At 45.5% G+C, this 72,089-nt stretch overlaps 2 non-coding genes across 2 annotated transcripts; both read right to left on the bottom strand.

Annotated features, from left to right (window-relative positions):
- Nucleotides 1–22,529: 22,529 nt before the first annotated feature.
- Nucleotides 22,530–22,603, bottom strand: trnan-guu (transfer RNA asparagine (anticodon GUU)). Its single transcript has one exon. It is a non-coding gene; the product is annotated as a tRNA-Asn (tRNA).
- Nucleotides 22,604–31,642: 9,039 nt separating this feature from the next.
- On the bottom strand, nt 31,643–31,715 carry trnav-uac (transfer RNA valine (anticodon UAC)). The gene has a single exon. It is a non-coding gene; the product is annotated as a tRNA-Val (tRNA).
- Nucleotides 31,716–72,089: the final 40,374 nt, after the last annotated feature.

Here is a 72,089-nt window from a genome sequence, read left to right as displayed (position 1 = left end):
TCGAACAGGCAGGTCGTGGCGTGGCCGTTGACTTTGATGTCCATCATTGAGCTGGCCAGGTGGTGCGGGCGGGCTTGATCCAGAGTCACGGAAGCTAGGGTGTAGATGAGCGCGTCGTTGTCATGACAAGATGGCGGCGAAGATGGCGGCCCCCGTAGTTCACATGAGGCTCTGTTTAAATCGTTTGCCCCGCACAAAGATGGCCGCCCCTCCTGCTGTTCCCATGAGGCTCTGCAGGCTTCGGCTGCCCCGCACAAAGATGGCCGCCCCTGGTTTTCCCATGAGGCTCTGCAGGCTTCGGCTGCCCCGCACAAAGATGGCCGCCCCTGGTTTTCCCATGAGGCTCTGCAGGCTTCGGCTGCCCCGCACAAAGATGGCCGCCCCCAGGGTTCGCATGAGGCACTGCTGGCTTCTGAGGATTTGCTTCTGCAGGCCTTGGAGAAGTGGCCTTTCTTGAGGCAGGTTTTGCAGGTCGAGTTTTTGGCTGGGCAGCGCGACCTCGGATGCTTCTCCTGGCCGCAAAAGAAGCAGCCAGCGGCCCGATCGGGGTTGCCTGATGTCGGGGCCGGTACCGGGGCTAGCGGGCCCGGTCGGATCCGTGATGCAGACGCTGAGGTAGGTCCCGGGGGCAGCGCTGTGAAGGGTGGTGGGGTGGGGGTCGGGCCCGAGTCCCAGGGTCGCGAATAGTACCTGGCAAACGCTTCCTGGTCTTGCTGGGTGGCCTCTAGGGTGAGGGCGAGGGCTTCGGCCTTGTCCAGGTCTATGTCCTTAGCTTCAAGCAGTCTTGGCCGTGTGTAGTCGGAACGTAGGCCTCTCACCAAGGCGTCGCGGACATTGTCTTCCATGTTCGCAGTAGCCGTCACCGCTTTAAAGTCACAGTTCCTGCCGAGTTGTCTCAGCGCTCGTGAAAATTCAGCTATCGATTCTCCTGGCTGTTGCTGGCGAGATCTTAAGAGATGCCTAGTGTACATGTAGTTTACCGGGCTCCGGTACTGCTGTTTCAGTAGGTTGATGGCGTCGTCGTACGTAGTCATGTCCTGGATGAGTGTATATACTCTCGGGCTCGCTTGGGCTTTCAGGACTCTTAGTTTGGATCTCTGAGGGACGACGGCTTCCTCCAGGTACGATTCGAAGCAGTCCAGCCAGTGTTTGAAGTCGTTGGCTGAGTTTGGTGCCTGTGGGTTTAGATCCAGGTATGGTGGTTTCAAGGCTTGCAGCCAAGCCGGCTGGTGTGGCCCGTTGTCTGGAGGCTGCTGTTGCTGTGCTGCTGGGTGAGCTCCTTGCTGTTGCTGTTCATTATCAGACATCTTTAAAATTTAGTCAATAAAATTGATATGCCTATCAATTAGTCCAATAAAAGGCGACGAGTTAAGAACGTAACTGAAGGTTTTTATTGGCTAAATAACAGAGCCCACCCTCGTGGGTGATCCGATCCAACAGGGAGGAATACTAACCAGTCAGCTACCTTTATACCTGGGCAGGTAATGGGCGGAGTCGGAGGTGGTCAGCCCAGGTATAACAGTGCGACAAGAGGCGACCTCGTGTAGTGATGTGACAGTGAGAACAGTGAGAACAATATACAGTGATAACTATAACAGTGGTTTACCACAAATACCTCCACAGAACAGGGAAAGACGTAAGAAAACTACTGGGCACTTGGTCTAAGCATTAAACAAAGCTTTAATCAAATGTTTTACAAGATGGAGGTCCAGTTGTGTCCTTCATTAGTTCCTGTTAAGTATGTCCTGCGCAAGTTGGGCCCGTGCCCGAGTTTTCATACTCTCCCTGGACAGCACCAACCGCAGGCCGCTCAGTTGATTCATGTCAACAATATCTATGATACCCCCACATGCGGCCACTAAGCATGTATGACAATATCCTGCAATGTACCCACAGTAGAAAAACATGTGGAAACAGAAAACGTAATATAGAAGTGAGGACAGATTTCAAAAGGGAAGGTCATGCATGACCAACCTTATTCAATTCTGTGAAGTAGTAACAAAGAGAAGACAAGGATAATACAGTAGATGTAATAGATTAGGATTTTCCAAAGGCCTTCGATAAGGTACCGCATCGTAGACTCATGACTATGGTCAGAGCATGTGGAGTCAGGGGACCAGTAGCAGAATGGATAGCAAGCTGGATGCAGAATGGAAAACAGAGAGTCAGGGTTAAGGGGAGCTACCCTGACTGGAAAATGTTGGGAAGTGGTGTTCCACAAGGATCGGTGCTGGGAGCACTGTTCACAATTTACACAAACGGTTTGGACTTGAGAATCGGAAATACAATTTCAAAATTTGCAGATGACACCAAATTGGTGGAGTACAGTTAATACTGGGAAAGACTGTGACAAAATACAAGAGAACATTAATAAACTTGCAGAATGGGCGTGTAATTGGCAAATGAATTTCTACAGAGATGAGAGATTTTACATTTTCATAGGAAGAATAAGGAGGCCACAGACTGCTTGGAAATTAATAGTCCAACTGGGGCAGATGATCAAAGTGATCTGGGGGACAGATACTCAAATCACTAAAAGTAGCGACCCAGGTTAATAAGGCCAAAAAAAGCAAACCAACCCCTTGAGTTTGTTTCGAAAGGGATCGAATTGAAAAGCAGACAAGGTTTGTTAAACTTGTATTGAACCTTGGTTAGACCACATTTAACTTTAATTTCACAGTTCTGGTCTCCATATTATAAAAAGGATGGAGAGACACTGAAGAAGATGCAAAAAAGATTTACAAGGTTGATACCAAAACTAAGAGGTTATAATTTTCAGGAAAGGTAGAACAGGCCTGTAGAAAAGAGAGGGCTGAGGGGTGAGCTCAGAGTTCTATAAGATTATGAAAGGGTTTGATAGGGTAGACGTGGAGAGATTCTTCCACTTGTGGGGGGAGACCAGAACTAGGCTCCGTAAATACAAGCCGGCCATTAATAAATCCCACCGGGAATTCAGGAGAAACTTCTTTGCCCAGAGAGTGGTTAGAATGTGGAACTCGCTCCCACAAGGAGTAGTTGAGGCGAACAGCACAGGTCCATTTGAGGGGCAGCTTGATCAGCAGCTGAGGGTGAAAGGAATAGAAGGAGATGCTGAAAGGTGAGGTGAAGAGGGCTGGGAGGAGGCTTGTGTCAATCACAAACACTGCGATACACCAGTTGGGCCCAATGGCCTGTTTCTGTGCTGCAAATTCAATGTAATTCAGGGCAAAAGTGCGATAGGAATATATGACACTAGCTATAATAACAAAGAAAGTACTTTTGAAGTGGAGTTGCTGTTGTAATGTGGGAAACGCAGCCGCCAATTAGTGCACAGCAAGCTCCCACAAACAGCAATGTGATAATGACGAGATAATCTGTTTCTGTTATGTTGGTTGAGGGATAAATATTGGCCAGGACCGCTGGTCATCCTCGAAACAGTGCCATGGGATCATTTACATCCACCTGAGAGAGTAGACGGTATCTCGGTTTAACGTCTCATCTGAAAGACTGCACCCCCGACAGTGCAGAACTCCCTCAGCACTGCACTGGAGTGTCAGCATAGCTTTATGTGCTCAAGTCTTTGGAATGGGACTTGAACTCACAACCTTCTGAGAGAGACTGTGAGAGAGAGTGAGTCTGAGAGAGACAGTGTGTGAGAGAGTGAGTCTAAAAGAGACAGTGTGTGAGAGAGTGACTCTGAGAGACGGTGTGTGAGAGAGTGAGTCTGAGAGACGGTGTGTGAGAGAGTGAGTCTGAGAGACGGTGTGTGAGAGAGTGAGACTCAGAGGCAGTGATGAAGTCCAACTCCACCTTCAGTTTGCCGGTGCAGTTTTCGGTCGCCTGAGGAAGAGCATGTTTGAAGACCAGGGCGTCGAACCCGGCACCAAGCTCATGGTCTACAGAGCAGTCGTGATTCCCGCCCTCCTGTATGCTTCAGAGATATGGACCATGTCCAACAGGCAACTCAAAGCCCTGGAGAGGTACCTCCAACGCTGCCTCCGCAAGATCCTGCAAATCCATTGGCAGGATAGGCGCATGAATGTATGTGCTCTCGCTCAGGCAACATCCCCAGTATTGAAGCTTTGACCACGCTCGATCAGCTCCGATGGATGGGCCACATCGTCCGCATGCTCGATACGAGACTCCCAAAACAAGCGCTCTACTCGGAGCTCCGACACGGCATGAGAGCCCCAGGTGGGCAGAGGAAACGCTTCAAGGGCACCCTAAAAACCTCCTTGAAAAAGTGCAACATCCCCACCAACACCTGGGAATCCCTGGCCCAAAACCACACAAAGTGGAGGAGAAGCATCCGGGAAGGCGCCGAACACCTCGAGTCTCTTCGACGGGAGAAAGCGGAAGCCAAGAGCAAACAGTGGAAGGAGCGCACGTCAACCCAGGCACCACACCCACCCACCCCTTCAAGCACTGTCTGCCCCACCTGTGACAGAGACTGTAGGTCCTGCATTGGACTCATCAGTCACTTGAGAACTAATTATCAGTAATGAAGCCAGTCATCCTCTGTTCCAAGGGACTGCCTAAGAAGAAGTGAGAGTCTGACAGAGACCGTGTGTGAGAGAGAGACCCAGAGGCTGTGTGTGAGGGAGTAAGTCTGACAGAGACAGTGCATGAGAGAGTCTGAGAGAGACTGTGTGTGAGGGAGTAAGTCTGACAGAGACAGTGTGTGAGAGAGAGAGTCTGAGAGAGACAGTGTGAGAGAGAGAGTCTGAGAGAGACAGTGTGAGAGAGAGAGTCTGAGAGAGACTGTGTGTGAGAGAGAGAGTCTGAGAGAGACAGTGTGTGAGAGAGAGAGTCTGAGAGAGACAGTGTGTGAGAGAGTGAGTCTGAGAGAGACATTGTGTGTGAGATTGAGTCTCAGAGAGACAGTGTGTGAGATTGAGTCTGAGAGAGACAGTGTGTGTGTGTGAGTCTGAGAGAGACAGTGTGTGTGAGAGTGAGTCTGAGAGAGAGTCTGAGAGAGACAGTGTGTGTGAGAGTGAGTCTGAGAGAGAGTCTGAGAGACAGTGTGTGTGAGAGTGAGTCTGAGAGAGAGTCTGAGAGAGACAGTGTGTGTGAGAGTGAGTCTGAGAGAGAGTCTGAGAGACAGTGTGTGAGAGAGAGAGTCTGAGAGAGACAGTGTGTTTGAGATTGAGTCTGAGAGAGACAGTGTGTGAGATTGAGTCTGAGAGAGACAGTGTGTGTGTGTGAGTCTGAGAGAGACAGTGTGTGTGAGAGTGAGTCTGAGAGAGAGTCTGAGAGAGACAGTGTGTGTGAGAGTGAGTCTGAGAGAGACAGTGTGTGTGAGATTGAGTCTGAGAGAGACAGTGTGTGAGAGTGTGAGTCTGAGAGAGACAGTGTGCAAGAGAGAGTCTGAGAGAGACAGTGTGTGAGAGTGTGAGTCTGAGAGAGACAGTGTGTGTGAGATTGAGTCTGAGAGAGACAGTGTGTGAGAGTGTGAGTCTGAGAGAGACAGTGTGCAAGAGAGAGTCTGAGAGACAGTGTGTGAGAGAGTGAGTCTGAGGGAGACAGTGTGTGAGAGAGAGAGTCGGAGAGAGACAGTGTGTGAGAGAGTGAGTCTGAGAGAGACAGTGTGTGAGAGAGTGAGTCGGAGAGAGACAGTGTGTGAGAGAGTGAGTCTGAGAGAGACAGTGTGCAAGAGAGAGTCTGAGAGACAGTGTGTGAGAGAGTGAGTCTGAGGGAGACAGTGTGTGAGAGAGAGAGTCGGAGAGAGACAGTGTGTGAGAGAGTGAGTCTGAGAGAGACAGTGTGCGAGAGAGTGAGTCTGAGAGAGACAGTGTGTGAGTGAGAGTCTGAGAGACACAGTGTGTGAGAGAGTGAGTCTGAGAGAGACAGTGTGTGAGAGAGTGAGTCTGAGAGACAGTGTGTGAGAGAGTGAGTCTGAGAGACAGTGTGTGAGAGAGTGAGTCTGAGAGAGACAGTGTGTGTGAGAGTGAGTCTGAGAGAGAGTCTGAGAGAGACAGTGTGTGTGAGAGTGAGTCTGAGAGAGAGTCTGAGAGACAGTGTGTGAGAGAGAGAGTCTGAGAGAGACAGTGTGTGTGAGATTGAGTCTGAGAGAGACAGTGTGTGAGAGTGTGAGTCTGAGAGAGACAGTGTGCAAGAGAGAGTCTGAGAGACAGTGTGTGAGAGAGTGAGTCTGAGGGAGACAGTGTGTGAGAGAGAGAGTCTGAGAGAGACAGTGTGTGAGAGAGTGAGTCTGAGAGAGACAGTGTGTGAGAGAGTGAGTCTGAGAGAGACAGTGTGTGAGAGAGTGAGTCGGAGAGAGACAGTGTGTGAGAGAGTGAGTCTGAGAGACAGTGTGCGAGAGAGTGAGTCTGAGAGAGACAGTGTGTGAGTGAGAGTCTGAGAGACACAGTGTGTGAGAGAGTGAGTCTGAGAGAGACAGTGTGTGAGAGAGTGAGTCTGAGAGACAGTGTGTGAGAGAGTGAGTCTGAGAGACAGTGTGTGAGAGAGTGAGTCTGAGAGAGACAGAGTGAGAGAGAGTGAGTCTGAGAGCGGCATTGTATGAGAGAGTGAGTCTGAGAGACAGTGTGTGAGAGAGTGAGTCTGAGAGAGACAGTGTGTGAGAGAGTGAGTCTGAGAGATACAGTGTGTGAGAGAGTGAGTCTGAGAGAGACCGTGTGTGAGAGAGTGAGTTCAAACCAGTGGCAGTGAGTCAGGAGCAGCCCGACTGGAGCGGGCCTGTGTGGGAACACAGCATCGGCGGCAGTTCAAACCGGTGGCAGTGAGTCAGGAGCAGCCCGACTAGAGCGGGCCTGTGTGGGAACGCAGCATCAGCGGCAGTTCAAACCGGTGGCAGTGAGTCAGGAGCAGGGGAGAGAGGTAAAAAGTAATCAAAGTGTGACGTCACCAGGAAGCAGGTAAGTGATTGGTTGGTGAGTATTTGGTTGGTGAGTGTATCTCTTTTTTTTTTAAAGTTTAACTCTGGTTTATAGTTTCTAAGGTCTCTCTGGTGTAGTAGCGACTGTTGGTAAAATAGATAAGGGAGAACCAGTGGATGTGCTGTATTTGGACTTTCAGAAGGCTTTCGATAAGGTCACACACAAGAGATTAGCGTGCAAATTTAAGGCACATGGGATTGGGGGCAAGGTATTGACTTGGATAGAGAACTGGTTGGCGGACAGAAAGCAAAGAGTTGGAATAAACGGGTCGTTTTCCGAGTGGCAGGCAGTGACTAGTGGGGTACCGCAAGGATCGGTCCTAGGACCCCAGTTGTTCACAATATATATTAATGATCTGGACAAGGGAATTGGATGTAATATCTCCAAATTTGCAGACGACACAAAGCTGGGCGGGAGGGTAAGCTGCGAGGAGGATGTCGGGAAACTCCAGTACGATTTGGACAGGTTGGGTGATTGGGCAGAAACATGGCAAATGCACTATAATGTGGATAAATGTGAGGTTATCCACTTTGGTGGCAAAAACAGGAAGGCAGATTATTATTTGAATGGCAATAGATTGGGAGAAGGGGAAGTGCAAAGAGACCTGGGGGTCCTTGTGCACCAGTCACTGAAGGTAAGCATGCAGGTGCAGCAGGCGGTTAAGAAGGCAAATGGTATGTTGGCCTTCGTAGCAAGAGGGTTCGAGTACAGGAACAAGGATGTCTTGCTACAGTTGTACAGGGCCTTGGTGAGACCGCACCTTGAGTATTGTGTGCAGTTTTGGTCACCTTACCTGAGGAAGGACGTTCTTGCCATGGAGGGAGTGCAGCGAAGATTCACCAGGCTGATACCTGGGATGGCAGGAATGACGTATGAGGAGAGATTGTGTCGACTGGGCTTATACTCACTGGAGTTTAGAAGATTGAGAGGGGATCTCATCGAAACCTATAAAATTCTGTCAGGTCTGGACAGACTAGATGCAGGAAGGATGTTTCTGATGGCCGGGGAGTCCAGAACCAGGGGTCATAGTCTAAGGATAAGGGGTAAGCCATTTAGGACTGAAATGAGGAGGAATTTCTTCACCCAGAGAGTGGTGAACCTGTGGAATTCTCTGCCACACAGGGCGGTGGAGGCCAGTTCATTAAATATATTCAAGAAAGAGTTGGATATATTTCTTGAGGCTAAAGGGATCAAGGGATATGGGGAAAAGGCAGGGACAGGGTACTGAATTGGATGATCAGCCATGATCACATTGAATGGCGGAGCAGGCTCGAAGGGCCGAATGGCCTACTCCTGCTCCTATCTTCTATGTTTCTATGTAAACCAGTTAACTGTAGTGTAATTAGTGGGATTGATTGATTTAATTTAAATTCAATTAATTAAAGGGTAAGTCATGGCAGGACAGCCGGGCCCCGTGATCTGCTCCTCCTGCGATATGTGGGAACTCAGGGACACTTCCTGTGTCCCTGACAACTACATGTGCAGGAAGTGCATCCAGCTGCAGCTACTGACAGACCGCATTGCGGCGCTGGAGCTGCGATTGGACACATACTGGAGCGTTCACGATGCTCAGGACAATGTGAATAGCACATTTACGGAGTTGGACACACCGCTGGTAGAGGTTGGACAGGAAGAAAGGGAACGGGTGACCAACAGGCAGAGTACTAGGCGCAGGCAGGTAGTGCAGGGGTCCCCTGTGGCTATCCCCCTCTCCAACAGATACACCACTTTGAGTACTGTTGCGGGGGGGGGATGGCTTATCAGAGGAAGGCAGCAGCAGCCAACTTCCTGGCACCAGGGGTGGCTCTGCTGCACAGAATGGGAGGAAAAAGAGGGGTAGAGCTATAGTAATAGGGGATTCTATTGTAAGGGGAATAGATAGGCATTTCTGCAGCCGCAAACGAGACTCCAGGATGGTGTGTTGCCTCCCTGGTGCAAGGGTCAAGGAGGTCTCCGAGCGACTCCAGAACATCTTGGAAGGGGAGGGTGAACAGCCAGTTGTCGTGGTGCATATAGGCACCAACGATATAGGTAAAAAGCAGGATGAGGTCCTAAAAGCGGAGTATAGGGAGTTAGGAGATAAATTAAAAAACAGGACCTCAAAGGTAGTAATCTCAGGATTGCTACCAGTGCCACATGCTAGTCAGAGTAGAAATAGAAGGATACTTCAGATGAATACGTGGCTGGAGGAATGGTGCCAGGGGGAGGGATTCAAGTTCCTGGGACATTGGAACCGGTTCTGGGGGAGGTGGGACCAGTTCAAACCAGACGGTTTGCACCTGGGCAGGGCTGGAACCGACGTCCTAGGGGGAGTGTTTGCTAGTGCTGTGGGGGAGGGTTTAAACTAAAATGGCAGGGGGTTGGGAACCTGAGCAGGGAGACAGAGGAAAGGGAAACAAGGATAAAAGCAAAAGATAGGAAGGAGAAAAACAAAAGTGGCAGTCAGAGAAATCAATGTTTAAATCAAACATGGCCACAGTACATAATAATTCTAATAGGTCTAAGAGCGTTAAAAAAACAAGCCTGAAGGCTTTGTGTCTTAATGCGAGGAGCATTTGTAATAAGGTGGATGAATTGGCTGCGCAAATAGAAGTAAACAAATACGATTTGGTTGGAATTACGGAAACGTGGCTCAAGGAAGGCGGTATAAGAGGAGGGGGTGTCGCAATATTAATTAAGGAGTCAATTACTGCAGTAAGGAGGGATGATATATTAGCAGGGTCCTCTAATGAGGCCATATGGGTGGAGCTTAAAAACAAAAAGGGGGCAAGCACTTTGCTGGGAGTGTACTATAGGCCTCCAAACAGTCAGGGGGAGATAGAGGAACAGATATGTAGGCAAATCTCAGAGAAATGTGCAAATAATAGGGTAATAATAATGGGGGATTTCAACTTCCCCAATATTAACTGGGATAGTCAGAGTGTGAAAGGCTCAGAGGGTGTAGAATTCTTAAAGTGCATCCAGGAGAGCTTTTTGAGCCAGCATGTAGAAAGTCCTACAAGAGAGGGGGCGGTACTGGACCTAATTCTAGGGAATGTGGCCGGCCAAGTGGAAAAAGTGCTAGTAGGTGAGCACTTTGGTGATAGTGACCATAATATGGTAAGATTTAAGGTGGCCATGGAAAAGGACAGGGATGGGCCGGAAATAAAGGTTCTAAATTGGGGGAAGGCCGATTTTAATAGGATAAGGCAGGATCTGGCCAAAATGGACTGGGATCAGCTACTTGTAGGAAAATCCGCATCGGAGCAATGGGAGGCTTTCAGAAGGGAGATTGAGATCATACAATGGCAACATGTTCCCGTAAAGGTCAAGGGTGGTTCCAAAAACCACAGGGAACCTTGGATGACAGGGGATATACGAGAATGGATTAGGAAAAAAAGGAGGGCTTTTGGTAGATACAAAAGGCTAAAGACGGAGGAAGCCCTAGAGGAGTACAAAAAGTGCAGGGGGATACTTAAAGAAATTAGGAGATCAAGGAGGGGCCATGAAATAACACTGGCAAGCAAAATAAAGGAAAATCAGAAGATGTTTTATAAGTATATTAAGGGTAAGAGGATAACTAGGGAAAAAATAGGGCCCATTAGGGACAAAAGTGGCAATCTGTGTGTGGAGCCGGAAGATGTAGGAGGGGTTCTAAATGAATTTTTTGCATCTGTTTTCACTATGGAGATGGACGATGTAGACATAGAAATAGGGCGGGGGGACTGTGATATGCTCGAACATATTAACATCGAGCGGGAGGAGGTATTGGCGGTTTTAGCTGGCCTAAAAATGGATAAATCCCCAGGCCCGGATGAAATGTATCCCAGGCTGCTGTGTGAGGCAAAGGAGGAGATTGCGGGGGCTCTAACACATATATTCAGGACCTCTCTGGCCACAGGGGATGTGCCAGAGGACTGGAGAACCGCTAATGTAGTACCATTATTCAAGAAGGGTAGTAGGGAAAAACCGGGGAACTACAGGCCAGTGAGCCTAACATCAGTGGTAGGAAAATTATTGGAAAAAATCCTGAGGGACAAAATTTGTCTCCACTTGGAGAGGCAAGGATTAATCAGGGATAGTCAACATGGCTTTGTCAAGGGAAGATCATGTCTGACTAATTTGATTGAATTTTTTGAGGGGGTGACTAGGTGTGTGGATGAGGGTAACGCAGTGGATGTGGTATACATGGATTTCAGTAAGGCCTTCGATAAAGTCCCGCACAGGAGACTGGTCAAGAAGGTAAGAGCCCATGGAATCCAGGGTGCCTTGGCACATTGGATACAAAACTGGCTTAGTGGCAGAAGGCAGAGGGTGATGGTCGAAGGTTGTTTTTGTGACTGGAAGCCTGTGGCCAGTGGGGTACCACAGGGATCGGTGCTGGGTCCCTTGCTGTTTGTGGTCTACATTAATGACTTGGATATGAATGTAAAGGGTATGATCAGTAAGTTCGCGGATGATACAAAATTTGGTAGGGTGGTAAATAGCGAGGAGGGTAGCCTCAGTCTGCAGGACGATATAGATGGGTCGGTCAGATGGGCGGAACAGTGGCAAATGGAATTTAACCCGGAAAAGTGCGAGGTGATGCACTTTGGGGGGACTAACAAGGCAAAGGAATACACAATGAATGGAAAGACCCTAGGCAAGACGGAGGGTCAGAGGGATCTGGGTGTGCAAGTACACAGATCCCTGAAGGCGGCGGAACAGGTGGATAAGGTGGTAAAAAAGGCATATGGGATACTTGCCTTCATTAGCCGAGGCATTGAATATAAGAGCAAGGAGGTTATGATGGAGCTGTATAAAACACTGGTTAGGCCACAGCTGGAATATTGTGTGCAGTTCTGGTCGCCACACTACAGGAAGGATGTGATCGCGTTAGAGAGGGTGCAGAGGAGGTTCACCAGGATGTTACCAGGGCTGGAGCGCTTCAGCTATGAAGAGAGACTGGGCAGGTTGGGTTTGTTTTCCTTGGAGCTGAGGAGGCTGAGGGGGGACATGATTGAGGTGTACAAAATTATGAGGGGCATAGATAGGATGGATGCTGAGGAGCTTTTTCCCTTAGTAGAGGGGTCAATAACTAGGGGGCATAGATTCAAGGTAAAGGGCGGGAGGTTTAGAGGGGATTTGAGAAAGAACTTTTTCACCCAGAGGGTGGTTGGAGTCTGGAACTCACTGCCTGAAAGGGTTGTGGAGGCAGAAACCCTCACAACATTTAAGAAGCATTTGGATGTGCACTTGAAATGCCATAGCATACAAGGCTACGGGCCAAATGCTGGAATATGGGATTAGATTAGACAGGGCTTGATGGCCGGCGCGGACACGATGGGCCGAAGGGCCTCTATCCGTGCTGTATTACTCTATGACTCTATGACTCTATGACTGGGAACTCAACATCCAGGGGTATTCGATATTCAGGAAAGATAGGCAAAAAGGAAAGGGAGGTGGGGTAGCATTACTGGTTAAAGAAGGGATTAACACAATTTTAATGAAGGATATTAGCTCTGAAGAGGTGGAATCTGTATGGGTAGAATTGAGATATACTAAGGGGAAAAAAACGTTAGTGGGAGTGGTTTATAGACCTCCAAATAGTAAGACGGAGGTTGGGGATGGCATTAAAAGAGAAATTAAAGAAGCGTGCAATAAGGGAACAGCAGTCATCATGGGTGACTTTAATCTACATATAGATTGGGCCAACCAAATGAGTAACAATACTGTGGAGGAGGAATTCCTGGAGTGTTTACGGGATGGTTTCCTGGACCAATATGTCGAGGAACCAACCAGAGATCAGGCCATCTTAGACTGGGTATTATGTAACGAGAAAGGATTAATTAGCAATCTTGTTGTAAGAGGCCCCTTGGGTCGGAGCGATTATAATATGATCGAATTCTTCATTAAGATGGAGAATGAAGTAGTTGACTCGGAGACTAGGGTCCTCAATTTAAATAAAGGAAACTATGATGGTCTGAGGAGCGAGTTGGGTAGGATTGATTGGGGAATGGCACTCAAAGGGTTGACGGTGGATAGGCAATGGCAAACATTCAAAGACCGAATGGATGAACTACAGAATTTGTTCATCCCACTTTGGCATAAAAATAAAATAAAAAAGGTGACCCAACCGTGGCTAACAAGGGAAATTAGGGATAACATAAGGTCCAAGGAGAGGGCATATAAATTGGCCATAAAAAGCAATAATCCTGAGGATTGGGAGCAGTTTAGGATTCAACAAAGGAGGACAAAGGGATTAATTAAGAAAGGGAAAATAGAATATGAGAGTAAGCTTGCTGAGAACATAAAAACTGACTGTAAAACCTTTTATAGATATGTGAAGAGAAAAAGATTGGTGAAGTCAAGCATAGGTCCCTTGCAGTCAGAATCGGGGGAATTTATAATGGGGAACAAAGAAATGGCAGACCAACTAAATACATATTTTGGTTCTGTCTTCACAAAGGAGGACACAAATAACCTCCCAGAGATGCCGGGGAACATAGGGTCTGATGAAAGGGTGGAACTGAAAGAAATCAGTATTTGTAGGGAAATGGTGTTAGGAAAATTGATGGGACTGAAGGCCGATAAATCCCCAGGGCCTGATAATCTACATCCCAGGGTACTTAAGGAAGTGGCCCTAGAAATAGTAGATGCATTCCTGGTCATCTTCCAAAACTCGATAGACTCTGGAACGGTACCCATCGATTGGCGGGTAGCTAATGTTACCCCACTATTCAAAAAAGGTGGTAGAGAAAAGGCGGGGAATTATAGACTGGTAAGCTTGACATCGGTAGTGGGGAAAATGCTAGAGTCCATTATAAAAGATGTAATAGCAGAGCACTTGGAAAGCAGTGACTGGATCGGACAAAGTCAACATGGATTTACAAAAGGTAAATCATGCTTGACTAATTTACTGGAATTTTTTGAGGATGTTACTGGCAAAATAGATAAGGGGGAACCAGTGGATGTGGTGTATTTGGACTTTCAGAAGGCTTTTGATAAGGTCCCGCATAAGAGATTAGCGTGCAAAATAAAGGCAAATGGGATTGGGGGCAAGGTATTGACTTGGATAGAGAACTGGTTGGCGGACAGAAAGCAAAGAGTTGGAATAAACGGGTTGTTTTCCGAGTGGCAGGCAGTGACTAGTGGGGTACCGCAAGGATCGGTCCTAGGACCCCAGTTGTTCACAATATATATTAATGATCTGGACAAGGGAATTGGATGTAATATCTCCAAATTTGCAGACGACACAAAGCTGGGCGGGAGGGTAAGCTGCGAGGAGGATGTCGTGAAACTCCAGCACGATTTGGACAGGTTGGGTGATTGGGCAAAAACATGGCAAATGCACTATAATGTGGATAAATGTGATGTTATCCACTTTGGTGGCAAAAACAGGAAGGCAGATTATTATTTGAATGGTAATAGATTGGGAGAAGGGGAATGCAGAGTGACCTGGGTGTTCCTGTGTACCAGTCGCTGAAGGTAAGCATGCAGGTGCAGCAGGCGGTAAAGAAGGCAAATGGTATGTTGGCCTTCGTAGCAAGAGGGTTCGAGTACAAGAACAAGGATGTCTTGCTGCAGTTGTACAGGGCCTTGGTGAGACCACACCTTGAGTATTGTGTGCAGTTTTGGTCGCCTTACCTGAGGAAGGATGTTCTTGCCATGGAAGGAGTGCAGCGAAGATTCACCAGGCTGATACCTGGGATGGCAGGAATGACGTATGAGGAGAGATTGTGTTGACTGGGCTTATACTCACTGGAGTTTAGAAGATTGAGAGGGGATCTCATCGAAACCTATAAAATTCTGTCAGGCCTGGACAGACTAGATGCAGGAAGGATGTTTCTGATGGCCGGGGAGTCCAGAACCAGGGGTCATAGTCTAAGGATAAGGGGTAAGCCATTTAGGACTGAAATGAGGAGGAATTTCTTCACCCAGAGAGTGGTGAACCTGTGGAATTCTCTGCCACAGAGGGCGGTGGAGGCCAGTTCATTAAGTATATTCAAGAAAGAGTTGGATATATTTCTTAAGGCTAAAGGGATCAAGGGATATGGGGAGAAGGCAGGGACCGGGTGCTGAATTTGGATGATCAGCCATGATCTCATTGAATGGCAGAGCAGGCTCGAAGGGCCGAATGGCCTACTCCTGCTCCTATCTTCTATGTAACTATGTATCTATGAGTCTGAGTGAGACAGTGTGTGAGAGAGTGTGAGAGACTGAGTCTGAGAGAGACCGTGTGTGAGAGATTGTGTCTGAGAGAGTCGGAGAGAGTCTGAGAGTGTGAGTCTGAGAGAGAGTGTGTGTGAGAGTGAGTCAGAGAGAGTGTGTGAGAGAGAGTCAGACAGACAATGTGTGAGAGTGAGTCTGAGAGAGGCAGTGTGTGACAGAGTGAGTCTGAGAGACAGTGTGTGAGAGAGTGAGAGTCTGAGAGAGACAGTGTGTGAGAGAGTGAATCTGAGAGACAGTGTGTGAGAGAGTGAGTCTGAGAGAGACAGTGTGTGAGAGAGTGAGTCTGAGAGAGACAGTGTGTGAGAGAGTGAGTCTGAGAGAGACAGTGTGTGAGAGTGAGTCTGAGAGAGATAGTGTGTGAGAGAGTCTGAGTGAGACAGTGTGTGAGAGTAAGCGTCTGAATGAGGGAGGATCGGAAAGGGAGGGAGTGCGAGAGATGGTGTGGATACAAGAATCGATTGACACCTGCAGAATGTTGGAAAACTGTACCTTTTTGCTATGTAAGCTTTGGCAATATGGTTCTCTGTAAACTTTCATGCCAATAAAGCATTTGAACTGAACTGAACTGAAAGGAAAAGTATGAGAGAGACAGTGTGTGAGAGAACGAGTCTGAGAGAAACCGTGTGTGAGAGAGTGTGTCTGAGAGAGTCTGAGAGATTGAGTCGGAGAGAGAGAGTCTGAGCATGAGTCTGAGAGAATGTGTGTGAGAGAGTGAGTCTGAGAGAGACAGTGTGTGAGAGAGAGTCTGAGAGACAGTGTGTGAGAGAGTGAGTCTGAGAGAGACAGTGTGTGTGAGAGTGAGTCTGAGAGAGACAGTGTGTGAGAGAGTGAGTCTGAGAGAGACAGTGTGTGAGAGAGTGAGTCTGAGAGAGACAGTGTGTGAGAGAGTGAGTCTGAGAGAGACAGTGTGTGAGAGAGTGAGTCTGAGAGAGACAGTGTGTGTGAGAGTGAGTCTGAGAGAGAGTGTGTGAGAGAGTGAGTCTGAGAGAGAGTCTGAGAGAGTGTGTGAGAGAGTGAGTCTGAGAGTGACATTGTATGAGAGAATGAGTTGGCGAGAGACAGTGTTTCAGAGTGAGTCTGAGAGAGACAGTGTGTGAGAGGGTGAGTCTGAGAGAGGCAATGTGTGAGAGAGAGTCTGAGCGATAGTTTGTGAGAGAGTGAGTCTGAGAGACAGTGTGTGAGAGTGAGTCTGAGAGAGAGAGTCTGAGAGAGAGTCTGAGACAGACCGTGTGTGAGAGAGTGAGTGTGAGTGAGATAGTGAGTGAGAGTGAGTCTGAGAGAGACAGTGTGTGAGAGTGAGTCTGAGAGAGATAGTGTGTGAGAGAGTCTGAGTGAGACAGTGTGTGAGAGTGAGTCTGACAGAGATAGTGTGTGAGAGAGTCTGAGTGAGACAGTGTGTGAGAGTAAGCGTCTGAATGAGGGAGGATCGGAAAGGGAGGGAGTGCGAGAGATGGTGTGGATACAAGAGTGAGAAGGAGCGAGACTCGGGGCGACAAAGGGGAGAAACAGTTTTAATTGAGAAGGACAGAGAAAAGGGGAAATGTGTCTGTTTGTGTCCGAGAACTAAGTGATAAAGAACGTGAGAGGTTGGATAGGAGGGAGAGAGAGACAGAATGGGTAAATAACAAAAAACTGAGTTGTGGTTAACAGCTGTTTTTTGCACTGGAAGGATTTAAACAGTGGTGATCCCCAGGGGTCAGTGTGGGCACCATTGCTTTTCTCAATATATATGGATAAGATTGACCTGAATTTGGGTGTTTGGAGCACAATATCAAACATTGCAGCTTCCACAAAGATAAGGAGTGAGGTTAACCATGAAGAGGACTGTGGACAACTTCAGGAGGAGAAAGACATGTGAGCAGATTGGACAGGTCGATGTCAGATGGAAATTAATGCAGAGATGTGAGGTGAGAAGAATGAGAGGAAATAGACACTATACGGTAAAACTGTAAAAGGAGTGGAGGAGCAGAGAGATTCAGGGATTCAGATACACAAATCTTTAAAAGTGGGAGGCAAGTTGATAAAGCTGTTTTACAAAATTCCACACGGTATCCGAGGATTTATAAATAAGGTCACAGAGTATAAATGGAGAGTTAATGCTACACCTGGACACATCATGGGTTGGTCCACAGTCAGAATATTGTCCCCTGATTTTGGTGCATTACTTTAGTAAGAATGTCGGGGCCATGGAGAGGTGCAGAAGAGATTCACTGAGATGATCCCAAGGACGGGAGACTTCACAGAACTTTTCTTATGAGAAGAGAAGTTGAAAAAGGGGTCAGATAAAAGGGTTCAAAATTTTGAGGGGTGTTTTGATCAAGTAACTGATAGAAAATTGTCACCGCTGGTTAATGAGTCGGTAACCAGAGGATATCAATTTAAGACCAAAATAATTAAGTGCCAGGTTGATTTTTCCTTTTCTACACAATGTCTTCCTGAACACATTTACAGTCTCATTACTGTTTGTCAAACCTCCTACTTTTGTTCAATCAGCAAATGTTGAGATTGTGAAAATCCGAACAGTCTCTGTATAGGGAGAAGAAAAGTGGGCCCAGCACTGAGCCCTGGGGTAACCACTTCCAACCCTTCACCAATCTGAGCAACTCCCATTAACACTGAGCCTGTGTTTCCGATCCTCAGCCAACTGTTTCACTTCCTTTTAAACTGCCCACCTGAACAGAGTGGCCATTACCCCGGGGATCCCCAGTTACCTGAACAGAGTGGCCATTACCCCGGGGATCCCCAGTTACCTGAACAGAGTGGCCATTACCCCGGGGATCCCAGTTACCTGAACACCATTGTTCGCCATGTGCCTGATTTCACTTTACGTCCTTCACAGTCTCATCAAATTGTCTCGGTGCCTCCTGGCCATGTGATCATCCAAAGCAGTTTCCAGTTGGAATGAAGTATTTTCCAGAACATTTATTCAACACCGGTGAAAATTCCTTCTCAAAATTCCTGGAAGTTTCAGCACGACTTCTCCTGTGGAAAAAAAGAGACATTGGGTTAGGGGACGGAACAATTAAGGACCGTTCTGAAGTACTCGGTGTCGGCGTTGGCTCATTGGTAACACTCTCTCGCTTCTAGAATCATAAAGGTTGTGTGTTCAAGCCCCCCTCCAGAGAGTTAAGCACAAAATCCAGGCTGACACTGCAGTGCAGTGCTGAGGGAGTGTCGCACTGTCGCAGTTGCCATCTTTTGGATGGGACATGAACCCGAGGCCCTGTCTGCCCTCTCGGGTGGATGTAAAAAATCTCACGACAGCATATCGAAGAAGAGTGGCCGAGTCCTCCCGGGGTCTGGGGCAAATATTTCTCCCTTGATCAACATCACTAAAGTGGATTATTTGGCCATTGGCAACAGTGCTGTGTGTGGGATCTTGCTGTGCCCACAGTGCTGTGTGTGGGATCTTGCTGTGCCCACAGTGCAGTGTATGGGATCCTGCTGTGCTCACAGTGCTGTGTGTGGGATCTTGCTGTGCCTGCCGCTTTTCCTGGAGTGAGCTCCCTTCACAAGCCAAGCCCCCCATTGTGTGTGAGGCTCTGGGCCGGGCTGAGGCTGTGAAAGGCGATGGTGAAATGCAAGTTACCCCTGGCTTCCACTAATCTCAGCGCCCGCCCGCTCTCTGGCCGGACACAAGAACCGCCCCCTCACCCCTGACCCTCGGCCCCGGAGCAAACCGCCAATCAGCGGCCTTCTGACGTCTGCCAGCATTGTGGCGTCACTCGCCGCCCGGTCGCCATCTTGCTGTGACCCAGCTCACTGCGCATGCGCGCTGTTTACGGCCGTAAAACCGCGCGATTAAAAGGGAAAGTGTCGTCAGTTTCCAGCAAAATCACCGCTCACTGTTAAGGGAGAGACTGAAAGTTTGTCCCGCGCCGCAGAGAGAAAGCGGCGGCTCATCGGGTGCCTCAGGTGCGCATGTGCGAGCTCTGCCCCCAGAGTGCAGTGCGGCCTGTGTCACAGAGATAGGGACCTTTCCCTGTCGCTCGGCATTGTGGGAGCTGCAGTCCGCCATTGCGGCCCGGCTACAATTCATTTCGAAAGCGTCAGAATGAAGATCTAAAGGTCCCTGGTTGAATCCAGGGTCTCGCCAATTTTGTTTAATTTGTTTCTCCTTCACCATAAGGGGAGAGGATCAGGAGAGATTTTCCGATCTTGAACTCGCGCCTCCCAGATCAATAGGATGAGGGGACCAAATGTTGTATACAAAGCTGGATGGGAATACTAAGTTGTATGTAAGCTGATGATACAAAGTTGTTAGGAGGATGCAAGTAGGCTTCAGGGGGATATAAACAGGCTACGTGAGTGGGCAAGAACATGGCAAATGAATATAATCTGGAGAAATGTGAAGTTATCCACTTTGGTAGGAAAAACAGAAAAGCAGAGTATTTTTGAAATGGTGAGAGATTGGGAAATGTTGTTGTTCAGAGGGACCTGGGTGTCCTTGTAAACGAATCATGGAAAGTTAAGCAAGCAATTAGGAAAGCAAATGGTATGTTGGCCTTTATTCCAAGAGGATTTGAGTATAGCAGTAAAGACTTCTTACTGCAATTATATAGGACCCTGGTGAGACCATTCCTGAAGTATTGTGTACAGTTTTGATCTCCTTACCTCAAGAAGGATATACTTACCATAGAGGGAGTGCAACGAAGGTTCACAACACTGGTTCCTGGGCTGGGTTGATTGTCCTATGAGGAGAGATTGAGTAGACTAGGCCTATATGCTGTAGAATTTATAAGAATGAGAGGTGACCTCATTGAAACATACACAATTCTTACAGGGCTTGACTGGTTGGATGCAGGGAGGGTGTTTCCCCTGGCTGGGGGAGTCTAGATCCAGGGGTAACAGTCTCAGAGTAAGGTGTTGGCCATTTAGGGCTGAGATGAGGAGACATTTCTTCACTCAGAGGGTGGTGCATCTTTGGAATTCTCTACCCCAGGGGGCTATGGAAGCTCAGTCATTGACTATATTCAAGACAGAGATCGATAGATTTTTGAATATTAAAGGAATCAATTATGTTCTTATGATATGGGGATAGTGCAGGAAAGTGGAGATGAGATAGACGATCAGCCATGATCTTATTGAATGGTGGAACAGGTTTGATGGGCCAAATGGATTATTCCTGCTCCTATTTCTTATGTTCTTATATGTAAACCACATCTGACCCTCTGGATCCGGCTCCAGACGCCCGCTGCGTGTTCGAGTCCGGTTGTGGTGACAGCGGCTCAGGGTCGCTCCGGCTGGTTTTATATCAGGGCAGTGTTTGAGGGAGGGGCTGTTCAGCGGTGGTGTGATAATAACTTTCAGAATTAAATTTAATAGATTAAAGAGCTCTTTTTCTGTTACTTTCGATTTACACTCTGCCCAGTTTTATATACGAACAGTTAACAATGTTTAAGCGATGTGGTGTGTTGATTGTTTGTGCAGTAACTCTGTCACCCAGTGTGAGCCTGAAATATAACCACCCAGCCTGGGCTCGAACCTATCCAAGGGGTACTTTGTTGCCGGTTACCTCAATTGCTGAGAGTGATGGTGCTAATAACGCCAAGGTCACGCGATCAATCCCCGTCCGGGTCATCAGAATATTTTCAGCAATTTACGGTTTTTCATGAAATTTAAAATACAAACTTTATAAGGAAACAAATCCACACCGAATCTCAATGGGGAATTATTTGGATGAACATCCATTGCACCTTCGACCCCGGGGCGTAGAGACTCATAGACCATGGAATTATAGATTGATACGACACAGAAGGAGGTCATTCGGCCAATCAAGTCAGCGCTGGCACATTGAAAGAGCTCTCCAATCAGTCCCGCTCCCCTGCTCTTTCCCCACAGCCCTGGAAATTTCTCCTTTTCAATAGTAAACCAATTCTCTTTTGAAAGTTACTATTGAATCTGCTTCCACTGCCCTTTCAGGCAGCACATTCCCGATCACAATAACTTGCAGCATAAAAAAATTCTCCTCATCTCCCCTCTGGTTCTTTTTCCGGTTATCTTCAATTAGTTTCCTCTGGTTACCGACCCTCCTGCCACTGGATTCTCCTTATTTTGAAAACCTCAATTAAATTTCCTCTTAACCTTCTGAGGAAAAGAATCCCAGCTTCTCCAGTCTCTGCATATACCTGAAGTCCCTCATCCCTGGGCCCACTCTGTGAGACGCCAAACTGAGGATCTCGCTCTGCGTGGCCGTCTCTCTCTCTCTTTGTCTCTGTCTCTCTCTTTGTCTCCTTCTCTCTCTATGTCCGTCTCTTCTGTCTCCTTCTAACTCTGTTCACAGCTCGACTGTTGCTCTGACAGATTTTGTATTTGTATTTGTTAGTTCTCCTTAGTAGAGTTGTGAGTATCTTTGCCTGTCACGAGAGAGACCGGGCTTCATATTCCCCGATGGAAAGGATGCATTTTAACATCCACAATTTTAAACCTTTGGGATGTTCCTTGGAATAGTTAACAGAGAAAATGAATAGGGGACACAGATTTAAGATTTTTGGCAAGAGATATAGGGGGGATGTGAGGGAAAACTTTTTTACGCAGCGAGTGGTGAGGACCTGGAATTCACTGCCGACGGAAGTAGTGGAAGCGGAGACACTCAGTTTTCAAGGGAAGGCTGGATAGGCACTTGAGGGAAATAAACTTGCAGGGATACTGGGATAGAGCGGGGGAATGGGGCTGATTGGATTGCTCTACAGAGAGCCAGCACAGACTCGATGGGCCGAATGCCCTCATTCTGTGCCGTGTGACTCTGTGACACTATGATTCTATTACCTGCATTTGTAGACTGCGGTTCTCTTCTGTGATGTTCTAACGACAGCTCACGGAGCAGAGTTTCCGCAGTGTAGTGGTTATCACATTCACCTAACACACGAAAGGTCCCATTAGAGACCGGGCGGAAACATTTTGTAAAATATTCCCCATTAAAATTGAATCAATATGAAAAAGTTGAAATAATTTTGTGATTAAATATTAATAAAATAAAATATCTCATAAAACACGTGTATTTTCTCTGTACAATTCTGGGCCATGAGCAGCAGTAGAATTGTATTCAATCACAATCTGTAGCCTCCTAGCCCGGCAGATCCCTCACTCTACCATTACCGTCAAACCAGGGGACCAAACCTGGTTCAGTGAGATGTGTGGAAGAGCAGGCCAGGAGCGGCACCAGGCGCACCTAAAAATGAGACCATTCCAAACTGGTGAAGCTGGATATGGAACCAAGGCGGGCCAATGCAGCTGAGATACAGATTATCCAGGATCTAATTGAATGAAGGAACAGGGCTGAGGGGCTGAAGGGCCTCCTCATGTTGCTATTCGTCTGTCACCATTAAGAAAATGTTACGAAACGGTTTTTTCGGATCCCAGTGGATGATCTCATACTCACCGACATTGCAGCCAGTGCTACAGTTTATCCCATGATCTTGCAGCCAAAATGCACATTTTGAAAACCTGGAAAAGTTAAAACACCGTCCTTGGGTGGGCTCGAACCACCAGCCTTTCGGTTAACAACCGAACGCGCTAACCGATTGCGCCACAGAGACCGGTTCCAAAATTATTTACAACATATACTAAAGCCGGAGATTACCGAGATAAAACCTCAGGTCACGGAGAGCAAGATAGTAACTGTCCAAACTGTGGTTCACTGTCCAAACTCTGTTTACTTGTGCAAATTAAAGAAATGTAACATTTATTGTCGGAACATGGAAATAGTCGCTGAAAGAAAATCCGTTAAACAAACTGATGTGAAAACCCGCTTTGAGCCATTAGATCGGTTCATCGACCAATGGTGACGATGAGATATTAACATGGTGTCTGGGTTTCTCACAACTGTTGGAATCTTCCCACGAGTTCTTTTGCTGTTGTATTTGTTCATCAATGTGCAGATCAGATATACACGTGGTCGCTTCACTGTGAGCCCTGGGAACCAGATACACCAGAGCACAGGCCAATGATGGGACTCTGCCCTGTCTGCTCTATATGGGGGTCAGTAGAAACTGAATGAGAACAACGAACCTACCACAGCCCGTAAAGCCGAAACAGCTTAGTTGGGCAAGCGTTAGATTGATCATCCCAGGTTTCGGCAAGTTTTAGTTACTTTTTGTCTCCTTCACTATAAGGGGAGCGAATCAGGAGAGATTTTTCGTACCCGAACCCGCGTTTCACTAAAGGAATGAGCGTGAAACCACGTCTGAGCCGGGGATTCGGCTCCAGCCGCCGGCTGGGGGTTGGAATCCAGTCGGGGTCCCACCGGCTGTTTTTATACCGGGACTGAGGGAGGGGCTGTTCAGCGGTGGTGCAATAATAATTTTTAGAATGAGGTTTGTTAAACTAAAGAGCTCTTTCTCTGTTACTTTTGATTTACACTCTGCCCAGTTGTATATACGAACAGTTAACAATGTTTAAGCGATGTGGTCTGTTCAATGTTTGTGCAGTAACTCGGTCACCCAGTGTGAGCCTGAACGATAATTCCCCAGCCTGGGTTCAAGCCTGGTCAATAAGAGCTTTGTGGCCGGTTAGCTCAGTTGGTGTGAAAGCGTGGTGCTAATAACGCCAAACTCGCGGGTTCGATCCCCGTATAAACCATCAGAATGTTTTCATTATATTACGCAATTTCTAAATATTTTAAATACAAACTTTATAAGTAAACCAATCCACACAGAATCTCACGGGGGCTTTATTTGGATTAACATCCATTGCACCTTTACCACCGGGGCTGAGAGACACATCTTTCTGTTTATTTGTGTTTCTGGGTTTGCTGATGAACGTTGAACAGTCGGCCTGTTCCCGATAATGGTCACAGGCAGGTAAGAGACAGACAGAGCGGCTCTGACCCCGCGAGATAGGCAACAGGCTTCAGTTCAGGACAAATGCCTCAATGAAATGTTCGCCGGCACCGAGAGAGACAACATCCAGAGAAAAACACAGAAGGAAATCGATCAATCTAAAACGTTATAAATATTTCCCGTGCTTGATGTCTCTCTATTCAATCGCCAAACTTTCAGTGCCGGAGAAATAATTCCAGTTTAAATCGTTCAGTTCGAGAATGGCAGCGGAAAGAAACTCAAATGAACTGAAAACTGCCGAATCCCGGGATTGAATCCGGGACCATTATTAAACCTGTGGAGAGAAAAACAGAGTTAACGTTTCAGGTCGATGACCGTTCGTCTGACGTTAACTCTGTTTCTCTCTCTGCAGATGCTGCCTGTCCTGCTGAGTATTTCCAGCAGTTTCTGTTTTTATTTCAAATTTCCAGCATCCGCAGTATTTTGCTTTTGTACTTTTATAAATCTTCAAGTCGCTCCTCCCCACTGAGCTATTGCGGCTACGGAGCAACCTACCGTGCGTCATCCTCTCGGAGGGAAAGGGAAGGGTTTGTGTCATGAACCCGCTGCGTTTACATCAAGCATCTAATTCACCTGCAGGCTGGAGGAGCAGAGGAAGCTGGAGGGAAAGAAGTGATAGGAGCAGAAGGAGAAGACATTGGAAACTGGCAGAATCTTGTGTCTGTCTGTTGTTTCAAATGATGCAGGACAGCCCTGCCTGGATTTGAAGTTTTCCCAGGAGCTGCATTGTTCGGTGCGTGCATTTTAGTCATGGCAACATGTCCATCAGGAGCTTGAGGTAATATTTCACCTCACTGTACATTTCAAGTGGATGCCTACCCACACTTGGTGCTGTGGTTGCGCGAACATGTCTTTTGTTATTGTTAGTGCACAAGTGCAGTACAACGAAATGTATGCTTGCGGCTCGAGAGTGTATGTCTTAATCTAAATGTACACTCTCGGGAGCCGCAAGCCTACATTTCGTTGTACTGCACTTGTGCACTTACAATGACAATAAAAGTTGATTTGATTTGATTTTTGATTTTGATTTGTGTTTTCACCTAAAATGTAATTTTGTACAAACAGTTTGCCTGGCGCGAAAGAGTTAAAAAGGGGACTTAGACTGAAATGGACGGGGTTGCTGCGGTATGTGAAATATGGTGACGATCTATGGTTATTATCCGAGGCGATACTGCAGGATCCTTTAAAGATCACCCGCGGATCCACTGAAACTAGCCGAATGTGCAGCTTTGAGAGGGGCTTTCGGCACCGTCAGGGCAGGAAGCGGGAGTGAGGGAGGGACACTGTCACCTGTGCTGTGTTTGAGTCTGTGCAGAAATATACAGAGAAAATATACGGGTTCGTTGAGATTTTTACTTGTATTGATAATTAACCACAAAATCAGTTCTTCCATATTTTTATATTAATTCAATTTTAATGGGGAAGGTATTCATAATGTTTCCGCCCGGTATCGAACCGGGGACTATTTCGTGCGCGAGGGGAATATGACAGTCACTACACTGCAGAAACTCTACCGCCGTTGATTATAGCAAGAGCATCACAGAAGTGAAATGTGGTTTACAAATGCAGGTCCGCGATTAACTTTTGTTTTCATACACTTTATTATCTGAATTTCATTAAACTCTGTAAAAAGATGAACAATTGTTCTAATTGATGAATCGGCTTTCTGTTTCAAACTGAAGGAAATCCTAACATGGTCACCGAGTGACAGGCAAAACTTTTTTAAGTGTTTTGTCTTTTGCTTGTGATGAATTGTCATCAGTTCTCATTTTACAGACGATATTTGAGGAGTTGGTTAAAAATGTTCAGTGTTTATCACACCGGGAATCTGGTGCAGCCGTTGTTCAGTTTAACAGGGACCGACAATTGTCGCCGCTTTTACACAGGGGAGGAAACTCGCCCCTGGAGGTTCACCGGGAGCAAGTTCCAAAATAATTCATCCCGCCCTGGAGCGGAACCGGGGGCATTTCGCGTGTAAGGCGAGCGTGATAATTGCTGCAGCCCCGAAACCTCTGCTCAGTTTGTCAGCCGCGAGTCAGAAGGATGTGGTAAGGGAGAAGGTGACCCGCTGACTCACCTCTCTCTCTGCACTGATTGAGATTGTGTCGCTTCTCCGTCAAACAACATCACTTCTGTCCCACACTGAAGGCTCTCAATCCTTCTCCTCCGCTCGCTTTCTATTCAAGTAATTGGACAATGAATCAGTAATAAGTTTCCCTCGGGATTTTGCTGGTGGATTTACTGATAAACCGGGGAATTGAGAGGAAACTGGAGCACAGGCAGGGTCCTTGCGACAGACCAGTCCGGCTAGCCCAGTCGGTGGAGTGTCGGATACTTCATCCCCACGGCGGGGAGTTTGCGTTTTAAATTTTGGGCTGATTTTAAAGCCGATTCCCAGCTCGGTCAATGAGTGTTTCATATAAATGTTGTTCAACAAATTAAGAAAATCTCTCCTTGATTCCGGAATCTTGTCTCTCTCCAGCCGCTCGCTGCTAAAGATTGAACAGACTTTAATTTCACCTTGGCTCGGGGTCAGTGCGGCTCAGTGGGACTTCGGCCCGTCTCTCCCTTCACAACCCATCAGGGCCGAGAAAACAACGGGGAATTTTACACACGTGTTGTGTTCTGTAACTTTTTATAAACACTTCAGTGTATTTCACTCTGTGTCCAAGACTGTGAGGTCTTCCCTGGTGTGTCAGCTTCCGGTGTTTATAAACACTTCAGATTTCCTGATAATGTTGTTGAATTGCATTTTTTGAAAGAGTCATTGACCGAGAGGTGCCGGGGGATTTAGAGCTGGGGATCGGCTGTGAAACCAGACCAATAATTTGAAACACAAACCGCCCCTGAGATTAAGAGTCTCAGGCTCTACCGACTGAGCTAGCCGGGCCGGTCTGACCCCACGCACTGCTTGTGTTACAAACCATGAACCAGTTTCCCCTCAATTCCCAGCTTTACCAGTAAATCGGCCAACAAAAGCCCGAGAGAACCTTATTACTGATACTTTATCCAATCACTTTAATATGTGTTTTCTGGTGAGCAACACTTCTGCCGCTGGAAAATGTTCTCCTTATTTACTTTATTAAAACTCTTCATGATATTGAACACGTTTACAAAATCTCCCCTTATCTTCTCTGCTCTGAGGAGAACAGCCTCTTCTTCTCCACTACTCCACGGAACTGAAGTCCCGCATCCGTCCTAAAGCGCAGTGCCCGAATTACACACAATACTCCAAAGGGTTGGTATAACTTCCTTCCTTTTGCCCTCTATGCCTCTGTCTGTAAAGCCCAGGATCCCGTTTGCTTTTCTAACACAAGACAAAATGCTGCGGATGCTGGAAGTTTGAAATAAAAACAGAAATTGATGGAAATGCTCAGCAGCTGTGAATGGCAGGTGAGTTGGAGAAAAGAGAATTAATTTGTAAAAAAGCAAATTGGCTTCAGAACTCTGCGTGAGGCTCCTGTGGGGTAATGGTGCGCACTCTGGACTTTGAATGCAGTGATCCGAGTTTAAATCTCGGTTGTAAAATTTGGACAAATTAAAGTAATTTTGATGGCAGCTGTGTGATTGGCTGCTCAGCAGCGGGAAGTGTCGAAGCTGAAGGTATGGATGAGAAAAGGCCGGGCCAAAATGGAATGGTGGAGATAAAATTGTCCAGTTTTTCCAATATTGCTGCTGGGCGAGGTTTACAAGTAGCCTTGAGGGGGCAGCGATATATCGCCATTGTGGTGCTGGTCCCCGACACAAACTCCGTTCCCCAGCCACCGACTTCATCCCAATCCCTGGCCACTGAGGCTGAACCAGGCAGCTTGCAACCTTGATGCTGTATTAGAACTCAGGTCTCCAGATCATCATGAAGTCGGTGGTTGAGGAACAGAGTTTGTGGCGGGACCAGCACTGCAATGGCGATACATCGCTGCCCCCTCAAGGCAAACCTCTCCCACCAGCAAGCACTGGACAATTTTCTCCCCACCATTCCACCTTTCCTCTGGATTACAAGTCGAGTAACATAATCACTGTGCCGCCAAACCCTGTAATTCACTGATTGAAGAATCGTTAATGAGCAGCGCAGTGTGAACCAGGTAGAGTCAGTTAGAACAGGGAATCCGGAGTGAGACTGTCGGTATCTGTTGAGTTTGAGTCTGTGAAGAATGGTCCGGGCCCAAGTAATATACGAGCTCTATGCGATATTTTATTTATATTTAATTACAAGATGAATTTTTCCATTTTCACATTTGTTCTATTTTAATGATGACGATTCCTATCCAGTTTCGAACCAGGAACCATTTTCGAACATAATCTTTCCCGCCCGGGATTGAATCAGGGACTTTTCGCGTGTGAGGCCAACGTGATAACCACTACACTATCGAAACCTCTGTTCAGAACTGTTTAGCGAGAAGGTGAAATGCTGAATCCCAGATTCTGGATTAATTTCCTTTCACTAACATTTCTCTGACTGAAACTGCACAAGTCAAAAATGTTCCTTTGACAATCATTAAACTTTCGAATTTCCGCGTCGCCCCTGAATCTTCTGAATCATAACCTCCAGTTTGCCACTCAATCAATGTCCCTTTGCATTTCCCTGCTCCCATCCACACTAATTACTGTACCAGCGTTGATCAGTGACAATAGATACTCAAAGTGATCAGGCTATGCGAGCTCAGTTGGTAGCACGATCGTGGGACCGGGGCCCACGTTGGCCGAAGGTTTTTGTTAAACTCTTTGTTTGTTGCTTTCACGGTAAGGCATCATGAATTAACCGATAGTTTTCTTTGGCTCAATGAAAGAAATGCTAACTGAGGGATAGTCGACAGTTCAATAACTTATACTGTTGCCCATATCTCATTTTACACACTGTGCTTTAGGAGTCTGTTTTAAATTGTTCATTGCTGATGACACCAGGAATCTGGGGCAATATTTGTCAAATTGAACAGGACCGGTTATTTCCACCGTGATCAGAAAATAGAAACAGTTGCGAACTAAAATCCCATGGTGCTGACATTCAGATTAAATGCAGTCAGCTTTGAAATAAAGTGAAAACATTTTACAGTGAAAAGATTTGTAAGTATTTGTGCCTTTAATTAAAGTTTGTGGCGTATGATTCACACTCATGTCTCTTCTTCCTCTGTTGAATAAGAAAGGAGGGGCTTGACGTTGACCAGACTGCACTGTGCCTGATATTTGTGAGCTCATCCTTTATACTGAGCGGTTTCTCGCTCGTTGCTCGATGTCAGCTTTAGCTCAGCGGTTACTTCGCAATAGACGCGTTCCTGTCACCGCGGGTGCTATCTGGCGTTTTTTTATTGTCATGTTCAATCCCCTTCTTCAACACCGAAGCACATGGTAGCCGTGATTTTAATTTAGCAGAGTGATATTTTTCGAGGACACCCTTAAATGATTCAATAACCTGGTCTTATCAGTGAGTGTGACCCGGGTTCGATTCCCGGTTAGGGAAATAACTTTGACATCACCGTTTTTAATTAATTAAAGTGAAGATATTTAAGTAAATAATTAACATGCAACTAATGTGAAAAAATAAGAAATGTTTTAATCACCATTAATTAACTTTTTTGCAGAATGAAAACTATTCTAATATGGTGACTGAGGGACAGTCGAAAGTTCAGTCATTTATTTTGCTCTTTTCATGTGCTGAACTTTTAACTCATCTCATTTTATACATTGGAATTTACGAGAGTGGTTTAAAATGTTCATTGCTTGTAAGAGCAGGGATCTGAGACAAATTTGTTAAATTTAACAGGACCGGATTTTTCACAGAAAAAATATTCCCTGACACAATGTTTTCAGACCGAACACTGACCGATCGTTCTTAGACCCAAAGTGGATGATCTGACACTTGCCCACATTGAACTCCATTAATCGCAGTTCAGGGGAGAATTAATAGAGGTGATCGTAATTATGGGGAAACAGTTTCCACTGGCAGGAGGGTCAGCGAGGCTATGGGGTAAGAGCAGTGGAGTGGGACTAATTGGATAGCTCTTTCAAAGACTCTACATCAATTGCTCATTTTAATCTGCGATTGATAGATTTTTGTTAACCAAAGGTAATAAGGGTTGATTCAAGTCAGTGAGACTCTTTATAATTGTTTCAATCATCATTAATCAACCCATAACATTGTGTTGCTCACTGCAGGAATTGCTAACCAGTTTACTGGGCGACAGACAAACTGTAATAACTTATTATAGAACCATAGAATCAGCCAGCACAGAAGGAGGCCATTCGGCCCATAGTGCCTGTGCTGGCTCTTTGAAAGAGCGATCCAATTATTCCCACTCCCCTGCTCTTTTCCCAAAGCCCTGCAAGTGTTTCTTTTTCAATTTATTTCCCTTTTGAAAGTTAATATTGAATCTGCTTCCACCACCCTGTCTGGCAGAAAAATATTGATATTAATGATATCCACGTCCCATTTCACATAGTAATTTCCTGCTTTGCATGTCATGAAATTTTATCCCTTCTGATTTTACACACTCTAATTTAGGAGTTTGCTTAAAAATGTTCGGTGCTTGTGACATCAGCCATTGTTAGATTTAAAAGGATTGCAGCCACTTTCCTTGGAAATCTCTGCCCCAAAGTGCTGTTGATGCTCAATAGTTGAGTATATTCAGGGCAGAGATCGATAGATTCTGGGACTGTAGTGGAATCAAGGGACATGTGGATAGGCAGGAAAGTGGAGTTAAGGTCGATGATCAGCCATTATCTGATTGAATGGCGGAGCAGGCTCGGGGCCATATGGCCTACTCCTGCTCCTAATTATTTCATTTTTATGTCCTTTCACAGGAGAGCAAACCCGCCCCTGGACCTGCAAGAGGAGCAAGATCCAACAAAATGATTCCGCGTACCTGATAGCTCCTACACTGCGGAAACGTCTCCACTTTCAGTACCAGGTCAGATGGAAATGTTAAGCGAGCAGGTGAACCACTGAATCCCACTTTTGAGGGATGCCCCAAAGCGTTTCACAGTGGCGTCAAAAGAAATGAGTTGCACTTAGTAATTAAAGATAAGCAAAGTGAGAAGTGGGATTTGAACGCACGCTTTCAGAAGGGTCTGCGATTTGAACGCAGCGCCATAGATCTCCCGACCAGCCTGACTGTTGGAAAGCTCACTTGCAAGTTCTCACTTCCGGATTTAGAAAGTTTCAGTCCGGGTGCTTGTTCAATGTTGCTCGGAGGCTCAGTGACTGGGATATAATCTCCCCCGGGTTTTCCTGAGCCTGTGCTCGGTGTATGGGGAGGTTTGGCCCGGGTCCCTGGGATGGACAATAACAACCTGAGCACTGGAGCTGGGGAAGAGCGAGTAATTAATGGGTTTGTCTCCGTGCCTGAAATGCGACTTAGATCTGTTGGTGTTAACCAAGGCCGGGGCTCCGAGATATTGCATTTTGTTCAAGTTTAATCAGAGGAATATCCGCAGTCAGGAGCTGAAAAGGACCAAGAGCTGAAAAAACAAAAGAAAAAAGATAAGAAATATTAGCAATTGTGATAAACTCTTTAAAGTGTTTTCTGGTAGTTTAGTGGTTTAATTGTTTTACTCACCATTCATTAACCGACAGCGTTGATTTTGCAGGATGAAAGAAATGCTCACACTGAGGGACAGTCAAAACTTCAATAACTTAACTTTAATAATTTGCGAAACTTTATTCATTGATGAAATTTTATCACCTATCTGATTTTACACACTGTATATTAATTTACTGTACGTAAATAATATTCTTGACCATAATGTTTCCGCCCGGGATCGAACCGGGGATCTTTCGCGTGTAAAGCGAACGTGATAACCGCTACACTACGGAAACCATTGATGCACGCCGCTTCCAGAAAAATCTGTTCAGGGAGAAGGTGAAATGCTGACGCCCAGATTCTGACTTAATTTCCCATCACTAACATTCTCTGAACAAAACTGTACACTTCAACAATGTTCCTTTCTGTAGTGTATGTGCCTTTACGTCAGAACTACTTTTTACAGCTCCTGTATGCTGTAGTACCGGCAGTGACCACACCGGTATATAAGCTTTGCGCATGCCTCTATACCCCAGTCTAGAGTTTACCCTCCTCCAGTAAAGACCTGTTATTTGTTAATGTACAGCATCCGTGTGATTATGTATCCACTGAACCACGGATCTAACAGCGGCGATGAGTGTCGATTCGAATCTACCTGCAACATAAAAGAAAAAAAAAAGTAGTCGAGGTCAGGAACACGGGCGTCGACCACGAGCAACCGCCCAGCAGTCAGGCAGAGATCCAACTTCACTGGGGAGGCTGTGGAGAGCCGGGATTGGTTCCCCAGCCACAACGAGCAGTAAGAGACCGGCGACAGGTCCACAGCATCCAGAGCAGACCCTTCCTGAGCAGTGGCAGCTGGAGCCGACCGACGGCAGAGAGCCGAGCAGCGTCGACGGGGTAAGACAGAGGGTGAAGAGCGCAGGGCGCAGCCGCGGGTTGAGCACCGAGCGGCGTCGAGGAAAAGTACTGCAAACCAGAAAGAGAGAGGGTAAGAAACAGCCGGGTTCTAGACTGAGCGGCGTCGAAAAATATCAAAAGAAGAACACGCAGAGCACAGCCAGGGATCACGGGCTGATCAGGGTCCATGGGGCGAAGCAAGGGGAGATGCCATTGAGCCGCGGAGAAGCACGAAGAGCGCAGGAGACGCCATTCAGCCGCAGAGAAGCAGGGACAGCACAAGGGACGCCATTGAGCCATGGAGAAGAAGGAAGAGTGCGAGAGACGCCATTTTGAGAAGCCGCAGCGGAGAAGAAGGGCGAGCGCGGGAAGGAAGGAAAGCGCGGGAGATGCCGTTTTGTGCCAGCGGAGAAGGAGGGGAAGCACGGGAGGCGCCATTGGTGATAGTTAATGCACAACCAAGGATGCCGAAGAGTGGCAGTATCTCTATGTTCGACAATGAAGTCGAAGATTGGGCGACATATGTGGAACGTATTGAGGTGTACTGCAGGGCGAATGAAGTGCCAGATGCTAATAAAGCGCTGGTTCTGTTAAATTCCATGGGTGCAAAAACTTATGGGTTACTGCGAAATCTAATTACCCCAGACAAGCCGGTAAACAAGAATTTTGAAAGCATAGTAGACATCCTACAGGACCACTTAAACCCCACACCACTGCTGATAGCAGAACGATTTAAGTTCCATAAAAGGAACCAACACAAAGACGAAAGCAATGCTGAGTACCTAACGGAAGTGCGCAAGCTATCGAAATACTGCCAGTTTGGAGCGGGACTAGCAGACACGTTAAGGGACAAGTTTGTGTGTGGGCTAAAAAGTAACGGGACCCAGAAATGGCTTCTATCAGAAAAGGACCTTACGCTGGACAAAGCTTTCAGTATGGCAGTATCACATGAAGCAGCCACAAGGGGCGCTGCAGAGATACAATGGAGACCACAAGAATATGGCAACAATGAAATGACCTTTGGAACAGGGAAGTGCTATCGCTGCGGCAGAACAGCACATGACCAGAAAGATTGTTGGTTCAAGGACCAAGTGTGCAGACAGTGTGGGAAAGCAGGACACATAGCAAGAGTCTGCAGGTCTGGGAAGAAAACCAACAGTAAGAAATCTCCACAGGAGAAGTACAAAAAGGTATACCAGGTGATGGACAGTGGTTCAGACGAACAGAAAAGTGACACACACTCCGGAAGCAAGGAGCTGGGTTGTCTGAAACTACATAATGTAACCGAAATGGAGGATCACCAGACTATCTGGGTTACACTCAAGATAGACGGAGTCCAAGTGGAAATGGAATTGGACACAGGGTCAGCTCTAACAGTCATAAATCAAAGAGACTACAAGCGGCTATTTTCACACATACCCTTGAAAGCTACAGAGATTGTCTTGAAGATGTATACGGGGCAAAAAGTCTACCCCAAAGGAAAAATAAGGGTGAAAGTGACATATAAAGGCCAGGAAATACCTAAAATGGATATATATGTATTGCCAAATGGAGGACCACCACTGCTACGACGTGAATGGATCCGGAAGATACAATTAGATTGGCATTCCATACAGGCACTGAAAGTTGAGGCCAAAAAGGATGACGACGTCACACCTGGACGACTGTCAAAAATGCTAACTGACGCAAAAGAAGTGTTCCAGGAGGGACTAGGAACACTAAAAGGAATAACAGCAACGATTAAAATAGAGGAAAATGCAAGCCCAAAGTTTCTGAAGGCCACACCAGTGCCTTATGCGATCAGACCAGCTGTTGAAGCAGAGCTGGAAGGGTTGGAACGTTCAGGAGTACTGTCCAAAGTGGACTGGAGCGAGTGGGCTACACCCATCGTTCCTGTAATGAAGAGGTCATTGAGTAATACGCCTGGGGAACCAAAGAAGGTCTGCATCTGTGGGGATTTTAAGGTGACAGTGAACCCAGTCCTTCACATGGTGCAATATCCGCTTCCACGAATTGAGGATATTTTCGCCTCGCTATCTGAGGTAAACGTTTCACCAAAATTGATCTAGCCCAGGCGTACTTGCAAATGGAGGTAGAAGAAGCTTCGAAACATTACCTTACGATCAACACTCATAAAGGTCTCTATCAATACAACCGGCTGGTGTTTGGAGTAGCCTCAGCGCCGGCTATCTGGCAAAAGGCGATGGATCAGGTCCTGCAAGGGTTTCCAGGGACCCAGTGTTATTTGGACGACATCTTGGTCACGGGCGAAAATTACGGTGATCACCTCGCTAACTTGGAGAAGGTGCTCACCAGATTAAAGGAGTATGGGCTACGAGCTAATCGCCACAAGTGCGAGTTGTTCCAGAAATAGATCTCGTATTGCGGCCACGTCATCAATGAAGAGGTGTTACATAAGTCCCCTGACAAGATTGAGGCAGTAGTCAAGGCTCCAGCACCGGAAAATGTGTCACAACTGAGGTCGTTCCTCGGGCTGGTAAACTATTACCACAAGTTCTTACCAAATTTGTCTACACCCGCTGAACACCCTACTGCAAACAGGGGTACCATGGAGGTGGGATGACGAATGTAGACGAGCTTTCCAGAAGTGTAAAGAATTGATCATATCAAAACAGGTGTTGGCCCATTTCAACCCAGCACTACCAATTCGTTTGGCATGTGATGCATCACCCTACAGCATTGGAGTGGTGCTGTCGCACAAATTCCCAGATGGGTTGGAGAGGCCAGTAGCCTTTGCGACTCGGTCACTAATCTCAGCCGAGCGCAACTACGCCCAGATTGACAGGGAGGCCCTCAGCCTAGTATTGGAAGTAAAAAAATTCAACCGCTATCTGCATGGGCAGAAGTTCACCTTGCTGACTGACCACCAACCACTTGTTTCCAACTTTAATCCTAAGAAGGACGTGCCAGTAATGACTGCACAGCAGTTACAAAGATGGTCCCTGTTTCTAGGGGCGAATCAATATGAAATAGAATATAAAGGCATGAAACAGCATGGGAATGCTGATGGGCTATCGCGCCTGCCACTGCCTACTGTGGAGGAAGCACCAGCAGTGGACCCTATCAAGATATTTTATTCGTCGATAATTGAACAATTGCCAGTAACAAACGCAGATATAGAGAAGGAGACCCGCAATGATCCGATGCTGTCACGGGTATATGAATTGACGGTGAGGGGATGGCCAACACATGGCAACTCACTGTTTCCAGCATTCTCATCCAGAAGAGAACAGCTGTCAGTTTGCCAGGGGACAGTAATGTGTGGATCTAGAGTGGTGATTCCACCAAGTTAAGGGAGAGAGTGCTAAATGAGCTACATGAAGGTCATCTGGGGGGAGTGAAAATGAAAAGCCTTGCCAGGGCTTAAGTGTGGTGGCCGGGAATCGATCAACAAATCGAAGACCTAACTAAGAGCTGCTTAGGATGCCAGAAGGTCCAAAATGCACCACCACGTGCCCCTCTACACCCATGGGAGTGGCCCTACTCTCCATGGCAACGGGTGCACATTGATTTCGCTGGTCCATTCATGGACTCAATGATCTTAATAGCAGTGGATGCTCATTCAAAGTGGCCTGAGGTGATAAAGATGTCTTCAACCACTACAAAGAAAATGATTGCAGTCCTACGGACCATATTTGCCAGAAACGGTTTGCCAGGGCAGATCTGCTCTGATAATGGACCACAGTTTGTGGCCGACGAGTTCCAAAAATTCATGAAAAGAAATGGGGTAAGGCATTACACATCTGCCCCGTATCATCCAGCCACCAATGGATTGGCTGAGAGGTTCATACAAACCTTTAAGAAGGCGATAAAGGCCATGTGCGATGAGGAAATTCCACTACAGCATAAGATGGACAATTTCTTATTAGCCTACCGAAACGCGACACATGCAGTTACCAACCAGACCCCGGCCATGATGTTCTTTAACCGAAGGTTGAGATCTCGTCTGGACTTGCTCAGACCAAATGTGCGAAGAAATGTTGAGGACAAACAATTCCAGCACATCAATGAGAAGCCGACAAGGAGCTTCAATGTAGGGCAACCAGTCTTGGCCCATGACTATCGAACAGAGAAGTGGCAACCCGGAACGATATGTACAAGGCAGGGGCCATTAATGTACACAGTGGATGTCGGGGAGAACATTGTGAGACGCCACGTCGATCAGATCTTAGCGTCACAGGAATGCATCAACCCAATGTCTCGAGTACCTGGGGATGAACCCAACATACCGGTAGCATCTACTTCAGACCCAGTAGCAGTGGAACCCGATGAACTACCCAATGAAAAGGGGTCAGAATCGCCTCTGCACCAAGAACAAGAACCTCTGGAAAGGCGCTATCCCGAAAGGGTCAGGAAGCCGCCCCAAAGACTGAATCTATAAATGGACTTTTGTTATTTGATGTACATGTAAAAATGTAATTGTTATTTGAATATTAAGGGGGTATTATTAATCTAAAAGGGGGGGAATTGTAGTGTATGTGCCTTTAAGTCAGAACTACTTTTTACAGCTCCTGTATACTGTAGTACCGGCAGTGACCACACCGGTATATAAGCTTTGCGCATGCCTCTGTACCCCAGTCTAGAGATTATCCTCCTTCAGTAAAGACCTGTTATTTGTTAATGTACAGCATCCGTGTGATTATTTATCCACTGAACCACGGATCGAACACTTTCTAACTCATTAAAATCCCGAAATGTCATCCTTCGAATCTTCTGAATCTGATGCCTCTAATTTTGCCAACTCATTCAATGTCCCTTTGCAATTTTCTGCTCCCATCCACACTACTTATTCTGCCACTAACTTAGTGTCGTTAAACTTGGTAATATATGCCTATAGAAGACTTTGGGATTACCTTTTATGTTAGCTGCCATTCTATTCTCAGACCCTCTCTTTGCCCCTCTTATTTTCCTTTTCACTTCTCCTCTGGACTTTCTATATTGAACCAGATTCTCAGATATATTAGGATAGTTGAAGGCCCCATTATCACTGCTCTATAGTTCATAGTCATAGAGTCATAACGGCACAGAAGGAGGCCATTCGGCCCATCGAGTTCGTGCTGGTGTTCTTTCGAGCAATCCAGTCAGTCCCATTCCCCCGCTCTATCCCCGTAGCCCGGTATGTTTATTTCCCTCAAGTGCCTATCCATTATCCACTTGTAAACAGTGTGTGTCTCCATTTCCACCACTTCTGTCGGCAGCGAATTCCAGGTCCTCAACACTCGCTGCGTAAAAAATGTTTTCCCAACGTTCCCCCTGTATCTCTTACCCAAACCTTAAATCTGTGGCCCCTAGCCCTTTTAACATCAACTAGTCGGAACAGCCTTTCCCCGTCTAGCCTATTCAAACTCATGATAATGTTGTCCACCTCTATCAACTCACCCCTCAACCTCCTTTGTCTTAAAATACACCTGTGCCGCGCCTTGGGACGTTTTACTATGTTAAGGGCGCTATATAAATAGAAGTTGTCGTTGTTGGAATGAAAACAAATGCAGCTTCTCCAACCTGTCCTTATAGCTAAGGTCCCCCATCCCCAGAACCATTCTGGTAAATCTCCTCTGCACCCTCTCAATGGCCTTCACATCCTTCCTAAAGTGTGGTGACCAGAACTGGATGCAATACTCCAGTTGTGGCCTAACCAGCGCTTTATAAAGGTTCAGCATAACTTCTCTACTTTTGTACTCAATACCTCTATTTATGAAGTCTTATCCTATATGTTTGTTAATCACTCTATCCATATGTCCTGCCACCTTCAAGGACCTATGCACATTAACTCCCAGGTTCCTCTTTCACTGCACACTCTTTAAAACTGCCATTACGTGTGTATTGCCTCTCGCTGTTCCTTCTGCCAAACTGCATCACCTCACACCTCTCTGTATTAAATTCCATCTGCCATTTTTCTGCCCATTCTGCTACCCTTTCTATGCCCTGCTGCAGTCTATTGGTATCACCTTCACTGTTTGTTACACCCCCAAGTTTGGTGTCGTCGGCAAATTTAGAAATTATACTCTGTATTCCAATATCCAGGTAATTTATAAATATCACAAAAGCAATGGCCCCAGCACTGACCCTTAGGAAACACCATTGTCTACCATCCTCCAGTGTGAAAAACAGCCATTTACCACAACTCGCTGTTTTCTAGCCTTAAGCCAATTCCTTATCCAAGCTGCCACTGACCCACCTATTCCAACAGACTCAATTTTATTAACCAGCCTTCTATGTGGTATTTTAATCAAACGCCTTCCTAAAATCCATGTCGGCACCATCCAATGCATTTCCTTCTGTGCAGACTTCAGCGAACATCCCCATTGCTGGCCTTATTTTGGAGGGAAGGTAATTGATGAAGCAGCTGAAGATGGTTGGGCCTAGGACACTGCCCTGTCTAGGCCTCTGGTGATTTTGAACTCCTTGCAATCTTCTCTGCTCTAAGGAGAACAACCCCAGCTTCTCCATGGAACTGAAGTACCTCATCCCCCGAAACATGCTTGTAAATCTTTTCTGCCTTCACATCCTTCCTAAAATCTTGTGCCCAGAATCCTCCAGCTGTGGCCTAACCAATGATGTATAAAGGTTAGTATTACTTCCTTGCTTTTGTACTCTATGGCTCTATTAATAAAGCCAAGAATACCGTACGCTTTTTAACAGTCTTCTCAGCTTGTCCCGCCACGTTCAAAGATAGATAAATACACCCCCAGGCCTCTCTGTTCCTGCACAGGATTTAAAATTGCACCATTTAGTTCATATTTCCTCAGTTGAATCTTCCTACCAAAATGGATCACTTCACACTTCTCTGTGTTAAATTACACCTGCTGTGTCTCTGCCCATTTCACCACTCTGTAGATACCCTCATGAACTCTGTTACTTTCCGTTTCATTATTTACTACATTTCTGAGTTTCCTGCCATTTGCAAACTTTGAAATTCTGCCCAGTATATCCAAGTCCAGGTCATTAATATAAATCAAAAAGTGCAGCGGTCCAAATATCGACCTGTGGGGAACAGCACTTTATACTTCCCTCCAGTCTGAAAAATAACCGTTCACCGCTATTTACAAATCGTACTCGTTCTATAAACACCCATTTTATATATAAACACCAGACCCATATACACAACAACAACTTGCATTTATATAGCGCCTTTAAAGTAGTGAAACGTTCCAAGGCGCTTCACAGGAGCGATTATCAGACAGAATTTGACACTGAGACACATAAGGAGATATTAGGACAGGTGACCAAAAGCTTGGTCAAAGTGGTAGATTTTAAGGAGCGTCTTAAAGGAGGAAAGAGAGGCGGAGATGTTTAGGGAGGGAATTCCAGAGCTTAGGGCCTCGGCTCACACCCACAGTTTATATTGTTACACAGCCTTGTTTGCAGTTCCGAATATTGTTTCCCACCTCAAATTTAATTGTTGTTCAGAGCAGTTTCCCAGTTTATTTCCCTGTGATGTGATGATTGTGCGGGCTCGGAGTGTGTAATTGGATTTGCTGCAGTCCGCGGGCAGCAGGCGGTGAAAGTGGGCGTGAGACGGTGAGTGACAGGTGAGCGCTGCTTCCAATGCTGTCTGACACCCGGGGGACTCGAGTGGGCGGGGATTTTAAAGCCCGTTCATTACTCCAAGGCAGGAGAAATGAAACAGTGTTTGTGAAACGTGTATATATACAAACATCCCTGTTTGCAGTGTGGAGCTCGTGGCGCAACGGTACCATGTCTGACTCCAGCTCAGAACGCTGCGTGTTCAAATCACGTCGAGGTCACTGTCCTTTTGGATAATCCCGGAGTTAATATTTTCTTTGCTGTTTCACAATAACCAGATCCTTGCTCTAAAGTCTGTCTCACTGTTTCCCCAATGTCAGGGAGAGAAGCGCCTGATGCCTTCATGTATTTAATTTTACTATTCACAAATACAGTTATTCGTTCAAAATCAACCTGCAGGTGGCCACACATAGAATAAAGAGAGCCAGAGAGACAGACAGAATCGGGAAACACCGGGAAATAGGCAAGAGATATTGACAAGCAGAAGTTTCCGAGACCAGAACCTGTCATCATTGATGAAGAACTGGAGCCTGTCCCAAAAACTATCAGCACCGAGCTGGATATACTGGGTTTATAAAGATTGCCAGCTCACCTGTCCTCTCTCGGCACTTGCTTCTACCCATAGCCCTGAATAAAGAAGGTAATGACCCGGGGAGTGGATTACCTGAAGAAACTGAAGATGAGAACTCTACTTCTCAGATTGCTGGAAAGATGCCGTAGTTTTGTGTCTAAAAGCGCTTTGCGATCAGAACATTGCCTGAAGCACTGTGGTTCATGAAAGGGCTTTTGATGCTTGATTTTCTTACACACCTTGGAATTCAGGAGAACTGGTTCATGGTTTGCAGAACAAGTTAAACCCCTGGAGCTGAGCCACCAGGCGCCTCACTGCAATCAGCGACAAAGATGTTTAAAGTGATCAGACTCGGCGAGCTCAGTCGCCAGAGTGTAAGACTCTTAATTTCAGTGTTCGTTAGTTCGAGCCCCACGTTGGGCGAAAGCATTTCATTAAACGTTTATGTTGCTTTCACGGGAAAGCATCATTAATTAACCAATAACCTTCTTTTGCACAATGAAAGAAATGCTATCTGAGGTAGAGTCGATAGTTCAAGAATTTGTACCGTTGCCCATATCTCATTATATACACTGTGCTTTAGGAGTCTGGTTTAAAAATGTGCATTGCTGATGGCACCAGGAATCTGGGGAGCTTTGGTCAAATTTAACAGGACCGGTTATTTCTACCGTGCACAGAAAATAGAATCAGTAGTGAACATAAATACCATTGTGCTGAATTTCAGATTCAACGCGATCAGCTTTGAAATAAAGTGAAGTAATTTCACAGTGAAAAGATTTGGAAGTAAGTGTTACTCGTATTTGCGCTTTTAATTAAAGTTTGTGGTGTCTGACTCTCTTTCACGTCTCTGAAAAAGAAAGGAGGGGCTTGACGTTGACCAGACTTCACGGGCCCTGATATCTGTGAGCTCATCCTTTATATTGAGTTGTTTCCCACTTTTTGCTTGTTGTCAGCTTTAGCTCAGCGGTTGCATCGCTAGCAACTGTTTAAATTTAAGCATTGTCTTACCGCGGGCGCTGTCTAATGTTTGTATTGTCAGTGTTAATCCCCTTTTACATCGAAACACATTGTAACCGTGATTTTAATTTGGCAGTGTGAAATTTTTCTCGGACAACTTTAAACGATTCATAACCGATTCCTTTCAACACTGCGACCCGGGTTCGATTCCCAGTTAGGGAATTAATTTTGATATCACCGTTTTTAATTAATTAATGCGAAGTAATTTTATTAAATGAATAACATGCATCTAATGTGATAAAATAACAAAAGATTTAATAACCATTATTGAACCAATAACTTTCTTTTGCAGAATGAAATATATTAAAATATGGTTACTGAGGGACAGTTGACATACAGTGAATTATTTTGCTCTTGCATGTGCTGAACTTTTAACCCATATCTCATTTTACACATCGTATTTTAGGAGAATGCTTTCGAATGTTCATTGCTTTTGAGAGCAAGGATCTGGGGCAACTTCTGTTAAATTAAACAGGGCTGGCTATTTCACAGAAAAAAAATATTCTCTGCCAATGTTTTCAGATCATAGACTGACCGATCTTTCTTAGTGGATGACTTGACATTTGCCCACATTGACCTCCATTAATCACATTTCAGGGGAGATTTAAGAGAGTTGTTCAAAATTATGGGGGAAACAGTTTCCACTGGCAGGAGTGTCAGCAAGGCTATGGGGGAAGAGCAGCGGAGTGGGACTATTTGGATAGCTCTTTCAAGGTACAACATCAATTGTTCATTTTAATCTGCGATTGAGAGATTTTTGTTAACCAAAGGTATTTAGGGATAATTCAAGTCAGTCAGACCCTTTATAATTGTTTCAATCATCATTAATCAACCCACAACATTGTGTTGCTCACTGCAGGAATTAATAACAAGTTTACTGGGTGACAGACAAACAGCGATAACTTATTATAGAATCATAGAATCAGACAGAACAGAAGGAGGCCATTCGGCCCATAGTGCCTGTGCCTCTTTGAAAGAGCGATCCAATAATTCCCACTGCCCTGCTCTTTTCCCAAAGCCCTTTCTTTTTCAATTTCCTCCCCCTTTGAAAGTTAAAATTTAATCTGCTTCCACCACCATGTCAGGCAGAAAATATTGACATTAATATTATCCGAGGCCCATTTCACACAGGCTTTGCATGTCATGAATTTTTTCCCTTCTCATTTTACACACTTTATTTTAGCAGTTTGCTCTGCAAACCATGAACCAGGTTCTCCTGAATTCCAAGGTGTGTAAGGAAATCTAGCTCACCTGTCAGTCACTGTCTCTGGCCCGTTTTCACCACCTGCTGCCGGCGGACTGCAGCAAATCCAGTTACACACACCGAGCCCCCACAATCATCACATCACAGGGAAATAAACTGGGAAACTGCTCAAAATACACAACAGGTCGAGCAGCTTCTGAACAACAATTAAACTTGCGGTGTATGGACAATATTCAGAACTGTGAACCAGGCCGTGTAAAAATAAAAACAGTGTCATAGAATCATAGATTCAACATTAACTTTCAAAAGGGAAATGTAGTTGAAAAAGAAACACTTGCAGGGCTATGGGGAAAGAGCAGGGCAGTGGGACTCATTGAATAGTTCTTTCAAAGAGCCGGCACAGGCACGATGGGGCTTAATGGGCTCCTTCTGTGCTGTCTGATTCTACAAAAATGTTACTAAAGTTTGACTATCACCTGGAAAACATGCTAGCATTCCCTTCAGTGTGCAACAAAAAGCAGTGGGTCGATTAAGAGAATTATTAAGTGTTTAACAGACTTGAATTATTTTATTAAGCAGTTTTGTAAGAACCAATGGGTCGCGGCGATGAGAGCGCCGAATCCTAACCACTAGACCACCAGGGAACACTTGTACAAACTGCAATATCTCGCAGATCCTTGCTCGCTTACTACCAGCAGATCAAAACCGTATTTTAGTTTTGGTCACCTTACCTGTTGAAGGATATACTTGCCTTAGATGGGGTGTGAGAAGGTTCACTAGACTGATTCCTGCAATGAGAGGGCTGTCCTATGAGGAGCGATTGAGTAGATTGGGCCTATACTCTCTGGGGTTTTGAAGAACGAGAGGTGATCTCATTAAATCATACAATCATACAGCTACTTATGCAACTGCCTTTTGAAAACCACAATTGAATCTGTCTCCAGCACCCTTTCAGGCAGTGCATTCCAGATCCTACGATCGATAACCGTAAACCAAGTCTGACAGTGGCACAATAATTAGTGAGGATAGGAGCAGAAAATTGCAAAGGGACATTGATTGAGTGGGAAAACTGGAGGCATCTGATTCAGAAGATTCGGGGGCAACGTGGAAATTCGAGAGTTTAATGACTTTGAAAGGAACATTTTTGACTTGTGCAGTTTCGGTCAGAGAAATGTTAGTGAAAGGAAATAAATCCAGAATCTGGAATTCAGCATTTCACCTTCTCGCTGAACAGTTCTTTCTGGATGTTTAGCTAAGCAGAGGTTTCCATAGTGTAGTGGTTTATCATGTTCACCTCACAGGCGAAAAGTCTCCGGCTCGATCCTGGGGGGAAACATTATGTTCTAGAAATGGTGCCCGGTACAAACTGAAAATAAACCTTTCCTATTGCAATTTAATAAATATGGACAATGGAAGAAAACATATTGTAATTTAATATGAATAAATTAAAATATCTCATAGAGCCTGTACATTATCTGATCCCGGACCATTCTTCACAGACTCAACCACAGCACAGATACTGACAGTGTTCCTCCCTCAATCCCGTTTCCTGCCCTGATTGTGCAGAAAGCCCCTCTCAAAGCTGCACATTCGACTGGTTTCAGTGGATCCGCGGGAGATCTTTAAAGGATCCTGCAGCGTCGCCTCAGATAATAATCATAGATCGTCACCATATTTCAGACACCGCATCAACCCAGTCCATTTCAGTCGAAGGCGTCGTAATTTCCACCAAGTAACCTCACTAGCACTGTAAATTAATTTTTATAAGTGTGGAACCTCATTCCTTCAGATATAAATTGTTGTTGAAGATTTTTTATATGATAAAAATGTTTTTACTTTTGTCTCTTTCTTTTCTCTCTCTTAATCCAACATTTATTTTCCTCTCTTTATTTCTCTTTCTGTGCCTGATTGGACATTGAATTCACTGTTCTCACTGACTCTTCCTGGTTCAGATTCTGCGCTGCTCATTAACGATTCTTCAATCAATTAATTATGGGGTATGGCAGCACAGTGATTATGTTACTCGACCAGTAACCCAGAGGAAAGGTGGAATGGTGGGGAAAAAATTGTCCAGTGCTGCTGGTGGAGAGGTTTGCCTTGAGGGGGCAGCGATGAATCGCCATTGCAGTGCTGGTCCCGCCACAAACTGTTCCTCAGCCGCAGACTTCATGATGATCTGGAGACCTGAGCTCACAATCCCACCACGGCAGATGGTGGAAGGATTAAAATCGGGGATGTGCAAGAACCCAGAATTGGAGGAGCGCAGAGATCACAGAGGGTGTAGGGCTGGAGAATGTTACAGAGATAGAGAGGGGCGAGCCCATGGAGGGATTTGAAAACAAGGAAGAGAATTTGAAAATTGAGTTGTCGCCTGGTTGGGAGCCAATGTAGGTGAGTGAGACCCGGGGTGATGGGTGAACGGGACATGGTGCGAGTTAGCATACGGGCAGCAGAGGATTGGATGATCTGAAGTTTATGGAGGGAGGATGATGGGAGGCCTTCCAGGAGTACATTAGAATCGTCAAGTCTGGAGGTGACAAAGGCAAGGATGAGGGTTTCAGCAGCAGATCAGCTGAGGCAGAGGCGGAGTCGGGCGATGTTACGGAGGTGGAAGTAGACCGTCTTGGGCAGAAGCTCATCTCGGGGTCAAATACCAAGGTTGCAAGCTGTCTGGTTCAGTCTCAGTGGCCAGGGATTGGGATGATGTCGATGGCTCGGGAACGGAGTTTGTGTCGGGGACCAGCACTGCAATGGCGATACATCACTGCCCTCTCAAGGCTACTATGTAAACTCCGTCCAGCAGCAATATTGGAAGAACTGGGCAATTTTAACTCCACCATTCCTTTTTGGCCCGGCCTTTTCTCATCCAAACCTTCAGCTTCTACACTTTCCCGCTGCTGAGCAGCCAATCAAAATTCCTTTTACAACAGCTGGGACAAGAGCGAACCAGGTTCCAATCGAGATTTGAACTCGGATCGGCTGGAATACAAAGTTCAGAATGCTCACCATTACACCATGGAACCCTGATAGAGTATTTAAAAGCCAATTCGCTTTTTTCCAACTCACCTACCATTCACAGCTGCTGAGTATTTCCAGCAAATTCTGTTTTTATTTCAAACTTCCAACATCCGCAGCATTTTCTCTTGTGTTAGAAAAACAAACGGAATCCTGGTCTTTACAGACAGAGGCATAGAGGGCAAAAGGAAGGAAGTTATACCAAACCTTTGGAGTATTGTGTGTAATTCGGACACTGCGCTTTAGGACGGATGCGGGGCTTCAGTTCCGTGGAGTAGTGGAGAAGAAGAGGCTGTTCTCCTCAGAGCAGAGAAGATAAGGGGAGATTTTGTCGACGTGTTCAACATCATGAAGAGTTTTAATAAAGTAAGTAAGGAGAACATTTTCCAGCGGCAGAAGTGTTGCTCACCAGAAAACACATATTAAAGTGATTGGATAAAGTATCAGTAATAAGGTTCTCTCGGGCTCTTGTTGGCCGATTTACTGGTAAAGCTGGGAATTGAGGGGAAACTGGTTCATGGTTTGTAACACAAGCAGTGCGCGGGGTCAGACCGGCCCGGCTAGCTCAGTCGGTAGAGCCTGACGCTCTTAATCTCAGGGGCGGTTTGTGTTTCAAATTATTGGGCTGGTTTCACAGGAGATCCCCAGCTCTAAATCCCCGGCACCTCTCGGTCAATGACTCTTTCAAAAAATGTGATTCAACAACATTATCAGGAAACCTGAAGTGTTTATAAACACCGGAAGCTGACACACCAGGGAAGAACTCACAGTCTTGGACACAGATTGAAATACACTGAAGTGTTTATAAAAAGTTACAGAACACAACACGTGTGTAAAATTCCCCGTTGTTTTCTCGGCCCTGATGGGTTGTGAAGGGAGAGACGGGCCGAAGTCCCACTGAGCCGCACTGACCCCGAGCCAAGGTGAAATTAAAGTCAGTTCAATCTTTAGCAGCGAGCGGCTGGAGAGAGACAAGATTCCGGAATCAAGGAGAGATTTTCTCATTTTGTTGAACCGCATTTACATGAAACACTCATTGACCGAGCTGGGAATCGGCTTTAAAATCAGCCCAAAAATTTAAAACGCAAACTCCCCACCGTGGGGATGAAGTATCCGACACTCCACCGACTGGGCTAGCCGGACTGGTCTGTCGCAAGGACCCTGCCTGTGCTCCAGTTTCCTCTCAATTCCCCGGTTTATCAGTAAATCCACCAGCAAAAGCCCGAGGGAACCTTATTACTGATTCATTGTCCAATTACTTGAATAGAAAGCGAGCGGAGGAGAAGGATTGAGAGCCTTCAGTGTGGGACAGAAGTGATGTTGTTTGACGGAGAAGCGACACAATCTCAATCAGTGCAGAGAGAGGTGAGTCAGCGGGTCACCTTCTCCCTTAACACATCCTTCTGTCTTGTTGCTGACAAACTGAGCAGAGGTTTCGGGACTGTAGCTATTATCACGCTCGCCTTACACCCGAAATGCCCCCGGTTCCGCTCCAGGGCGGGATGAATGAATTTGGAACTTGCTCCAGGTGAGCCTCCAGGGGCGAGTTTCTTCCCCTGTGTAAAAGCGGCGAAAATAGTCTGTTCCAGTTAAACTGAACAACGGCTGCACCAGATTCCCGGTGTGACAAACACTGAACATTTTTAACCAACTCCTGTTGAAAATTCTTCACAAGCAAAAGACAAAACACTTGTGAAAGTTTTGCCTGTCACTCGGTGACCATGTTTGGATTTCCTTCAGTCTGAAACAGAAAGTTGATTCTTCAATTAGAACAATTGTCCATCTTTCTACTGAGTTTAATGAGTTTTGTGAAAATCAAATAATAACGTGTATTAATACAAAAGTTAATCCCGGACCTGCATTTGCAGATCGCAGTTCTCTTCTGTGATGTTCTTGCTGCAACTAATTGCGGCAGAGATTCCCGTAGTGTAGTGGTTATCACGTTTTGAAAACCTTCCCCATTAAAATTGAATTAATCTAAGAAATTGGAAGAAATTATGTGGTTACAATTCAATAAAGTTAAAAATATCAAAGAACCCGTCCATTTTCTCTGTACAATTCTGCACACTCACACTCAGCCCAGATACCAACAGTGTCCCTCCCTCACTCCCGTTTCCTGCCCTGAAGGTGCAGAAAGCCCCTCTCAAAGCTGCACATTTGACAGGTTTCAGTGGATTCGCTGGAAATCTTTAAAGGATCCTGCAGCATCGCCTCGGATAATAACCATAGATCATCACCATATTTCACCCACTGCAGCAACCCCGTCCATTTCAGTCTAAGTCCCCTTTTTAACTCTTTCGCGCCAGGCAAACTGTTTGTACAACATGACATTTTTTAGATGAGAACACAAAAGACGTGTTCGCGAAAGCACGGCACCAAGTGCGGGTAGGCATCCACTTAAAGTCGATTTCCTTCAGTGGTTTTCTCTGGATGTTGTCTCTCTCGGTGCTGGCGAACATTTCATTGATGCATTTGTCCTGAACTGAAGCCTTTTGCCCATCTCGCGGGGTCAGAGCCGCTCTGTCTGTGACCATTATCGGGAAAAGGCCGCCTGTTCAACTTTCAACAGCAAACCCAGAAAGACAAATAAACAGAAAGATGTGTCTCTCAGCCCCGATGGCAATGGTGCAAAGGATGTTAATTCAAATAAATCCCCCGTGAGATTCTGTGTGCATCGGCTTCCTTATAATGTTTGTATTTGAAATGTGCGGGAAAAGCTTAAAATTATGAAAATATTCTGATGGCCCTTACGGAGATCGAACCCGCGAACCTTGGCGTTATTAGCACCACGGTTCACCAACTGAGCTCTCAGTTGGCCAGGCTCGAACCCAGGCTGAGAAGATTGTCTTTCAGGCTCACACTGGCTGACCGAGTTACTGCACAAACTTTGAACACACCACATCGCATAAACATTGTTCCTATATACAACTGGGCAGTGTGCAAATAGAAAGTAACAGTAAAAGAGCTCTTTAATCTAACAAACCACATTCTAAAAATTATTATCGCACCACCGCTGAACAGCCCCTCCCTCAGTCCTGGTATAAAAACAGTCGGCGACACCCCGACTAGATTCGAACCTGCAGCGAGCGGTTGGAGCAGGATCTAACGGGTAAAATGTTGTTTCACGCCCATTCCTTTGGGAGACGCCTGATCACGAGACAAGGTGAAATTATATCAAATTCAATCTTCAGCAGCGACATGCTGGAGAGAGATCAGAGTCCTGAATCAAGGAGTAATGTTCGGATACTAATGTTGGATCTCATTTATATGAAACTCTCCTTGAATTTTCTGCTGGGGGATTCAGAGCTGGGGATCGCCTGTGAAATCAGCTGAAAACATTGAAATGACAACCTCAGTCCCTCCGACAATGAAGGTTACATTTCTTTAATTTGCACAAGTAAACAGAGTCTGGACAGTTGCTATCTTGCTCTCTGTGACCTGAGGTTTTATCTCGGAAATCTCCGGCTTTAGTATATGTTGTAATCAATCTTTCAGCCAGTCTCTGTGGCGCAATCGGTTAGCGCGTTCGCCTATTAACTGTATAGGTTAGTGGCTATGAACCCACCCAGGGACGGTGCGTTAACCTTTTCCAGGTTTTCAAAATGTGTATTTTGGCTGCAAGATCATGGGATAAACTGTAGCACAAGGTACAATGTCGGTGAGCGTCAGATCATCCACTGGGATCCGAGAAAGCCATTCCATAACATTTTCTTAATGGTAACAGACTAATAGGAATATGAGGAGGCCATTCAGCCCCTCAGCCCTGTTCCTTCATTCAATTAGATCCTGGATAATCTGTATCTCAGCTGCATTGGCCCGCCTTGGTTCCATATCCAGTTTCACCAGTTTGGAATGGTCTCATTTTTAGGTGCGCCTGGTGCCGCTCCTGGCCTGCTCTTCTACACATCTCACTGAACCAGGTTTGGTCCCCTGGCTTGAGGGTAATGGTAGAGTGAAGGATACGCCCGACGAGATTGTGGTTGAATACAATTCTGCTGCTGCTGATGGCCCAGAATTGCACAGAGAAAATATACGTGTTTTAAGAGATTTTATTTTATTCATATTTAACCACAAAATTAATTAACTTTTTCATGTTAATTCATTTTTAATGGGGAATATTTTACAAAATGTTTCCACCCCAACGTGGTGGAACTGGAGACACTCAATGTTTTCAAGGGGTGACTGGATAGGCACTAGAGGGAAATAAACTTGCAGGGCTACGGGGAGAGAGCAGGGAATGGGACTGACTGGGTTTCTCGACAGAGAGCCGGCATGGACTCGATGGGCTGAATGGCGTCCTTCTGTCCTGTTTTGACTCACTGATCTTGAGCCAAGCTGAAATGATGTCAAGTTCAATCTTCAGCAGCAGGTATGGTGCTGAGCCCCATACAGAACTGAAAATGCCCAGGCTCCATGCCCGGCCTGTGGTCTCTCAGCTCCTCACTCAGTGGGCTACTGAGCAATACAGGACGGGCTCAGGCCTAATGAATATCTTAATGCTCAGGTTAAGTTATCACAGTCCAGGCACACTCTGATTCCAGTCTTGCACTCGTTGCTAAGTTTCAAATGTTGCATTTTTCTCACTGGCAATAAATTGATTGATAGCCATGCTGTGATCAGCTAAGAAGATAAGAACATAAGAAATAGGAGCAGGAGTAGGCCAATCGGCCCCTCGAGCCTGCTCCGCCACTCAATAAGATCATGGCTGATCTGATCCTAACCGCCAATCTACTATCACAGAACCATCTCCTGAATCTAACAGTATTAGATACACGAAATAGGAGCAGGATCAGGCTACACGGCCCCTGGACCCGCTCCGCTACCCACAGGGCCATGTCCGATCCGAACCTAGACTCATGTCCAAATTCCTGCCCGCTCCCCGTAACCCTTAATTCCCTTTACTTCTAGGCAACTGTCTCTTTCTGTTTTAAATTTATGTAATGATGTAGCTTCTACAGCTTTTTGGGGCAGCATATTCCATGGACCTACCACCCTCTGAGTGAAGTAGTTCCTCCTCATCTCAGTTTTGAAAGAGCAGCCCCTTATTCTAAGACTATGCACCCTAGTTCTAGTTTCACCCATCATCGGGAACATCCTCCCCGCATCCACCCGATCCAACCCCTTCACAATCTTATATGTTTCAATAAGATCGCCTCTCATTCTTCTGAACTCCAATGAGTAGAATCCCAATTTACTCAACCTCTCTTCATATGTCCATCTCCTCATCCCCGGGATTAATCAAATGAACCTTCTTTGTACTGACTCGAGAGCAAGTATGTCTTTTCTTAAGTATGGACACCAAAACTGTATGCAGTATTCCAGGTGCGGTCTCACCAATACCTTGTACAACTGAAGCAATACCTCCCTATTTTATATTCTATCCCCATAGCAATGAAAGCCAACATTCCATTGGCCTTCTTAATCACTTGCTGCACCTGCATACTAACCTTTTGAGTTTCGTGCACCAGGACCCCCAGATCCCTTTGTACTTCAGTACTTTCCAGTTTATTGCCATTAAGATAATAACTTGCTCTACGATTTTTCCTGCCAAAGTGCATAGCCTCACACTTTCCAGTATTGCATTCCATCTGCCAAATCTCTGCCCGCTTACTTAGCCTGTCTATGTCACCTTGCAGGTTTTTTATATCATCCTCACTCACTACTTTCCCTACCATCTTAGTATCATCTGCAAACTTTGATATGTTACACTCGGTCCCCTCCTCCAAATTGTTAATATAGATTTTAAAGAGTTGGGGACGCAGCGCTGACCCCTGTGGAACACCACTAGTTACTGATTGCCAGTCTGAGAATGAACCATTTATCCCAACTCTCTGCCTTCTGTTAGATAGCCAATCCTCTATCCATGCCAGAATATTACCCTCAATCCCGTGATTTTTTATCTTAAGCAATAATCTTTGTTGGGGTGATGTAGTGGGAACGAAGATACATGGAAGACTATTGATAACTGTGACTATTCTGACACTGTGAGCTGCAGTTAAATGTAGGCAACATGTAAAGTGTCTTATTCCAAATGTTGATGTGGAGATGCCGGAGTTGGACTGGGGTGGACAAATGTAAGAAGTCACACAACACCAGGTTATAGCTTGTGATTTCAAATAAAGCTGTTGAATATAACCTGGTGTTGTGTGACTTCTTACATTTGTTCCAAATGTTGACAGAAAGGTCTAATCATTTCCTGATGACTTTGAAACAGCAGGCAGTGTGCAGAAGGCAAGGAAGTGTATTTTGTGAAATTCAGATCACTTCCACGCTATGCAAACTTTTGGCACAAAATGACATTTTTCAGGTGAGAATACAAAAGACGTGTTCGCGAAACCACAGCACCAAGTGCAGGTAGGCATCCACTTGAAATCTATTTCTGTCTTTCCTTTTCTCAGAGACAGAGAGAAAAAGCTTGAGTATTGTGTACCGTTTTGGTCGCCTTATCTGAGGAAGGATGTTCTTGCCATGGAGAGTGCAGCAACGATTCACCAGACAGATACCTGGGATGGCAGGAAAGACGTATGAGGAGAGATTGGTTGATTAGGCTTATATTCGGTAGAGTTAAGAAGAATGAGAGGGGATCTCATTGAAACTTAGAAAATTCTAACAGGACTAGACAAACTAGATGCAGGAAGCATGTTCCCGATGTCAGGGGATTCCAGACGAAGGGGTCTCCAGACTAAGGGGTCATTGACTAAGCATAGGGGGTAAGGCTATTAGGACTGAGATGAGGAGGAATTTCTTCACCCAGAGAGTGGTGAACCTGTGGAATTCTCTGCCACACGGGGCAGTTGAGGCACATTCATTAAATATATTCAAGAAGGAGTTGGATATATTTCTTGAGGCTAAATGGATCAAGGGATATGGGGAGAAAGCAGGGACAGGGTACTGAATTTGGATGATCAGCCATGATCCCATTAAATGGGGGAGCGGGCTCGAGGGGCCGAATGGCCTACTCCTATCTTCTATGTTTCTATGAAACATACAGAGAGAAGCTGTTGGGGAATTGAATACTCACCGCTATACTATCAAGGACGTGGTAAAGGAAGTAGTTATGCAGCGTTTGAGACAAATGCTCAAACACACACAGACACAGACATGTGTCTCTTTGTGTGTGTATGTCTCAGATATCCATCTGAGTTTCATTGATTGATCGAGGCTTGCATTACATTGGGAGGCCATTCGTTCCGTCGTGCCTGTGCTGTCTCTTTGACAGATAAGTCGTGCTTCGTCCCAAACCCCAGCGATTTGTGCGTAACCCTGTTAATCTCCTTTGCTCTGTCCCTCTCTCCCTCCTCCGTGCCCCACACAAAAGGGAGAGGGAAACTATACTAACGAGGAAATGTTCCAGGAAATTGTTATACATTTCTTCATATTCCAGTACATCTTTTAAAATTCATTGTTATTTTTTTCTGTTCAAAAAGGAGCATTTTAAGGTGATGTCCAAAGGTTTATAATTGGGGATGTTAAAAATCATCTGCCCTGTCGGGGAATTGAGTCACCAGTCTCCCGCGTGTCATACCACACAACTATATTAACTTATACAGAATCTGTCGGAGCAACAGTACAGCTGTGAACAGAGTGAGAAAGAGACGGACATAGAAAGAGCAATAGACAGAAAGTGAGACAGATCACAGAAATCACAGAAACCCCACAGTGCAGATAGAGGCCGTTTTGGCCCATCAAGCCTGCACCGACACATATCCCACCCTATCCCCGTAACCCCATGTATTTAATCCCCCTAACACTAAGGGTCAATTTATCATAGCTTATCATAGCCAATCAACCTAACCCGCACATCTTTGGATAGAGACAGAGAGAGAGCAACAGACACAAAGAGCGAGAGCCTCGGTTTGAAGTCTCAGAGTGGTCCCAGGGATGAGAGACTTCAATTATGTGGAGAGACTGGAGAAGCTGGGATTGTTTTCCTCAGACGGTTAAGAAGAAGTTTAATAGAGGTTTTCAAAATTTCAAGGGGTTTTGATAGAGTAAATAAGGAGACACTGTTTCCAGTGGCAGGAGGGTCGGTAACCAGAGGACACCAATTGAGGATAACCGGCAAAAGAACCAGAGGGGAGGTGAGGAGAATTTTTTTACGCTGTGAGTTATTCTGATTGGGAATGCGCTGCCTGAATGGGCGGTGGAAGCAGATTCAATAGTAACTTTCAAAAGGGGAATATTGATAAGGAGAAATTTGGAGGGCTGTGGGGAAAGAGCAAGTGAGTGGGACTAATTGGAGAGCTCTTTCAATGTAACAGTGCAGACTTGATGGGCCGAATGGCCTCCTTCTGTGCCGTATCAATCTATGATTCTATGGTCTATGTCTCTCTCCACCCTGGTGTCAAAGGTGCAATGGATGTTCATCCAAATAATTCCCCCGTGAGATACGGTTTGGATTTGTTCCCTTATAAATTTTATATTTCAAATGTTATGAAAAACCGTAAAATGATGAAAATATTCTGATGGCCCATGCGGTCATCGAACCCACGCTCTCAGTAACTGAGGTAACCGGCCACAAAGTGCCTCTTGGATAGGTTTAAGCCCAGGCTGGGGAATTGTCTTTCAGGCTCACACTTGGTGACAGAGTTACTGCACAAACATTGAACAACACACATCTCTTAAACACTGTTAACGGTTCATATATACAAGTGGGCACAGCATCAATCGAAAGTAACAGAAAAAGAGCTCGTTAATCTAACAAACTTCATTCTGAAAATTATCACACCACCGCTGAACAGTCCCTCCCTCAAACACTGTCCTGATATAAAACCAGCCAGCGCGACCCTGAGCCGCTGTCACCACAACCGGACTCGAACCGCCAGCGGGCGGCTGGAGCCGGATCCAGAAGGTCAGCTGTGATTTACATATAAGAACATGAGAAATAGGAGCAGGAGTAGTCCATTTGACCCTTCAAACATGCTCCGCCATTCAATAAGATCATGGCTGATCTTTTACCTCATCTCCACTTTCCTGCACTATCCGCATATCATAAGAACATAATTGATTCCTTTAATATTCAAAAATCTATCGACCTCTGTCTTGAATATAGTCAACGACTGAGCTTCCACAGCCCCCTGGGGTAGAGAATTCCAAAGATTCACCACCCTCTGAGTGAAGAAATGTCTCCTCATCTCAGTCCTAAATGGCCAACCCCTTACTCTGAGACTGTTACCCTTGGTTCTGGACTCCCCCAGCAAGGGGAGACATTCTCCCTGCATCCAACCTGTCAAACCCTGTAAGAATTTTGAATGTTTCAATGAGATCACCTCTCATTCTTATAAATTCTAGAGAATATAGGCCTAGTCTACTCAATCTCTCCTCATAAGACAATCAACCCAGCCCAGGAAGCAGTCTGGTGAACTTTCGTTGCACTCCCTCTATGGCAAGTATACCCTTCCTGAGGTAAGGAGACCAAAGCTGTACACAATATTCCAGGTGCGGTCTCACCAGGACCTTATAGAATTGTAGTAAAAATTCTTTATTTCAAGAGGATTTGAGTACAAGACTAGAGTGCAACATACCATTTGCTTTCCCAATTGCTTGCTGTACCTGCATGTTAACTTTCAATGATTCGTGTACAAGGACACCCAGGTCCCTCTGAACACCAACATTTCCCAATCTCTCACCATTTCAAAAATACTCTGATTTTCAGTTTTTTCTACCAAAGTGGATAACTTCTCATTTCTCTACATTATACTTCATTTGCCATGCTCTTGCCCACTCAGTTAGCCTCTCTATCCCCTTGAAGCCCACTTGCATCCTCCTCACAACTTACATTCCCACCCAGCTTTGTATCATCAGCAAACTTGGATATATTACATTTGGACTACTCATCCAAATCATAGATGAGGGGACAAAATTAACTCCTATTGGTCCGGGAGGCGCGGGTTCAAGTCGGAAAATCTCCCCTATTCTCTCCCCTTATGGTGAACGAGAATCAAATTAAACAAAATTGGTGAATCCTTGGATTGAAAAAGGGATCTTTAGATCTTCAGTCTACATGTTTTATTTAAATCTGGTAGTACTTGTTACAACACACCAACTTCATGATAAATCCATTACATTCATTAAGCACAATAAGGCTAAGCCTTAAAAAAACAGCATTAAGATTAACAGTACAAATACAATAATAATAATTTTTTTCAGACAAAAACAATGTCAACAATACAGGTACCCATAGTAAAAAAAAACAATACATACCAGTCCTACTGGCAATCTAGTAACTCTTCATTTTTGCTTGGTATAACCTGTTGTCCTTTTTAAAAATTTTAACATTCAAGTACAACAGTACTTATACAACTCATCAGTTACATATTAAATCCATTACATTCATTGACCAATTATGGTCAACAATATAAATACAACAATAAATTTTAAAGGTAAATCAATAATGTTTACAGTACAAACTGCAACTATTTAATAAACCAGGAATCCATACACGCCAGTCCAACTGGCATCGTTCAATCATTCAGTCATTCATTCCTCCATTCACCCGTTCGTTCGCTCAAGCGCAAGTTCCATTTTGCATGACTGCGTGCATGTGTGCCATTTCTGTCTGCGTGCATGCATGTGTTTGTTTATCCATCCAGCAGGCTTCACGCTCACCAAGCGGGCATTCTTCACCTGGGGAGCGAGGGCCCTTCATTCGGTCGAACGGAAGTTCCATTGTGTATGCGTGTGTATCTTTTGTCTACCTGTGTGCATGCGTGCGTTCGTTCATCCATCCGGCAGGCCTCACGCTCACCAAGTGGCCCCCGTCCCAGGGAGCGTGCCCTTCATTCGGTCGAATGCAAGTTCCATTGTGTATGCATGCGTGTGTGCATATATTTGTATCCGCATGCGTGCGTTCACTAGAGCGATCATTCATTCGATTAAGGAAGGCTTTAACACGAAATAACACCACAATATACAAATTCCCACAACCATATCAAAAAATCACTTAAGACTTCAAGTAAACTGCTTTTAACCAGAACCCGAAAACTTCTTCAACAAACAAGTAATACCAGTTCAACGCCAGTCCTATTGGCACTCTTCGTCTTCACTTGATGTTGTCCAACCATATAATGTCATAATCCTTATCTACAGTCTTCAACCTTTCCACAGAAAAGAAGCCAACCACTTTCTCAAATCCCGTAAAAGAGGAAAACGACTACTGATTGGCGGTTTGCCCCGGGGCCGAGGGTCAGGGGTGAGGGGGCGGCTCCAGTCTCCGGCCAGATAGAGCGGGCGGGCGGGCGCTGAAATTAGAGGGAGGGCGGCACCGGGGTTGAAGAAATGTTCTGGAGAAAACTTCATTCCCACTGGAAACCGCTTTGGATGATCACATGGCCGGGAGGCACCGAGAAAATTCGATGAGACTGTGAAGGGCGGAAAGTGAAATCAGGGACATGGCAAACAACGGTGTTCAGGTAACTGGGGATCCCCGGGGTAATGGCCACTCTGTTCAGGTGGGCAGTTTAAAAGAAGTGGAACAGTGCGGGGAGAAAGTTGGCTGAGGATCGACAGGAAAAACTGCGTTGCTGTGCTTGCAGCCAGGAGGCTTGGTGCAGCTTCCCTGGTGGTGCAGTGGTTAGGATTCGGCGCTCTCACCGCCGGTCAGGGAACAGTGCGTTTTCGGGTTGTTTGAATTGCCACCAGACGACGCACCCGCAGGGAGCAATGCTCGCCCCTGATTCAACTTTCCACACCACTGCTCAACATCACTCTTTATACAGCGATACAAAATACACTTTGGGACATCCCTTAATAGTGGGATTCAGCGGTTCACCTGCTCCCTTAACATAGAAACATAGAAGATAGGAGCAGGAGTAGGCCATTCGGCCCCTCGAGCCTGCTCCGCCATTTAATGAGATCATGGCTGATCATCCACATTCAGTACCCTGTCCCTGCTTTCTCCCCATATCCCTTTATCTCTTCAGCCTTAAGAAATATATCTAACTCCTTCTTGAATATATTTAATGAATTGACCTCAACTGCCTTCTGTGGTACAGAATTCCACAGGTTCACCACTCTCTGGGTGAAGAAATTCCTCCTCATCTCAGCCCTAAATGGCTTACCCCTTATCCTTAGACTGTGACCGCTGTTTCTGGACTCCCGCACCAGCAGGAGTGTCAGCAGGGCTATGGGGGAAGAGCAGAGGAGTGGGACTGATTGGATGGCTCTTTCAAAGATGCAACATGAATTGCTCATTTTAACCTGCGATTGATAGATTTTAGTTAAGCAACGGTATTAAGGGATCATTGAAGTCTGTGACACACTTCATAATTGTTTCTATTATCATTAATCAACCCACAACATTTTGTTGCGCACTGCAGGAATTGCTAACATGTTTACCGGATGACAGTCAAACTTTAATAACATTTTATAGAATCACAGAAAATTGCCTGAACTCCTGTGGTTAATGAAAGAGATTTTAATGGTTGAGTTCCTTATACACCTTGGAATTCTGGAAAACATGTTCGTAGTTTGCAGAAACGCGGCTTAGATCTGCTGTTGTGAACCGAGGTAAAGCTGCAGGATACTTGAATAATCTTTCACAATTCAACTTAAAGCAGCCGGAATGTGCAGCTTTGAGAGGGGCTGTCTGCACGGTCAGATCTGGAAACGGGAGTGAGCGAGCGACACTGTAGTGTTTTGAGTGAGTGCAGAACTGTAAAGCGAAACACAAATGTAACAGGACTTTGCTACATTGCATTAGAAATGCGAATTGGTCCATTTTTTCGACTATTTAAATGAACAAAATGTTTCCACTCGGTTTCGAACACGGGGAGTTTTCGCGTGTTAGACGAACGTGAAAACCAGTACACTACGGAAACCCGCTAGATCCTGCTCCAACCGCTCGCTGCAGGTTCGAATCCAGTCGGGGTCTGGCCGACTGTTTTTATACCGGGACTGAGGGAGGGGCTGTTCACCGGTGGTGCGATAATAATTTTTAGAATGAGGTTTGTTAGATTAAAGAGCTCTTTTTCTGTTACTTTCGATTTACACACTGCCCAGTTGTATATAGGAACAATGAATATGCGATGTGGTGTGTTCAATGTTTGTGCAGTAACTCGGTCACCCAGTGTGAGCCTGAAAGAAAATCTCCCAGCCTGGGTTCGAGCCTGGCCAACGGGAGCACTGTGGCCGGTTAGCTCAGCTGGAGACTGCGTGATGCTAATAACGCCCAGGTTGCGGGGTCGATCCCCGTACGGACCATCGGCTTATTTTCATAATTTTACGCTTTCCCGCACATTTCAAATACAAACATTATAAGGAAGCCGATGCACACATAATCTCACGGGGGATTTATTTGGATAAACATCCATTGCACCTTTGCCACCGGGGCTGAGAGACACATCTTTCTGTTTATTTGTCTTTCTGAGTTTGCTGATGAAAGTTGAACAGGTGGCCTGTTCCCGATAATGGTCACAAGCAGGGAAGAGACAGACAGATCGGCTCTGACCCTGCGAGATGGACAAAAGTCTTCAGTTCAGGACAAATGCATCAATGAATTGTTGGCCCGGCACAGAGAGAGACAACATCCAGAGAAAACCACTGAAGGAAATCGATTTCAAGTGGATGCCTACCCGCTCTTGGTGCCGTACTTTCGCGAACACGTCTTTTGTGTTCTCGTCTAAAAAATGTCATTTTGTACAAACAGTTTGCCTGGCGCGATATAGTTAAAAAGGGGACTTAGACTGAAATGGAAGGGGTTGTTGCGGTGGGTGAAATATGGTGACGATCTATGGTTATTAGCTGAGGCGACGCTGCAGGATCCTTTAAAGATCTCCCGCGGATCCACTGAAACCAGTTGAATGTGCAGCTTTGAGAGGGGCTTTCTGCACCATCAGGGCAGGAAACGGGAGTGAGGGAGGGACACTGTCGGTATCTGTGCTGAGTGTGAGTCTGTGCAGAATTGTACAGAGAAAATGGACGGGTTCTTTGAGATTTTTAACTTTATTGAAATGTAACCACATAATTTCTTCCATTTTCTTATATTAATTCAATTTTAATGGGGAAGGTTTTCAAAACGTGATAACCACTACACTACGGGAATCTCTGCTGCAATTAGTTGCAGCAAGATCTTCACAGAAGAGAACTGCGATCTGCAAATGCAGGTCCGGGATTAACTTTTTTATTAATACACGTTATTATTTGATTTTCACAAAACTCATTAAACTCTGTAAAAAGATGGACAATTGTTCTAATTGAAGAAACAACTTTCTGTTTCAGACTGAAGGAAATCCAAACATGGTCACCGAGTGACAGGCAAAACTTTCACAAGTGTTTTGTCTTTTGCTTGTGAAGAATTTTCAACAGGATTTGGTTAAAAATGTTCAGTGTTTATCACAGCGGGAATCTGCTGCAGCCGTTGTTCAGTTTAACAGGAACCGACAATTGTCGCCGCTTTTGCACAGGGGAAGAAACTCGCCCCTGGGGGTTCACCTGGAGCAAGTTCCAAAATCATTCATCCCGCCCTGGAGCAGAACCGGGGGCATTTCGGCTGTAAGGCGAGCGGGATAATGGCTACAGTCCCGAAACCTCTGCTCAGTTTGTCAGCCGCGAGTCAGAAGGATGTGTTAAGAGAGAAGGTGACCCGCTGACTCACCTCTCTCTGCACTGATTGAGATTGTGTCGCTTCTCCGTCAAACAACATCACTTCTGTCCCACACTAAAATCTCTCAATCCTTCTCCTCCGCTCGCTTTCTATTCAAGTAATTGGACAATGAATCAGTAATAAGGTTCCCTCGGGCTTTTGCTGGTGGATTTACTGATAAACCGGGGAATTGAGAGGAAACTGGAGCACAGGCAGGGTCCTTGCGACAGACCAGTCCGGCTAGCCCAGTCGGTGCAGTGTCGGATACTTCATCCCCACGGTGGGGAGTTTGCGCTTAAAATTTTTGGGCTGATTTTAAAGGCGATTCCCAGCTCGGTCAATGAGTGTTTCATATAAGTGCGGTTCAACAAAATAAGAAAATCTCTCCTTGATTCCGGAATCTTGTCTCTCTCCAGCTGCCCGCTGCTAAAGATTGAACTGACTTTAATTTCACCTTGGCTCGGGGTCAGTGTGGCTCAGTGGGACTTCGGCCCGTCTCTCCCTTCACAACCCATCAGGGCCGAGAAAACAACGGGGAATTTTACACACGTGTTGTGTTCTGTAACTTTTTATAAACACTTCAGTGTATTTCACTCTGTGTCCAAGACTGTGAGGTCTTCCCTGGTGTGTCAGCTTCCGGTGTTTATAAACACTTCAGATTTGACCGAGAGGTGCCGGGGGATTTAGAGCTGGGGATCGCCTGTTAAACCAGCCCAATAATTTGAAACACAAACCGCCCCTGAGATTAAGAGTCTCTGGCTCTACCGACTGAGCTAGCCGGGCCGGTCTGACCCCGCGCACTGCTTGGGTTACAAACCATGAACCAGTTTCCCCTCAATTCCCAGGTTTACCAGGAAATCGGCCAACAAAAGCCCGAGAGAACCTTATTACTGATACTTTATCCAATCACTTTAATATGTGTTTTCTGGTTAGCAACACTTCTGCCGCTGGAAAATGTTCTCCTTATTTACTTTATTAAAACTCTTCATGATATTGAACACATTTACAAAATCTCCCCTTATCTTCTCTGCTCTGAGGAGAACAACCTCTTCTTCTCTACTACTCCATGGAACTGAAGTCCCGCATCCGTCCTAAAGCGCAGTGCCCGAATTACACACAATACTCCAAAGGTTTGGTATAACTTCCTTCCTTTTGCCCTCCATGCCTCTGTTTATAAATGGTGTGGAGATGCCGGTGTTGGATTGGGGTGGACAAATGTAAGAAGTCACACAACACCAGTTTTATTTGAAATCACAAGCTTTCGGAGCGCTGCTCCTTTGTCAGGTGAACTCATTCTGTGTCGATATGCGCGATGTTCTTGGAGATCATCTCCACTTTGAGCCGGCAGTTTATAAAGCCCAGGATCCCGTTTGTTTTTCTAACACAAGACAAAATGCTGCGGATGCTGGAAATTTGAAATAAAAACAGAATTTGCTGAAAATACTCAGCAGCTGTGAATGGCAGGTGAGTTGGAAAAAAGCGAATTGGCTTCTCAATAGTGTGTAAGGGTCCATGGTGTAATGGTGAGCACTCTGGACTTTGAGTCAAGCGATCAGAGTTTAAATCTCAGTGGAACCTGGTTCCCTCTTGTAAAAGGAATTTTGATGGCAGCTGTGTGATTGCCTGCTCAGCGGCGGGAAAGTGTAAAAGTTGAAGGTATGGATGAGAAAAGTCCGGGCCAAAGTGGAATGGTGGAGTTAAAATTGTCCAGTTCTTCCAATATTGCTGCTGGGCGAGGTTTGCAAGTAGCCTTGAGAGGGCAGTGATGTATCGCCATTGCAGTGCTGGTCCCCGACACAAACTCCGTTCCCGAGCCACCGACTTCATCCCAATCCCTGGCCACTGAGACTGAACCAGACAGCTTGCAACCTTGATTCCCTATTTGACCCCGAAATGAGCTTCTGCCCAAGACGGTCTACTTCCACCTCCGTAACATCGCCCGACTCCGCCTCTGCCTCAGCTGATCTGCTGCTGAAACCCTCATCCTTGCCTTTGTCACCTCCAGACTTGACGATTCTAATGTACTCCTGGAAGGCCTCCCATCATCCTCCCTCCATAAACTTCAGCTCATCCAATCCTCTGCTGCCCGTATCCTAACTCGCACCATGTCCCGTTCACCCATCACCCCGGGTCTCACTCACCTACATTGGCTCCCAACCAGGCGACAACTCAATTTCCAAATTCTCTTCCTTGTTTTCAAATCCCTCCATGGGCTCGCCCCTCTCTATCTCTGTAACATTCTCCAGCCCTACACCCTCTGTGATCTCTGCGCTCCTCCAATTCTGGGCTCTTACACATCCCCGATTTTAATCCTTCCACCATCTGCCGTGGTGGGATTGTGAGCTCAGGTCTCCAGATCATCATGAAGTCTGCGGCTGAGGAACAGATTGTGACGGGGGCCAGCACTGCAATGGCGATTCATCGCTGCCCCCTCAAGGCAAACCTCTCCCACCAGCGAGCACTGGACAATTTTCTCCCCACCATTCCACCTTTCCTCTGGACTACTGATCGAGTAACATAATCACTGTGCCGCCATAACCCATAATTAATTGCTTGAAGATTTGTTAATGAGCAGCGCAGAATCTGAACCAGGAAGAGACAATTAGAATAGGGAATTCAATGTCCAATCAGGCACAGAAAGAGAAATAAAGAGAGGAAAATAAATGTTGGATTAAGAGAGAGAAAAGAAAGAGACAAAAGTAAAAACATTTTTAAAATATAAAAAAACTTCAACAACTATTTATATCTGAAGGAATGAGATTCCACACGTATAAAGGTTAATTTTCAGCGCTAGGGAGGTTACTTGTTGAAATTAAGACGACTTCGACTGAAATGGGCGGGGTTGCTGTCGGTATCTGTGCTGAGGTTGAGACTGTGAAGAATGGTCCGGGATCAGATAATGTACAGCCTCTATGAAATATTTTATTTTATACATATTTAATTACAATATGATTTCTTCCAATGTTCATATTTACTAAATTGCAATAGGAAAGGTTTATTTTCAGTTTGAACCGGGCACCATTTCTAGAACATTATGTTTCCCCCCAGGATCGAGCCGGAGACTTTTCGCCTGTGAGGTGAACATGATAAACCGCTACACTACGGAAACCTCTGCTTAGCTAAACATCCAGAAAGAACTGTTCAGCGAGAAGGTGAAATGCTGAATTCCAGATTATGGATTTATTTCCATTCACTAACTTTTCTCTGACCGAAACTGCACAAGTCAAAAATGTTCCTTTCAAAGTCATTAAACTCTCGAATTTCCAGGTCGCCCCCGAATCTTCTGAATCAGATGCCTCCAGTTTTCCCACTCAATCAATGTCCCTTTGCAATTTTCTGCTCCTATCCTCACTAATTACTGTGCCACTGTCAGACTTGGTTTACGGTTATCGATCGTAGGATCTGGAATGCACTGCCTGAAAGGGTGCTGGAGGCAGATTCAATCGTGGTTTTCAAAAGGCAGTTGCATAAGTAGCTGTATGATTGTCTGATTCACTGAGATCACCTCTCGTTCTTCAAAACTCCGGAGAGTATAGGCCCAATCTACTGAATCGCTCCTCATAGGACAGCCCTCTCATTGCAGGAATCAGTCTAGTGAACCTTCTCACACCCCATCCAAGGCAAGTATATCCTTCAACAAGTAAGGTGACTAGAACTAAAATACGGTTTTGATCTGCTGGTAGTAAGCGAGCAAGGATCTGCGAGATATTGCAGTTTGTACAAGTGTTCCCTGGTGGTCTAGTGGTTAGGATTCGGTGCTCTCATCGCCGTGACCGCTTGGTTCATACAAAACTGTTTAATAAAATAATTCAAGTCTGTTAGACACTTAATAATTCTCTTAATCGACCCACTGCTTTTTGTTACACACTGAAGGGAATGCTAACATGTTTTCCAGGTGAGAATCAAACTTTAGTAACATTTTTGTAGAATCAGACAGCACAGAAGGAACCCATTAAGCCCCATCGTGCCTGTGCCGGCTCTTTGAAAGAACTATTCAATGAGTCCCACTGCCCTGCTCTTTCCCCATAGCCCTGCAAGTGTTTCTTTTTCAACTACATTTCCCTTTTGAAAGTTAATGTTGAATCTATGATTCTATGACACTGTTTTTATTTTTACACGGCCTGGTTCACAGTTCTGAATATTGTCCACACGCCGCAAGTTTAATTGTTGTTCAGAAGCTGCTCGACCTGTTGTGTATTTGGAGCAGTTTCCCAGTTTATTTCCCTGTGATGTGATGATTGTGGGGGCTCGGTGTGTGTAACTGGATTTGCTGCAGTCCGCCGGCAGCAGGTGGTGAAAGCGGGCCAGAGACAGTGAGTGACAGGTGAGCTAGATTTCCTTACACACCTTGGAATTCAGGAGAACCTGGTTCATGGTTTGCAGAGCAAACTGCTAAAATAAAGTGTGTAAAATGAGAAGGGAAAAAATTCATGACATGCAAAGCATGGAAATTACTGTGTGAAATGGACCTCGGATAATATTAATGTCAATATTTTTCTGCCTGACATGGTGGTGGAAGCAGATTCAATATTAACTTTCAAAGGGGAAGGAAATTGAAAAAGAAACACTTGCAGGGCTTTGGGAAAAGAGCAGGGCAGTGGGAATAATTGGATCGCTATTTCAAAGAGGCACAGGCACTATGGGCCGAATGGCCTCCTTCTGTGCTGTCTGATTCTATGATTCTATAATAAGTTATCGCAGTTTGTCTGTCACCCAGTAAACTTGTTATTAATTCCTGCAGTGAGCAACACAATATTGTGGGTTGATTAATGATGATTAAATCAATTATGAAGGGTCTCACAGACTTGAATTATCCCTAAATACCTATGGTTAACAAAAATCTCTCAATCGCAGATTAAAATGAACAATTGATGTTGTACCTTTGAAAGGGCTATCCAAATAGTCCCATCTGCTGCTCTTCCCCCATAGCGCTGCTGACACTCCTGCCAGTGGAAACTGTTTCCCCCATAATTTTGAACAACTCTCTTAAATCTTCCCTGAAATGTGATTAATGGAGGTCAATGTGGGCAAATGTCAAGTCATCCACTTAGAAAGATCAGTCAGTCTATGATCTGAAAACATTGGCAGAGAATATATTTTTTCTGTGAAATAGCCGGTCCTGTTTAATTTAACAGAAGTTGCCCCAGATCCCTGCTCTCACAAGCAATGAACATTTGAAAGCATTCTCCTAAAATACGATGTGTAAAATGCGATATGGGTTAAATGTTCAGCACATGCAAGAGCAAAATAATTCACTGTATTTCGACTATCCCTCAGTAACCATATTTTAATGTATTTCATTCTGCAAAAGAAAGTTATTGGTTCAATAATGGTTATTAAATCAATTCTTATTTTATCACATTAGATGCATGTTATTAATTTAATAAAATTACTTCGCATTAATTAATTAGAAACGGTGATATCAAAATTAATTCCCTAACCGGGAATCGAACCCGGGTTGCAGTATTGAAAGGAATCGGTTAGGAATCGTTTAAAGTTTTCCTAGAAAAATTTCACACTGCTAAATTAAAATCACGGTTACAATGTGTTTCGATGTAAAAGAGGATTGAAACTGACAATACAAACGCTAGGCAGCCCCGCGGTAAGACAAAGGATGAGCTCACAGATACCAGGGCCCGTGAAGTCTGGTCAACGTCATGCCCCTCCTTTCTTATTCAGAGACATGAACGGGAGTCAGACGCCACATCCATTAATTAAAAGCGCAAATACGAGTAACACTTACTTCCAAATCTTTTCACTGTAAAGTTATTTCACTTAATTTCAAAGCTGATCGCGTTGAATCTGAAATTCAGGACAATGGGATTTTATGTTCACTACTGATTCTATTTTCTGTGCACGGTAGAAATAACCGGTCCTGTTAAATTTGACCAAAGCTCCCCAGATTCCTGGTGTCATCAGCAATGCACATTTTTAAACCAGACTCCTAAAGTACAGTGTGTATAATGAGATATGGGCAACAGTACAAATTATTGAACTATCGACTCTCCCTGAGTTAGCATTTCTTTCATTGTGCAAAAGAAGACTATTGGTTAATTAATGAGGCTTTCCCGTGAAAGCAACATAAAAGTTTAACAAAATGCTTTCACCCAATGTGGGGCTCGAACTAATGAACACTGAAATTAAGAGTCTCGCACTGTGGCGACTGAGCTCGCTGGGTCTAATCACTTTGAATGTCTTTGTCGCTGATTGCAGCCAGGTGCCTGGTGGTTCCGCTCCAGGGGTTTAACTTCTTCTGCAAACCACGAACCAGGTTCTCCTGAATTCCAAAGTGTGTAAGAAAATCAAGCATCAAAAGCCCTTTCATTAACCACAGGGCTTCAGGCAATGTTCTGATTGCAAAGCGCTTTTAGACACAAAACTACGGCATCTTTCCAGCAATCTGAGAAGCAGAGTTCTCATCTTCAGTTTCTTCAGGTAATCCACTCCCGAGGTCATTACCTTCTTTATTCAGGGCTATGGGTAGAAGCAAGTGCCGAGAGAGGACAGGTGGGCTGGCAATAGCAGCAATCTTTATAAACCCAGTATATCCAGCTCTGTGTTGATAGTTTTTGGGACAGTCTCCAGTTCTTCATCAATGATGACAGGTTCTGGTATCGGAAACATTTGCTTCTCAATATATCTTGCCTATTTCCCGGTGTTTCCCGATTCTGTCTGTCTCTCTGGCCCTGTTGATTCTATGTGTGGCCACCTGCCAGTTGGTTTTGAACAAATAACTGTATTTGTGAATAGTAAAATTAAATACATGAGGGCATCAGGCGCTTCTCTCCCTGACACTGGGGAAACAGTGAGACAGACTTTAGAGCAAGGATCTGGTTATTGTGAAACAGCAAAGAAAATATGAACTCCGGGATTATCCAAAAAAACGATGACCTCGACGTGATTGGAGAACACGCAGCTTTACTAATCTGGAGTCAGACGCGCTACCGTTGCGCCACAAGGTCCATCGATCAGGTAGGGATGTTTGTATATATACACGTTCCTCAAACACTGTTTCATTTCTTCTGCCTCGGAGTAATTAAAGGGCTTTAAAATCCCCGCCCACTCGAGTCCCCCGGGTGTCAGACAGCATCAGAAGCAGCGCTCACCTGTCACTCACCGTCTCCCACCCGCTTTCACCACCTGCTGCCGGCGGACTGCAGCAAATCCAATTACACACACCGAGCCCCCACAATCATCACATCACAGGGAAATAAACTGGGAAACTGCTCCAAATACACAACTGGTCGAGCAGCTTCTGAAAAACAATTAAACTTGCGGCGGGAAACAATATTCGGAACTGCAAACAAGGCTGTGTAAAAATATAAACTGTGTGTGTGAGCCGAGGCCCGAAGCTCTGGAATTCCCTCCCTAAACATCTCCGCCTCTCTTTCCTCCTTTAAGACGCTCCTTAAAATCTACCACTTTGACCAAGCTTTCGGTCACCTGTTCTAATATCTCCTTGATGTGCCTCAATGAATCCGAGACTCGACGTTAATGGAGCAAAGCAAGGCTTTTATAACTAAGAAAGTAATACACAGTGGAGAAGTGTCTCCCATCCAAAGATCTGCTGCACTGCCTGTGAGACAGTGCAGCCTGCTTAAGTAGTGTCCAGGTATGGGCGGAGCCCTACACACAATACAGTACAGGTGGGGAAATGAAACTGAAACTAAACTAAACACAGAGAATACAGTGCCTGAGAACACAGAGAATACAGTGCCTGATGAACGGCATATTTCATCACACTCCTTATGTAGCTCGGTGTCAAATTCTGTCTGATAATCACTCCTGTGAAGCGCCTTGGGACGTTTAACTACTTTAAAGGTGCTACATAAATGCAAGTTGTTGTTTTTGTTATGTATATGTGTGTGGTATTTATATATAAAATGAGTGTTTATAGAATGAGTGCAATGCTGTGCACGTGTGTCAGTTGTAAATAGTGGTGAACGGTTATTTTTCAGACTGGAGGGAAGTATACAGTGCTGTTCCCCAGGAATCGGTATTAGGACCAATGCTCTTTCTCATATACATTAATTACCTGGGTATACTAGGCATAATATCAAAGTCTGCAGATGACAGGAAAATCAGAAGTATAGTAAATAATGAGACGGAAAGTAACAGACTTCATGAGGACATCTACAGAGTTGTGAAATGGGCAGAGACATAGCAGATGTAATTTAACACAGAGAAGTGTGAAGTGATCCATTTTGGTGGGATGATTGAACTGAAGCAATATAAACTAAATGGTACAATTTTAAATCGGGTGCAGGAACTGCAAACAAGGCTGTGTAAAAATATAAACTCTGTGTGTGAGCCGAGGCCCTAAGCTCTGGAGGTGGCGGGACAAGTTAAGAAGGCTGTTAAAAAGCACACGGGTTCCATGGCTTTATTAATAGAGCCATAGAGTACATAAGCAAGGAAGTAATACTGAACCTTTATACATCATTGGTTAGGCCTCAGGTGGAGGATTCTGGGCACAACATTTCAGGAAGGATGTGAAGGCAGAAAAGATTTACAAGCTTGTTTCGGGGGATGAGGGACTTCAGTTAGGTGTATAGATTGAGACGTTTTCGTTGTTCTCCTTAGAGTAGAGAACATTGCGATGAGATTTGATAGAGGTGTTCAAAATCAGGAGGGGTCTAGCATGGGCAAGGAAACCTCCAGCTGATTACCACATACCGCCCTCCCTCAGCTGATGAATCAGTACTCCTCCATGTTGAACATAGATACATAGAAGATAGGAGCAGGAGTAGGCCATTCGGCCCCTCGAGCCCGCTCCGCCACCTAATGAGATCATTGCTGATCATCCAAATTCAGTACCCTGTCCCTGCTTTATCCGCATATCACTTGATCACTTTAGCCTCAAGAAATATATCCAACACCTTCTTGAATATATTTAATGAATTGACCTCAACTTCCCTGTGTGGCAGAGAATTCCACAGGTTCAACACTCTCTGGGTGAAGAAATTCCTCCTCATCTCAGTCGTAAATGGCTTAGCCCTTATCCATAGACTGTGACCCCTGGTTCTGGACTCCCCCGCCATCGGAAACATCCTACCTGCATCTAGTCTGTCTAGTCCTGTTAGAATTTTAATATATTTCAATGAGATCCCCTCTCATTCTTCTAAATACTAGCGAATATATGCCTAATCGATCCAATCTCTCCTCATACATCATTCCTGCCATCCCAGGTATCAGTCTGGTAAATCTGCGCTGCATTCTCTACATGGCAAGAACATCCATCCTCTGATAAGGCGACCAAAACGGCACACAATACTCAAGGTGTGGTCTCACCAAGGCCCTGAACAACTGCTGCAAGACATCATTGCTCCTGTACTCAAATTCTCTCGCTATGAAGGCCAACATGCCATTTGCCTTCTTAACTGCCTGCTGCACCTGTATGCTTACCTTCAGCGACTCGTGCACAAGGACACCCATGTCTCCTTACACTTCCCCTTCTCCCAATCTATTGCCAGTCTGATAATAATCTGTCATCCTGTTTTTGCCACCGAAGTGAATAACGTCGCATTTATCCACAATATACTGCAATTGTCATGCATCTGCCCAATCACCTAACCTGTTTAAATCATACTGGAGTTTCTCTGCATCCTCCACACAGCAGAGACACCCACCCAGCTTTGTGTCGTCTGCAAACTTGGAGATATTACATCTAGTTCCCTTGTCTAGATCATTTATATATATTGTGAATAGCTGGGGTGCTAGCACCGATCCCTGCGGTACCCCACTAGTCACTGCCTGCCACTCAGAAAAAGATCCGTTTATTCCAACTCTTTGCTTCCTGTCTGCCAACCAGTTATCTATCCAAGTCAGTACCTTACCTCCAATCCCAGGTGCTTTAAATTTACACGCTAATCTCTTATGCGGGACCTTATCTAAAGCCTTCTGAAAGTCCAAATACACAACATCCTCTGGTTCTCCCTCATCTATTCTACCAGTTATATCCTCAAAAAATTCCACTGGATTAGTCAAGCATGATTTACCTTTTCTAAATCGATGTTGACTTTGTCACTGTTTTCCAAGTGCTCTGCTATTACATCTTTTATAATTGGCTCTAGTACTTTCCCCACTACCGATGTCAGGCGTACCGTTCTATAATTCCCTGTTTTCTCTCTACCACCCTTTTTAAATAGTGGGGTTACATTAGCTATCCTCCAATTCATGGGAACTGTTCCAGAGTCCATAGAATTTTGAAAGATGACCAGCAATGAGTCATAGAGTCATAGAGTCATAGAATTATACAGCACAGAAAGAGGCCCTTCGGCCCATCGTGTCTGCACCGTCCATCAAGCCCTGTCTAATCTAATCCCATTTTCCAGCATTTGGTCCATAGCCTCGTATGCAATGGCATTTCAAGTGCTTATCCAAATGCTTCTTGAATGTTGTGAGGGTTCCTGCCTCTACCACGCTTTCAGGCAGTGAGTTCCAGACTCCAACCACCCTCTGGGTGAAAAAGTTCCTCCTCAAATCCCCTCTAAACCTCCAGCCCCTTACCTTGAATCTATGCCCCCTTGTTATTGACCCCCCTACTAAGGGGAAAAGTTCCTCTTTATCTACCCTATCTATGCCCCTCATCATTTTGTACACCTCAATCAGGTCCCCCCTCAGCCTTCTTTGCTCCAAGGAAAACAACCCCAGCCTGTTTAGCCTTTCTTCATAGCTGAGGCGCTCCATCCCAGGTAACATCCTAGTGAATCTTCTCTGCACCCTCTGCAAAGCAATCACATCCTTCCTATAGTGAGGCGACCAGAACTGCACACAGTACTCCAGCTGTGGCCTTACCAGCGTTTTGTACAGCTCCATCATAACCTCCCTGCTATTATATTCTATGCCTCGGCTAATGAAGGCAAGTATCCCATATGCCTTTTTTAACCACCTTATCTACCTGATCCGCTGCCTTCAGGGAGCTATGTACATGTACACCAAGGTCCCTCTGGCCCTCTGTGCTTCCTAGGGCCCTACCACTCATTGTGTATTCCCTTGCCTTATTTGTCCGTCCAAAATGCATCACCTCGCACTTTTCAGGGTTAAATTCCATTTGCCACTTTTCCGCCCATCTGACCAACGCGTTTATATCGTCCTGTAGCCTGAGGCTTTCCTCCTCGCAATTTACCACCCCACCAATTTTCGTGTCATCTGCGAACTTACTGATCATACCTTTTACATTCTCATCCAAATCATTTATGTAGATCACAAACAGCAAGGGACCCAGCACCGATCCCTGAGGTACCCCACTGGACACAGGCTTCCAGTCACAAAAGCAACCTTCGACCATCACCCTCTGCCTCCTGCCACTCAGCCAGTTTAGGATCCAACGTGCCAAGGCACTCTGGATCCCATGGGCTCTTACCTTCTTGACCAGTCTCCTATGCAGGACTTTGTCAAAAGCCTTACTGAAGTCCATGTATACCACATCCACAGCACTTCCCTCATCCACACACCTAGTCACCCCCTCGAAAAATTCAATCAGATTGGTCAGACATGATTTACCCTTGACAAAGCCATGCTGACTATCCCCGATTAATCCTTGCCTCTCCAAGTGGAGACTAATTTTGTCCCTCAGAATTTTTTCCAATAATTTCCCTACCACAGATGTTAGGCTCACAGGCCTGTAATTCCCTGGTTTATCCCTGCTACCCTTCTTGAATAATGGTACTACGTTAGCAGTTCCCCAGTCCTCTGGTACATCCCCTGTGGCCAGAGAGGTTCTGAAAATTTGTGTCAGAGCCCCTGCAATCTCCTCCTTTGCCTCACACAGCAGCCTGGGATACATCTCGTCCGGGCCTGGGGTTTTATCCACTTTTTGGCCTGCTAAAACT

This window comes from Somniosus microcephalus, unplaced genomic scaffold, assembly GCF_052327205.1.
Source record: "Somniosus microcephalus isolate GS21.2 unplaced genomic scaffold, FLI_Smic_1.0 unresolved_chr4, whole genome shotgun sequence".
In the NCBI taxonomy this organism is placed as follows: domain Eukaryota; kingdom Metazoa; phylum Chordata; class Chondrichthyes; order Squaliformes; family Somniosidae; genus Somniosus; species Somniosus microcephalus.
The sequence above is the reverse complement of the archived record's forward strand: the minus strand, read 5'-3'. Positions and strand labels throughout refer to the sequence as shown.